Source organism: Muntiacus reevesi, chromosome 2 (genome assembly GCF_963930625.1).
Source record: "Muntiacus reevesi chromosome 2, mMunRee1.1, whole genome shotgun sequence".
Lineage (NCBI taxonomy): Eukaryota > Metazoa > Chordata > Mammalia > Artiodactyla > Cervidae > Muntiacus > Muntiacus reevesi.
Genome location: NC_089250.1, coordinates 276,019,234 through 276,090,087, shown reverse-complemented (window position 1 = coordinate 276,090,087; position 70,854 = coordinate 276,019,234). Strand labels below are relative to the sequence as shown.

The window sequence follows — 70,854 nt, the reverse complement described above, 5'->3', positions numbered from 1 at the left end:
GAGATGGTTGGATGGCATTACCAACTCAATGGACATGAATTTGAGTAAACTCCAGGAGTTGGTGATGAACAGGAAGGACTGAGGTGTTGCAGTCCATGGTGTTGTAGACTCAGACACGACTAAGTGACTGAACTGAACTGAACTGGACTATGTCATTCTTTCAAAAGATGTGCCCTGCTCCCTTTCCTCCTGTTTTATGCTCTTTTCCCGAGCCCCATCTGGGTCCACAATGTTGCCTCTACAACCTTCTGGAGGGACAACTAGAGAATAGCTGGCCCTTGGGAGGGAAATACTGTATAATATCCGATCCCTCTAGATATTCAGGCCTTCATCTTCCATGTTTCCCACCACATGTGCAACCAGAGCATCTCCCAGGGAACCTGCTAGGGCAGGCGACAGGCACACAATGCCTGTTCGAAGTCCATCTGTTGGTGGCATCCCTCCAAGAGCAACTGGGCTTCCAGGGATAATGTTTGCCTCGTTGCGAGTTAGCGCTGCAGGCCATTTGGGCCCAAACCCTTGCCACCCTTCTCCTTACAATCATACCCCCAGATCACATCTCCACTCCACTTTATGGAGCATCTGGTCTACTGCCATTTATCAATTTGTTTTTAAGGCACTTACTAACTCCTACAACCAGGACTCTGCCCCCTAGAATACTCTTAATGTCCCTAACAGGACCAGATAACCCACTCCTTTGTCATTACTTCTGCTATTACCTAAAGTGGGTCTATGACAATGAAATGTTTACCACTGGAGACACCCTAATCTGCTCCTGGGAGGACTATCAGCAATAAGAAAATAAGGCTGATGGCTCTTTCACCAGGTTCTCAGTCTCAGGGCACTGGCTTGGCTTGCTTTACATCATGGTGTATATTCCCATCCATGGTGGACAAACCAGTAGTAGGTTAAGACTTCAGTTCAGTTCAGTCTCTCAGTTTTGTCCGACTCTTTGCGACCCCATGAATCCCAGCATGCCAGGCCTCCCTGTCCATCACCAACTCCTGGAATTTACTCAAACTCATGTCCATCGAGTCGGTGATGCCATCCAGCCATCTCATCCTCTGCTGTCCCCTTCTCCTCCTGCCGCCAGTCCCTCCCAGCATCAGGGTCTTTTTACCCAGCACTGTTCACTCTGGAGACCTTTGGGGCACCCAACTCCAGTCTGGAGCTCCCATGAGGTCGACCTGCCACGACCTGCCTAGGTGTATGGTCCCTGGGAGGTTCTCATATCTCGACGTCCTCTGAGGTCTGACAGTCCAGGGGTCCCAGGAAGTCGACATGCCTCGACCTGCTTAGGGACCCAATTCTTAGGAGGCTGTCACACCTCAGCCTGCCTGGGTATATGTACCCAGGCAGATTTAGAAAAAGTTTATATAAAATGTATATTTGAAAAAGTTATCTAAAACTTATAAACAGATTATTAAGTAATAATGTGATAGTTTCAGGTGGACTGAAAAAGGACTCACCAAGCATATATATACATATACACATATACATGTATCCATTCTCTCCCAAACTCCCTTCCCATCCACACTGCCATATAACATTGAGCAGAGTTCCCTGTGTCTACAGTATGTCCTTGTTGGTTATCCATTTTAAGTATAGCAGTGTGTGCATGTCCAACCCAAACTCCCTAACTACCCCATCCCCCTATCCTAAAGGTATTCTTTCATAATGTTTGAACATCAGACTAAAAAGCGTCTCCCAACCTCCAGACTTGATCCAAATCCCCACCGCCACCCCCACCCTTTCTCTCACAAACACATAGTTCTCAGCTCCTTCTCCTTTCAACTAAAAAACAGGCCTCTCCACCCTCAGGCTGGAGCTGGACTGACCCCACTGCACTCTGCGATTGCAGAGGTCTCTTTGGGAGGATTTGAACTCAGCACCCAGTCTCCTACAGGAGAAGGTGACCCAAAACTTACTGGATCCTTGGAGCAGAGCCTGGAGCACTGGGTCAGTCAGGAAGGCTGAGGTTAACCTTGCAGGACTGAAGCTGAGACATCTCCAAGAACATAGCAGGGAGTCCTGAGCACAGATGACAGCCCTGAACCCCTGGGTTGTTGGGGTGGGGATGGGGCTGGGTGGGCGGGAAGCATCTGCCGTGTTGCTATCAGCTCTTGACTCTTCTCTGGTTACCCTTGGGGGGAGTTCTGAATTTCTTTTATCTTAAAATACATATTGCATTACATTTACCATTTTAGCCATCTTTAAGTGTGCAGTTTGGTCATGTGAAGTTCATTCACATTTTGTGTAACCAAACTCCGGGACTTTTTTCATCTGGCAAAACTGAAACTCTACCCATGCAACAAAATTTCCGCTTTCTTCTTTTCCAGTTCCTGTCAATCACCGCACTATTTTCTGTCTCCATGAATATGACCACTTAATTCATGTAAATGGGATCATATAGCATTTGTTATTTCTTGTCACATTTCTTTTACTTACCACAGTGTCCACCAGGTCATTTGCATAGTAGCTTATATTTCCTTTTTAGAAGCATTTTAAAAAATTTTGGATGTGCTGAGTCTTTATTGCAGCTGGCAACCTTTATTTAGTTGCAGGTCTCAGACTTGCTCTGGGGCATGTGGGATCTTTGTTCCCTGACTAGGGATTGAACCCACATATGCTGCATTGCCAGGAAGATTCTTTTTTTTTTTTTTCCATTTATTTTTATTAGTTGGAGACTAATTACTTCAGAACATTGCAGTGGGTTTTGTCATACATTGACATTAATCAGCCATGGGGCTACATGTATTTCCCCTCCCGATCCCCCCTCCCACCTCACTCTCCACCCGATTCCTCTGGGTCTTCCCAGTACATCAGGCCTGAGAACTTGTCTCATGCATTCCACATGGGTTGGTGATCTGTTTCCCTATAGATAATATACATGCTGTTCTCTCAAAACATCCCAACCTCGCCTTCTCCCACAGAATCCAAAAGTCTGTTCTGTACATCTGTGTCTCTTTTTCTGTTTTTCGGATAGGGTTATCATTACCATCTTTCTAAATTCCATATATATGTGTTAGTATGCTGTAATTATCTTTCTGGCTTACTTCACTCTGTACAATGGGCTCCAGTTTCATCCATCTCATTAGAATTGATTCAAATGAATTCTTTTTAACGGCTGAGTAATATTCCATGGTGTATATGTACCACAGTTTCCTTATGCAGCTAGGAAGATTCTTAACCACTAGACCACCAGGAAAGTCCCTTCCTTTCTTTTTAAATGCTGAATAATACTTTATTATTGACATATACCATATTTGGTTTACCTATTCTTTCGTCAATGGATATTCGGGTTACTTTCATGATTTAAATATTATGACTAAAGCTGCTATGAACATGAGTGTACAAATATCTCTTCCAGGGTATGATTTCCATTCTTCTGGGTATATCCTCAGAGGTAGAATTGCTGGATCATATGGTTCTAAGATTTTTATCTGCTTGTTCTTAAAGAAGATCAGTCCTGGGTGTTCATTGGAAGGACTGATGATGAAGCTGAAACTCCAATACTTTGGCCACCTGATGCGAAGATCTGACTCATTTGAAAAGGCCCTGATGCTGGAAAAGATTGAGGGCAGGAGGAGACGGGGATGATAGAGGATGAGATGGTTGGATGGCATCACCAACTCAATGGACATGGGATGGGGTGGACTCTACGAGTTGGTGATAGACAGGGAGGTCTGGCAAGCTGCAGTTCATGGGGTTGTAAAGAGTCGGACACGACTGAGCGACTGAAGTGAAATGAACTGAACTGAACTGTGATGGGGAAGATGTTCACATATTGAGGAATGGGGAAGTCATTCTGGCTCATCCATGGTTTAGCCTGGACTGTGTGCAAGCTAAGATAGCCTGTCAGACCCTCACAGCTCATCTGCTTTAACCATTGAAGTAAAGAAAATCTGTTTTGAAGATTAGAATGAGCAAATCCTTTTTCATGTTGTCTGGGTTAACACTCCCTGGAAGGTAAGTTTTCCTTCCCAGAAACCAGAGTCCTGCAGTCTCACTGTCTATGTATTAAGTCTGTCTCTTTTGAAACCTTGAAGGAATACACCTTGTTGTGTTGATGTGTGAGTTTTGTTTGCATGAGGTGTAAGACTGTGCTGGAAACGATGCTTCAGCAGAGCAGTTCCTCAGAGCTCTCGGAGAGGCTGCCTCTTAAGCTATAGTCCTCAGTGTGAGTCAAATAAAACCTTTCCATCTCTATTGTGTTTCTTGATTATTTCCAGGGACACTTGAATTCATTGATCATCAAGGACCCTAAATAGAACTGGGGACCCACTCACATTCCTTCTCCCGCCTGGTCCTCTTACACGACTCAATTCCCCACAGCCTGCACCTGACCTGAGACACTCCAGTGTGGGGGACCCCCAAGCACAGTTGGACCCCAACCAGGAGAAGGGAAGTGTACAGTCTCTGATGTGACTCCAAGCAACAAGAGCATTGAACAAATATCGTGTCTGCAGCCAGCCTTGCACGAAGGGATGGAATAGGATCCCAAGGAGTCTGTTTTCTGGGGAGACTGAGCACCAAGGCAGGAAAGGGAAAAATGCTGTAAGAGGTCAAAAGCACCACGTCTCACAGAAGGAGAAAATCGGGAGTCGGAGGGGAGGGCTGAGCAAGTTAGCGAGGGGTTCGTGAGTGGACAAGATTCTGACATATAACAATTGACACACTTGCTAAAATACTGGCCAGAGACTGCCAGTGTGGGGTTTACATGTCGTAGTTGAAGCTTCCATTAACTTTTTTTTCTTTTTTTTACTGTGAAGTAGTGGTCCAGGTTTATTTATTTGCATGTGGATGTATACTTGTCTGGGAACTATTGTCGATCAGATTATATTTTACCCATTGTATTGTCTTGGTTCCCGTGGGTAAGATGAACCATAAATGTAAGCATTTGTCTCAGGGCTGTCAATTCTATCCCATTGATATATGTGTCTATCCTTGAAAAGCCAACTCTACAAAAGGAATGAAGCAGTTTAAGGTGTTGTGGCGAGTTTTAGTTGGTTGTGTGGGGATGCTCTTGAACCCAGAGCTGTTAGGAAGATTTTTTTAAAGGGAAAACATCTGAGATGCAATGGAAATAGAAAGAAGCCTTCTCTGAGTTTCTCTCTCTGACTCAAAGCAAAAAATTCTGGAAATTGAAGTGGTAATGAATTCCTTAGTGGAGAGGCTGTTTCCAAGAAGATGAAGGTGAGTAAAAGTGTGACTATAATTTTATACTATGCTTTTGTATTTGTATTAGACACCTCCTTCAATCTTTAGTGGTTATCTTTAAAGTTATTTTCTGGGATTTTCTCTGTATCAGTATACTTATTTGACTCTTTCTGCTCCCTCTTGTTGGATAATAGTTTTTAATAATTTTAAATTAATTGATTGATTAAATATGTCTGCCCTGGATCTTGGTTACTGCACAGTCTTCCCTTAGTTGCAGTGCATGGGCTTCTCATTGTGGTGGCCTCTCTTGTTGCAGAGCAAAGGCTGCAGTAGTTGCAGCACGTGGGCTTAGTTGCCTCAAGGCATATGAGGTCCTCCCAGACCGGGGACTGAACCTGGGTCCTCTGCCTTGGCAGGCGGATTCTTAACCACTGAACCCCAGGGAGGCCCTGTGGGAGAATTCTTAAGATTTTCTGTCTCTCTGCTCTGAGAACCCACCAGGCCGCCTCCTGGAAACCTGTCTCTGGATTTCCAGAAGGTGGCTCTAGAGCTCCAGTCTGCGGGCGCCCTCGCCCAGAGTAGGGACTGGTTTTCTGAGCATGCTTTTGGTCTACCTGAGCTCCCCAGGACATTGCCGGGGGAGGGTCCCACAAGGAGCCCCCGAAGAGTGGGGGGAGGTGTGGGTCCAGCACTTGGGGTACTGAGGGTGCCTGTGGATGCAGCAGAGAGATCCCCCGGTGTGGTGCTCCCAGAGGCATGCGACTGGACTCCCTGAGAAAAGCAATTCCTTTCATGCCCTTTGACATGTTTATCTGGGTCTTTCCAAATATTCTTCCTCTCCCTCCTCATGGAGGTCCCGTCTCAGGGCTCTGGGGCTGCTGTAGATGTCCTTCTCAGGTGTCTCCTGCGATGTCCTGCAGAACGAGGGTAGCTGAGCACTCACTCATCACTCCCCTTTTCTGTGGGGGGGATGTTTCCTTACGTGGGGGAGTGGAAAGATTCTGTCACCTCCATCTTTGCTTTGACCAGAATTGTTTTTTTTGGAGTGCCTGAACCTCCCTGCAGGGAAGCTGGCCTTCTGCAAGTTCTCTGTCACACACGAGGACCTGCCCGGGTCAGAATCCATGTCTCCTGCCTTGGCAGGCAGATTTACCACTGAGCCACCAAAGAAGCCCTAAATGAAACATTTTTTTGACCTCTGGCTATTCTGGGGATTTTTCAGAGAGCTCCTAAAACATCTCAAAGAATGATACTGACCTCATTACACTTAGGCATACAGGCAGGTATAATTATATGGGTACCATCAGCAGATCCCCTGGAAGAGGGCAGGGCAACCCATTCCAGTATCCTTGCCAGGAGAATCACATGGAATGAGGAGCCTGTCGGGCTATAATTTGTTGGGTCTCAAAGAGTCGGACACAATTGAAGTGTCTGAGAACACATGCATTGTCAAACAAGTGATGATAAACCTTCTTAGGTTGTATCGGAAAGATAAATGTTATTAATATGTGTTCTAAAAATTTTATGAAATTCCTAAAAATCTGATATGTCCTGGTAATTTATCAGTCACAATTCCAGATGTTATCTTAAAAATCTGAATGTTACATAAATAATCAAAATGCACTTTTTTTCCCCCTTTTATTTTTATTAGTTGGAGGCTAATTACTTTACAATATTGTAATGGTTTTTGTCATACATTGACATGAATCAGCCATGGATTTACATGTATTCCCCATTCGATCCCCCCTCCCACCTCCCTCTCTACCCTATCCCTCTGGGTCTTCCCAGTGCATTTTCTTACTTTAACTGTTATTTAATTTTCCATCAACAGAGCCAAACACCCTAGCTCTGAAATTCCCATCTTAGCTAGGTTATGTAAGGACTCATCCTGTGTCTTATTTCTCTATTTCTTTTCCTTTTTTTTTTTTTTAGATATTTGAAATACAGTTTTATTCTGATCTAAACGAAAAGGAATGGGAATGACAGTAACAAACATGATTCCACCTCTCAATATTGTCATGTGACTATAGCAGTCTTATATTTGAAACTCAAGGAGGAAACAACTGTGTTCCAAAACACCTAAATATGCAGGTCCAAAAAATGAAGGTTTTTTTTTTTTTTTTAAACTGCCACATTCATTCCAAAGTCCATCCATATCCTTCATCATCCAAAGATTAAGCACATGCTCTGCTTAGCTATATAATAAAGTGGCAAACACGCTACACCACTGACATCACAGGACATTTGCCTATAAAACTAGACTTCCGACGCTGGGCCCCAGCTTCACTTTCTCACAGGTCATCATCTTCATCTGGGAGAGCAGTTGTCTGAGCAACCTCTAAATCGTGCTCGTACTGTGCTGCCAAGCCTGGGTCCACGACCACCTCTGGCAGGACAAGAGCAGACATGGCGACAATCTCCAAGTTAGGGTCTCCAATCAATTTTCTAGCAAGCCAGAGGAAGGGCTTTTCAAAGTTGTAGTTACTTTTGGCAGAAATGTCATAGTACTGAAGATTCTTCTTTCAGTGGAAGACAATTGACTTTGCCTTAACCTTTCTGTCCTTAATGTCCACTTTGTTGCCACACAACACAATTGGGATGTTCTCACCCACTCATACCAGATCTCTATGCCAGTTAGGCACGTTCTTGTAAGTAACTCTTGATGTTACGTCGAACATGATAATGGCACACTGAGCTTGTATATAATAGCCATCTCTCAGTCCACCAAATTTCTCCTGACCAGCTGTATCCCATACATTGAACTTAATAGGTCCTCTGTTGGTATGGAACACGAGAGGATGGACTTCAACACCCAACGTAGCTACATACTTCTTCTCAAATTCACCAGTCAGATGACGCTTCACGAATGTAGTTTTTCCAGTACCACCATCACCAACCAAAACAAGTTTGAACTGAACTTGGGGTTCTTCTTGGGCAGCCATCACGATGTTACTTCCAGAAGCGTCTCCGCGCCCGTCTGACTGAGGGCTCTTATTTCTCTATTTCTTTGCCAAATCTTTAGAGGGTTAGAGGGAAGGCTAGGCGACTTTTCCAGGTTCACATGACCAGTAAAGTGGGGAGACATGGGGTGAGGGGAGAAGAATGTGTTAAGCTTGGAGGGTGTCCATGTTGTACCCCTGCCCCTGGAAAGACAGCAGACCCTCAGCCATCTCCCCAAACCTCTTCCTCACTTTCTTGCCCTGCTCACAACCACTCACTGACTTCCTGCGATCTGTGGGAACCACCCATTTAAATAACACATTCATGAAATAACACACTCATGATTTGCTCTTTCTCCTTCTTCTGCCAACTGTTTTCCCTCCTCATCAATCTACACCAAGAATAATCATTTTAAAAATGTTTCTTTCCATGGGATGCCTACCTACATCAATCACTTCATGATTTTCATATGAAAGTGAGATCAGAACAAGGTAAGAGTTTCTCATCTCACAGAACCCTTCACCACCTTCTCCTTACCCCTCTCTTTTTTCTCCTCTTCCCAATTTCTCTCTGCATTTTTTTCTCTCCTGTGAAATGATCTAGCCAGCACCAGACATTGTTGTTGTTTAGTCTGTAAGTCATGTCTGACTCTTTTTCCATCCCCTGGACTGTAGCCCACCAGGCTCCTCTGTCCATAGGATTTTCCAGGCAAAATCATTGGAAACAGTTTCTATTTCCTCCTCCAGGGGATCTTCCCAATCGAGGGATTGAATGTGTCTCCTGCATTGGCAGGTGGATTCTTTACCATGGAGCCACGCGGGAAGACCAGTCATAGATTAGATATGGCCTTAAAGTCTCATTTTCTGTTCCAAGTAGTTTAACAAAATATCATTTTTCCCAAACAAATACTGTGGTCTCCCTTCAATAATTACTGGTAAATAAAACATTCCCCATCTTGAGTCATGTAAAATAATACATGTACATATGTTTCTTTCCTTAAATATCTCATCAAATATAACTGAGCATTTATTGTATTCCAGACACTGTTTTAGCCACTAGGAAGTGGCTAAATGGTGGTGAAAAATGTGAAGAGGTGAATACATCTCCCCTCTTTCAAATTCATATGTTGAACCCGGATCCCCAGGACCCCAGAATGTGACTGCATTTTATGGGGGGGCATTAAAGAGGCAATTAAGATTAAATGAGGTCATGAGGATGGTCCCTACTACAGTTTGAGTATATCCATATATCAAGAGGTTATTAGAATGTGGAGAGCATACACAGACAGCAAGGGGTGACAGATTAGCAAATATTACTACAAGACAACTAGATACATTGATTTTACATCAACAATGAACCTTTACACATATACTTTAATTACATATACATCTTTTATGTACATTAACTATACATATTTTAGTATATACATATACATGTACAAACAGATATCATTTCTTTATGCTTTGCAGATGCTGCACTTTTTGCAAACTGAAGGTTTGGAGCAACTATGGGTTGTCAGATGACAGCTAGCATTTTTCAGCAATAAAATGCTTTTAAGTTAAAGTATGTACATTTTTTAGACAGAATATATAGCACACTGAATAGAATACAGTGTAGTGTAAACATGTTTATATGCACTGGGGAACCAAAAAATTTGTGTGACTCTCTTTATTGCCAGTTCTCTTTACTATGGTAGTCTGGAATCAAGCCAGGAATACCTCAGAGGCATGCCTGCAGGGTCCTGTTGTGGTTGTTCAGTTGCTAAGTGGTGTACAAGTCTCTGTGACCCCGTGGACAGCAGCACACCAGACTCCTCTATCCTCCACTATCTCCTGGAAATGTCCATTGAGTCAGTGATGCTATCTAAACATCTCATTGTCTATTCTCTCTTCTCTTCCTGCCCTCAGTCTTTCCCAGAATCAGGGTCTTTTCCATTGAGTCAGCTCTGTGCATCATGTGGCCAAAGAATTGGAGCTTCAACTTCATCATTAGTCCTTCCAATGAATATTCAGGGTTGATTTCTTTTAGGGTTGACTGGTTTGATCTCCTTGCAGTCCAAGGGATTCTCAAGAGCCTTCTCCAGTACCACAGTTTTCAAAAGTATCAATTCTTCAGTGTTCAGCCTTCTTTATGGCCAAACTCTCACACCCGTACATGAACACAGGAAAAACCATAGCTTTGACTAGACAGACCATTGTTGGCAAAGTAATCTCTCTGCTTTTTAATATGCTGTCTAGATTTCTCATACCTTTCTTTTCAAGGAACAGACATTCTTTAATTTCTTTGTTACAATCACTGTCTGCAGTGATTTTGGAGCCAAAGGAAAGAAAATCTGTCACTGCTTCCACTTTTTCCTCTTCTATTTGCCAGGAAGTGATGGAACCAGATGCTATGATCTTAATTTTTTTGAATGTTGAGTGTTAAGCCAGGCTTTTCACTCTCCTCATTCACCTTCATCAAGAGGCTCTTTGTTTCATCTTCACCTTCTGTCATTAGGATGGTATCATCTGAGGTTGCTGATACTTCTCCTGGCGATCTTGATTCCAGCTTGTGATTCATCCAGCCCAGCATTTTGCATGATGTACTCTGCATAAGTTAAATGAGCGGGGACAACATGTAGCCTTAACATGCTCCCTTGCCAGTCTTGGACCAGTCCACCCTTCCATGTCTGGTTCTAACTGCTGCTTCCTGAGCTGCATACAGGTTTCTCAGGAGGCAGGCCAGGTGGTCTGGTATTCCCATCTCTTTAAGAATATTCCACACTTTGTTGTGATCCACACAGTCAAAGGCTTTGTCATAGTTTATGAAGCAGAAGTTTATATTTTTCTGGAATTCCCTTGCTTTCTTTGTGATTCAACAAACATAGGCAATTTGATCTCCGGTTCATCTACCTTTTCTAAACCCAGCTTGTATCTGGAAGTTCTCAGTTCATGTACTGCCGAATTCTAGCTTAGGATTTTGAGCATTACCTTGCTCGGCTGTGAAATGAGTGCAGTTGTATGGGAATTGACCACTCTTTGGCTTACCCTTTTTGGGGTTGGAGTGAAAACTGACGTTTTACTTCAAATTTATTGATGACCTAATATTTATAGTGTGAATCTTACACAGTACATGATTACCTATATTTCCACCTCAAGTGGCCAGCTCTGTGCTCATGCTGGAGATGGAACCAAGGAGTTGTTTCTCAGGTGCCAGCTTAACATTTTATTTCTCCCGCTGGTTATGTTGTACTTCCTTTGTGAAAATTGGTCTTGCTGCACACTTAAAAAGTCTGTATTTTTCTGTGTGTACATCATGCTTTGAAAAGCATACTTAAAATTTAGACAATATTAAAGTCACTTTGTCCACTGGCAATAAAGACAGGGCTATAGTTGCATACATCTTCACATCCATAGAGGCTGAAAGTGTTCATGTAGCAGAAGACGCCTCCTATGCATGTAGGGATTCTACACAGCATCTGTGACCTTTGGTTAAGATCACTCAGTAGTAGGGGTGTTTTTTCAAGAGTCTGGGAGGTGGAGGCTGGTGGTTATTCCTCATCATTCTCCTCTAAGCTGTGTCGGATCCCGTATCCAAAGTATATGAGAAATCCTAGTAAGGAAGTGAGAAAATGAGAAGGATGAGTAGGCACTCATCCTGGTTACAAATGTCCAATAGGCCTCCTATTATGGTGGCCAAGAAGTTTAGGGGAGCTCAGTTTGGGATCAGTCACTCAAGAGGTGTCTTTATCCCAGAAAACCACTTACCAACCACATTCCAGATGCCAAATATAGTCCAGGTCCCGGAAGTTATCTGCATCATCAAGTAAATATTCACAAAGATGGTCACCAGTGGGAAGACAGGCAGAGCAGGGACCTGTGGGGCAGAGTCAGTTCATCCCTGAATACACCCCAGATGCCTGAATGAGAGACTCTACCCAATGTGGGCAAGAAGACCAGCCTTCAGACTGTATTCAGTGCCTACTCAGATTGTGTATGGAAAGTACGGAGTGTGGATCAGGGAAGAGTCCATTGGTTTTAGCCATTCCCCTCACTCCCTGAATGTTTAGACCATGAAGCATGTTCACTCAAGGTGGACAGTTTGGGCACATAAGGTCACTTACCTTAAAATAAAGAGGAATGGGGTTCTGGGGCTGCCTCCAGATGATGACCGTGACCCCAATGATGAGCAGCAGCAGCAGCACAGCCACTGGTGTGTACCCAGAGTCTCCAGAGAACTCCCGATTGGACCACTGGACCAGGATGAGGCTCAAGATTATCATCAGGAGAACTACAGGGGTCAAGTTGGAGGAGAACAGGTTCAACTTCAGAAGCTGAAGATGTCAAGACCTTGGGTCACACCTCTCCCCAGGCTGCCCACTTCAGGAAGGGCCATCATACCACCAAGACTCCTCAATTGACAAAATACACACTCCAACACAATACTGTCAATTTCAGAAGACGACCAAAGAGAAATCCCACTGCTCACCGAGTAGTGAGGCACATCCGTAGACAATCTGGCCAGATTTCCTAGTGGGGGTGGTGCTGGGAGGGAACCACAGCCTCTTTAGAATGTTTGAGTTTCTTGCTTCAGGTTCAGAGTCCAAATCATGTTCATCGAGGCCAGGAGCCCCAATATTCTCCCCTGTGTTCTCATTCTTGCTTAAATTCTGGTCTGGCTGGTACCTGAATTAGAGGTTTTAAGGCAATATTAACAGCAGGGCCTCCTCATCCAACATCACACAGCCTATTCCACATCTGTCCTGCCTTAAGCAGAGCAGGACTTTTAGAAGATAGCATGAAGGCAGAAGACGGTTACCTCCCAACTAATCTCCAAGACTCCCTACCGAGGTGTAGTGGGGTCTCACCTGAGGACAAGAATAGAAAATGCCACCAGCGAGTAAACAAGCAGGGTCCCGATTGACACGAGATCCACAAGATCTGTGTACTTGAAGAGTAACGCCATGAGCCCTAGAATGAGGGCACAAACAAGGTGGGGAAGGGAGTGAGAAACAGCTGGAAATACGTAAGTTAAAGCGTGGGTTTCATTTTTTTTTTTTTTTTTTTAACCTGTAAGATTTGCAGCAGACAACGCGGCCACTACTCGGGTGCCTGTGCGGACGTGGATCCGGGTCAGTACCCGGAAAAGGAGTCCATCCTCTGCCATCGTGTAGATCAAAGAAGGCATTCTGAACACGGCAGTATAGAGTCTGGAAGAGAAGATGGAAGCATGTTGGTCGTGGAGGAGCAGGACATACCGGGGCTTCTGCTCTCTTGTCGGCTTGGGATAAGGTGTCTCTCTGTCTTCTCTACCAATCCTAAGGCTTGGGAGAGCTGAGCATGTGAGCGTAGACAAGGAGAAAACCATAGCACTGACCTGCATATAAGAGCACAGAGGGTGCCAATAGCCACGAAGTATCTGGCGGGGAGCCACCCACTATGGAGAATGGCTTGCGGCAAAGGGTCGTGAGGCTGAATCAGGTAGTAGGGCACCATGAGGGTGAGTGCCGCTGAGACACCAGAGTAAGCCAAAAAGCAGATGAAGATTGTGATCGCGATGCTCCAGGGGATGGAACGATGAGGATTTAGAGCTTCTACCCCTGCAGAAAGGGGAGAAGTGTTGAGTCAGGAAAACACACTGGGCAACATCCTCTTTCTTTTTGTACTCCACAATCATGTTTCCCCTAAGCCAGGGGCAGCCAGTCTGTTCCCAAACCCCAGATGGGACACACAGTGACCATGTTACCTTTAGTGACAATAGCATCAACACCAAAATAATAGTAGAAACATGTAGCTGTTCCCTGGAGAATCCCTTCAGTGCCAAAAGGTGCAAACCCTCCATAACCCAGAGGGCCCAAGCTACAGTGAGATAAGGAAAGAGAAAGAACGTGTGTGAGGTGTGTTCAGCCATCTCTACTGAGCTTCTCCCTTCATACTACAAGTCCTGGGCTCCAGGACTCGCTTCATCTGGATCCATCAGCCCAGATACCTTTAGTCCACACCATAAAAGCTCTGCATGCCCATCACCCATATATTATGGCCAATATTACCCTCCTAAGCCATAGATGTCTCTGGATTCAGATGTGTTCAGTTTGTAGTCCTGTTCTGTGAGCCTCCAGTTATACAGATCTCCCTTAATGAAGCCAGTGATGATAATGAAAATGAGAACCAAAATGTTTATTCCTATGGATAGTTTGATAACCAGGATGGACTCACGAGCTCCCAGAACCAGCAGTCCTGTGGGAAAGATGTAATATGGAACACTCAAACTATTGATACATTTATAGATATACTTGTCATAGAAACACCCTTTTCCAACTATACAGGAGATGACTCCTTACTTGAACATCACCAGAAGTTCAATACTGAAATCAGATTTATTATATTCTTTGTAGCTGAAGATGAAGAGGCTCTATACAGTCAGCAAAAGCAAGACCTGGAGCTGACTGTGGCTCAGATCATCAACTCCTTATTGCAAAATTCAGGCTTAAATTGAAGAAAGTAGGGAAAACTATTGACAATTCAGTTATGACCTAAATAAAATTCATTATGATTATACAGTGGAGGTGACAAATAGATTCAAGGAATTAGTTCTGATAGGCAGACTGCCTGAAGAACTAGGGACAGAGATTCCTAACACTGAACAGGAGGCAATGACCAAAACCATCCCCAAGGAAAAGAAATGCAAAAAGGCAAAATGGTTGTCTGAGGAGGCTTTACAAATAGCTGAGAGATTCCTAACACTGAACAGGAGGCAATGACCAAAACCATCCCCAAGGAAAAGAAATGCAAAAAGGCAAAATGGTTGTCTGAGGAGGCTTTACAAATAGCTGAGAGAAGATGAGAAGTGAAAGGCAAAGGAGAAAGGGAAAGATATAACCAACTGAATGCAGAATTCCAGAAAATAGCAGGGAGAAACAAGAAAGCCATCTTAAGTGAACAATGCAAAAAATAGAGGAAAACAGTAGAGTGGGAAAGACTAGCGATCTCTTCAAGAAAATTGGAGATATTAAGGGAACAATCTTGGGAGGATGGGCATGATAAAGGATAGAAATGGTAAGGATCTAACAGAAGCAGAAGAGATTAAAGAGAGGTGGCAAGAATACCCAGAACTATACAAAAAAGTTCTCAATGGTCTGGATAACCATGATGGTGTGGTCATTCACCTAGAACCAGACATCCTGGAGTGGGAAGTCAAGTGGGTCTTGGGAAGCAATACTATAAACAAAGCTAGTGGAGGTGATGGAATTCCAGCTGAGCTACTTCAAATCCTAAAAGATGTTGCTGTGGAAGTGCTGTATTCAACATGTGAGCAAACTTGGGAAACTCAACAGTAGCTTCAGGACTTCTAGATCAGTTTTCATTCCAATGCCAAAGAAGGGCAATGCCAAAGAATCCTCAAACTACTGTACAATTGCACTAATTTCACATGCTAGCAAGGTTATGCTCAAAATCCTTCAAGCTATTCTTCAGCATTAGGTGAACCAAGCACTTTCAGATGTACAACGGAGTTAAGAAAATGCAAAGGACCAGAGATCAAATTGCCAACATCTTTTGTATCACAGAGAAGGTTGGGGGAAATACCAGAAAATCATATACTTCTGCTTCATTTGACTACACTAAAGATTTTGACTGTATGGATCACAACAAACTGTGGAAAATTCTTAAAGAGATAGGAATACCAGACCACTCTACCTGTATCCTGAAAAATCTATGCAGGTCAAGAAGCAACAGCTAGAACTGGACATAGAATAATGTACTGGTTCCAAATTGGGGAAGGAGTACATTAAGGCTGTATATTGTCACCCTGCTTATTTAACTTATATGCAGAGTACATCATGCAAAATGCCAAGCTGGATGAAGCACAAGCTGGAATCAAGATTGCCAGGGGAAATAGCAACAATCTCAGATATGCAGATGATACCACCCTAATGGCAGAAAATGAAGAGGAACTAAAGAACTTCTTGATGACAGTGAAATAAGAGAGTGAAAAAGCTGGCTTAAAACTCAACATTCATAAAGCTAAGACAATAGCATCTGGTCCCATCACTTCCTGGCAAAAAGAAGAAAAAAAAGTGGAAGCAGTGACAGATTTTCTTTTCTTGGGCTACAAAATCACTGCAGACAGTGACTGCAGCCATGAAATTAAAAGACACTTGCTTCTTGGAAGGAAAGCTATGGCAAACCTAGACAGCATATTAAAAAGCAGAGATATCACTTTACCTTCAAAGGTCCATATAGTCAAAGCTATGGTTTTTCCAATAGTCACGTACGGATGTGAGAGTTGGACCATAAGAAGGCTTAGCAGCAAAGAATTGATGCGTTTGAGCTGTGGTGTTGGAGAAGACTCTTGAGAGTCCCTTGGACAGCAAGGGGAACAAACCAATCAATCCTAAAGGAAATCAACCCTGAATATTCATTGGAAAAACTGATGCTGAAGCTCCAAAAATTTGGCCACCTGATGAACAGAACTGACTCAATGGAAAAGATTCTGATGCTGGGTAAGATTGAAGGCAGGAGGAGAAGAGAGTGACGGAGAATGAAAAGGTTGGATAGCATCACTGATTCAATGGACATAAATTTGAGCAAACTCTAGAAGATAGTGGAGGACAGAGGGGCCTGGTGTGCTGTAATCCATGGGGTTGCAAAGAGTTGGCTATAACTTAGTGACTGAACAACAGCAGGAAGCAGAGAAATAGTTGCTCAGGGCTGGCAGTTGGTGGTGGTGGACAAACAGACAGTGACTGCCCAGTGGGTACAGAGGTGTTGAAAGTGTTTGGAGTTAGATGGAGGTGATGGTTGCCAAACATTACAGATGTGCTTAATGCTACTGAGGTGTACAGTTTAAGATGGTTAATTATTGCGGCAATCTTCTCAGAATACATGTCTAACAAAGCAAGATGTACACCTTATTCTTACACAACATTTTATGTCAGTTATATTTCACTGAAGCTGGGAAAAATTACAAAGTGGTTAACTTAATGCTATGTGAACTTCCTCTCATTAAAAAAAAAAAAAAAAAGAATCTTTGGCCTCAGTAAAAAGGAAGACTTGTTGGTCTAAGTAAATGATTCTCAACTTCAGGTGATTTTATTCCCCAAAGGACATTGGCACTGTCTGGAGACACCCTGATTGCCACAGTTGGGGGTGGCGGTGTCACTGGCAAAGGCCAAGGATGATACTCAACACTCGATAATGATTTAAAAAAGAAATTAAAAAAAAAAAACAGGACAGTCGCTGCACACCAAAGAATGATAAGCCCAAATTGTCAATAGTGCCAAGGGTGGAAAACAATGGTCTATGTCTTAGCTTCTGTCTCAAGACCCTTCTTTCTATTTTTAATCCCCCATATTCTGCCATATCAAGCCTTTCCTACACCAGCTCCCACTCCATACCCTGCTCTACCCATCCTATCATTGGTCTCTGTCTCACCTGTCATCAGCAATACCAGGCCCAGGGCAAAAAAGTCTGCATATGTGGCCAGGGAGTAAGGCAGGGGCAGAGAGAAAGTTTCCTGTAATGCCTGAGAGATGTGATTCCCAACCAGGCTGTCAAAGACGTAACTCGAGACCCTGGCCAAGACGGCAGTACCTGCAGAGGCAGAAGAAGTGTTCATTGACAAACAAGGATTGATGTGCCAAAGGATCTAAAAACACAGATAAAATACTTGTATATAAAAATACGTGCTTAAAAATACAAAATATCAAAGAGTTTCTTTTCATGGGTTGGGGAGAGTAGACCCAAATGATTCACCAAAATGTCAGGTGTTTTAATATGTTAGGAGCAGATCAATGTTATACAAGGAAAGGAAACACGTCAGTGGGACTGGGAGGGCTGGGAATAGGCATGAAATTTGAAATCAAGTGGTAAAGGGAAATCCCAGGAGGGCAACAACTGAGCAAATATTTCACCATGGTGAGTGGATGAGCCTGTGGGACATGCCTCCCTCTCACCCATTCGCTATAGTTCCCTTTCCTTCTGGGTTCATTGTTCATCATTTAAGGACACAGGATAGAATCGAGTTGAACGCAGTTGTGGTGTATTCCTGACACTATTATCAACTTCCCTCCATGAGGCCAAGCATAAAATGCTCATGAATGACTGAGGACCCAATCCTCCAACATAGTTTCCCAATCTTAAGCCCCACACCATTTGCTGGCCCATCGTCTCACCCGTGACAAAGGGAAGTATGGAGTTCCAGCCAATGACGAAGGCATAGAGTTGACCCATCAAGACATAGCTGAAGAGATACGCAGAACCGGAGCGTGGTACCCAGGCCCCAAATTCAGCATAGCAGAACCCAGACAACAGGGAAAACAGGGCAGCCACCAAGAACGATATGATGGTTGCTGGTCCAGCTATGTACTTGGCCACTGCACCAGCCAGAATGTACATGCCAGCTATCAGCATCCTGCCAACACCCACGATCACCAAGTTTAGAGTGTTCAGATGAACCACGGGTCTCTCAGACTCATCTATGGGTTTCAGTGACCACTTGTGGATGAGCTTCTCATGAAATTGGTGAACAAACTGACGTAACATCCTAGACATAGTTGAGGAGGCTACAGTCTGCTGAGAAAACAAGACATAAAGTTGTTAAGAATGTCCATCCGCCCTTGGCACTGGGGTTCCAGTTCTACGGAGTAAGGAAGTGATGGGGAGCAGGTGGTAAAAGGACACATTGGGCAAATTCTCCATCTCTGAGATTTGGTTTCTACAATCATAGAGAAGACTTCTAATTTGTCTCAAAGTCACTGGAACGTTTGCTTGAAAAGAAGTGAGACGGAGTGGATTATGTCTCCCCAAATGTGCCCCTTTGATGGATAAATTGTTTTGAGGTAAAGTTAATTAAGACCCATTAGACTCAGGAGAAGCTCTTTACCTCTCCCTTAACTGTTCAAAATAATGCAGATTAGGGGACCTATGCCAGGAAGAGAGCTATTGCCACAGAGAACTTTTTAATCTCAGAAAGACTTACCTGCATGGAGTGGGCAAACATTTGTTCACCAGGCACTTGCTCTTCTCATCCTTCTGTGCATGGTCTTCCTCCCACTTGAAGCCCCAGATCCCCACCCCTTTCTCCTAACTCAGGGAGTCATATAAGCCTCAATTGTCTGACAGTCTTTGAGCCTCAAAAAATTTTATGGGGCTCCTGTACATATCAAACTAAATGTTCATCTGTCTTATGTCAACTGAATTGTTAGCTCAGCTGAAGAATCCACAAAGCCAAGTCTTCTGCCCCTACAGAAGCAAAAGCTTCCAACACAGAACCTGTCACACCACAGGTGCTGAATTGGTATAAGTTGGATAGATAAGATTGCTGATTTTTGAATTGAAATCAACCAGTCCTGCTTGTCTGATTTTTCTGAAACTACATTTCATCGTTTTTCTCCTTTCCCCTGCAAAACAGGGCAAATTATCATCATTATCCCCTCCCCTCTTTGATAGGAGTGAAGTGACTTTTTTAGGGGCTTGCTGAGCAGAGCGCTCCGACTCTGAACTTTTCTTCACCAAGGATCCTGAAACCTGGACACTTTCTGTTTCATTGTTTGCAGAGTGACATGAAAGTGTAACTCTGTCCTGGGGCAGAATGAGATGACTTTTGAGGGGAGGAGCAGACTCTAGTCCAGCTCAGTCAAAGCATCAAACTACAGTGGCCTCCAACTGCCTGGAGGGAGGGGGGACTAACCTTCATTCTGAATCAGAAACGACAGGACTGTGTTTCCTGCTGCTTTGGGACATGAAACGTCTCCTCACTACACAACTCTTCAGGGCTAGGCTGACCCAGTGACCACCAGTTATGTGAGGGGTCTACCACCCCTGATGCTCCAAAGTCCAAGTTTAACCTTTTGATTAAAAGCAAGCATTCAAAGAGACAGGAAACTCTGAATAGAACCTTGGTTCTGTAAACACTCTGGCACTCTTGAACAAGTCATATACTTCTCTGGACTGTGTTTTCCTCTTCATCAAATGCTGCTGGTGGACACTTCTGCACTGTGAGTAGGAATATAAAATGGGGCAGCAGCTATGCATGTAGTATGGTGGTTCCTCAAAAATGAAAAATACATTTACCACATGATCCACTCATGCCACATTGGGTGTACACCCCAAAGAATTGAAAATAGGGTTCAAACACATATTTGTACACCTGTGTTCTTTAGCAGAATTATTCACATTAGCTGATGCCGGGAGCCAACACACGAGACCCTACCCCTAAAAAGGCCATAGGGGAGAAAACCTGACGGGCAAGGCGAATCAGGTTTTCAGGGGTTTCGAAAAAGTCAGCTCACGAAACCCTACCCCTAACAAGGCCGTAAGGGAGAAAACCTGACGGGCAAGGCGAATCAGGTTTTTAGGGATTTTCGAAAAGGCCAGCTCACGAGATCCCACCCATGACAAGGTCACGAGGAGAAAGCCTGACAGGCAAGGCAGATCAGGTTTTCAGGGATTTCGAAAAGCTGCCCCTGGCTCTCACCTTAAAAGATGATATCTGTCTTTCTGATGCCTGCCTCAATGGACTACTCCCTAATTTCTCTGACACAGGTAGGAAGGCCTTTCCTGATCTCTTCCCAAATAAGAATCAATTTAGAACTTTAATCAATAAGTTTCCCAGGTGGTAGTATTTTATGAGATTATTTAGGGTGAAAGGAGTGTTTTAATTTAAACTCCTTTGCTGGTAGTTTGTTAGCCAAATGCATTTATGCACTTGGTACTAATATGCATGATTGCTTATAATATCCTAGTCATAAAATAGCATAAAGAACCTGATTATATAAAAGCCCTAATAGATATAGAGCCCTTTTAAGGGGTAAAGGAGCCCTATTAGAAAACATAAGAAAATTATTCTATAGGTGGTTATTGGGTTGTGATTTGCTTGCTGTGTTTTGCTTGCTGTATTTTTGCCTTTAATGTGCTAAGGTTGTGTTATAAAAACCATTGTTAATATAGTTAAAGATCTAGGGAAATAAGAACTTAGCCCTAGTGTTGTAACAATGAGATGGTTGTTAATTGTCAGCCAGGAGTACTAGGCAGAAGCTGCCTCACTGAAGCCGCAGAGTCTGTATGGGGTAAACTTCTTAGATAAATGCAACTGACAACTTTTGCAGAAAGATTAATTTTTGTATTAACAAGAATATAATTCTACTCTGTAATATTTCCCTATGACCCTGTTACCTTTCAGTTAAGGTCACCATAAAAACAGAAAATAGGTTTACAATCACCTAACCTGCATGAAATGTTAATAGCCTCAAGGCCAGAAGATCATGTGCTAAAAATTACTATAGAATTAGAAAGCAAAAAAAATCCTGCTTTTCCTAAAAATCAAAATGATGTAATGCTAATCCTGTGTAATCATGAGTAAGCATCTTGTACCTTGAAAACGTTCTGTGAAAGGGTATAAAACCGGTTGTCAAAAAGTAAAACACAGACTTGGCCCTATCAAGACTAGTCTCATGTGTCTCTCTCTCTCGCCGACGCCGTTCATCCTGAGGGTACCCCCTGGATCCTGTCGAGGCTGGACCCCGGCAAGTGGCGCCGCGAACAGGGAACCCGAAGGTAAGCCCCCCATTGTTCAGTTTTCAGGATGGCTAGGACCCCACTAGGGTGCTGCAGGCCCCCCTGCATAAGATAGGTAGGGTGAGGAAAGTGGGTAGGCTTTAGGTTTCTTCTTTAAAACCCCACTAGGGCGCTACAGGCCCCCCTGCATAAGAAAGGTAGGGTAAGAAAAGTGGGTACGTTCCAGTTTCCTTCTTCTCTAAATTAAGCCTCTTCTTTTTTCTCTTTTTTTCTTCTTCTAATTAGTAACAAAAATGGGTAACAGTGAGTCAAAAGAAAAACAGCTTTTTATTGGAATCATAATGCAACGTCTTAACTACAGAGGAATTAAAGTTAAAAAAAACAGTGTTCATCATTTTCTACCTTTGTCCAAGAGCAATGTCCCTGTTTTTCAGAAGAGAGCAGTTCCCCTGGGTTCCCTTACCCTCCTGCCCTCCGCCCCGGTGCTCTTTCCAATGAGATCTCTTGCTTTTTCAGCACATGTGTCTCCTCCGACAATTCATTTATAAGAGCTCAGCTACGGGCCCTAGAAGGGGTCCCCCTTCCCGCAACTGATGGGGACTCTTCTTCGCTGAGACTGACATCCTGACCACTCGGGATACTCAGAGGCCAGCTTGCCTGCCAATGGACCAGACCCAGCGGCCGCAACTGGGACCCTTTTGTCCCTGGTCTCCTGACGCAGACAACTGGCCAGAGTGCCCTGACCGGTAAGGAACAAGAGATTATATTGACCTCTCTCCCCTTCTCTCTCTCTTTCCTCTCCTTAAGCCCTTCCTATCCTTCCCATTTTCCTAATTCCCTGGTCCTGGACGCAGGAATTTGGTCGAAGGGCCTCAGCTTGAGCTGAGGATTGGAGACTGATCACCTCTTGGCAGAGAACTCGAATTTTCTGATCTGGTTTCTGGTAGGGTCGAGTTCCAGTCCTCCCTTCTCTGGAAGCCCAGGGAAAAGTCCCGTAACGCCTGGGTATCTGCAGGTGGCAGGAGATGTCTGTAAGGCCATCATTTTTGCCCCCCTTTCCCGCCTCCTCCTCCTTCTTCTTTTTCTTTCCTCCTCTTAAAACCTTTGAAGACATCTAAAGTTTTGTGTCTCTATAGAAGGTTTTCTGAGAGACTGTATTCTTGTATTTAAGGGAGTGTCTGATGAGGACTGCCAGGTTTATATGTGTGTTTTAACTCTGTGTTCTGTGTTGTGATTTTTGATGGCCATTTTGCTTTTTGTTAGAACTTGATTTTCTTTCCCTGTGCCTTGAGACCAGGGCTCTCAGGAACACTTATCTAACTTCTGAGACTGAGGGAAAAAGGGGAAAAGCCTTTAAAAATTTTTATTTATTTCAACTCTTTTACAAACTAGTAAATTTTATATTGTAATATCTAATTCATCACCAAAGTTAAAATATGAAGCGAGATCTTGCACTGTGTCTGTCTAAATATATCTTAGTATGTCTTTGTCTCTGGGTGATATTTTTTAGGTTAATTGGTAAATGAGCTCTATTTAATTGGCTTAAAAAAAGGGTAAGCGCTTACAAATCAAATAATTCTAAAATAAACAAAAAATTCCAGGTTCAGGTAAACTGGAAAATATTCAGTATTAAATACCTGATATTAATGTTTGTTTGTTGACCTATCTCATATAGACATGTCTTAGAGTAATTAACATCTAGTAAAATATTTTCATTATGCCTAAGTTTATTATAAGTTAAAAATTGTTATATCGTAATATCTGTTACAAGTTTGTCTGCAAGGAAAGTACCTCAAGTAAAGAAACTTCAAAAAAAAAAAAAAAAAAAGGAGGGGGGTAAATGAGATGCGAGTTTTTGAACTTTATCAAGATTAAAAATGTCTGTCTAAAACAGTTTCTCTAGATTTTGGTAACCTAAATTTCTAAAGTTGTGCTAAACTAATAACAGAAGTTTATTAAATAGCTAGGTCATTTCCAAATAAAATAAGATTCTGAAACATTCATTACTGAATACTAACTTACAGAGAAACTAAAGATTTTAGACTATTAATAAATAGTGTTTGATGCCATCCTGAGATGTTCATTAAATTTTTTTAAAAAATTATCACTGGTATTTAAATTCTTGGTTGCTTAAAGAAAGTAGGATGTGTGTGTTCAGTAAAACAGGTATGAGAAGTGAAGTTACATTTTATGAAGGGAAAAGAAAGTAGGTCTGACTTACAGGTGGCTGTTTCAGGATGGGAGAACAAAGTAAAGGGTACAGAAAGTGTTAAGGTTTAATGGAAAGTGCACTCCAAGGGAAGAGTGTTGTGCATAAATACAAATTTTCTTGAGAGGTTGAACTGCCTTTGATAATGGATTTTAAGTTTCTTTACCTCTGAAGTGATCTGTTCTATGTTTATCTTTGAAATCCTTTTTACTTTGGCTAAGTAAATATATTATTTCACAGTGATCTATATGATTCTACTATAAACCCTTTTGATATTTATTGACAAAACTGCCTAAATAGCTTGACTTCTAGCTGACTTTGGGATGCTTCAGAGGGCCCCTGAGACATCCCAAAGAGCTATTAAACTACCTGAGTTCATTTGACATGTTAAATTGCATGGAAATTACTGTTGGAGGAGTGATAAATCTTCTCAGGTTATATTGTATGGTTGATGTTACTTATATAGATATCCTAGAAATTATGTGAAATTCATGAAAATCTGATGTGTCCTGGTAAAATGTCAGTTATAATTTTAGTTATCACATTAAAGTGTTACAAGTCACAGCAATGACCAGGCAGGTTACTTTGTCAATTAAAATTTAATTAGATTTTAAACATGCCTTGTATGGTTTCACTCTCATGCCTTTAAAAAAATACTGCTAGTTCTTCAAGATTTATTTTAAAAAAAACTTTTCTAAGATTAACTGAAAAATTTTGTTTGTTTGCTATCCGGTAAATTGGTAACAAGCTGGAATTTAGTCTACTCTCTATGTTAAGAGAACAAAGAGTTCTTAGAATCAATCTTTCAATAACAAGTTATGAATTTCTTTGCCTTTAAGTGATTTATATTTGTTTTTAAAATCTTTTGATACTTTAGTAAAGTAAATAAGTGTTATTTAAGATTATGGTGCATATAAAAGCTCATTCTGCTTCTACCAAAAATAACCCCTCACTGTTAGACTTGTGCTATCTTAATGTCTTAAAACTGACAATGCCCCTGCTTACACTTCTAAATCTTTTCAAGCTTAAATACTGGGGAAACATCAGCCCAGAAAGCAGAATTAACAGCCATGATAGAGGCGTTCAAAGAGTTTTCGGGCCAGGCTTTTATTTTCTGACTCGCAGTATGTAGTTAAGTTGTTTCCTCAAATTGAAATGGCTGTTTTACCGGAAAATAAAACCACAATTTTTATATTGTTATCTACCCTTCAACAGCAAATTTAGAAAAGTTCAAAGCAATTCTGTTAGACATATAAGAGCTCATTCTAATTTCCCTGGACCCCTCCATACGTTTAACCAAGAGGCAGATTTGCTAACCCGAACTATAATGGCCAGTGCTTTTGAGGATGCTAAAGCCTCACATGCTATGCATCATCAAAATGCAACTGCCCTTTGATATCAGTTCCATATTCCTAGGGAATCTGCACGCGAAATTGTTAGGACATGTCAGCTTTGCCCTACTTCAGTTCCCACTTTGCCTTTTGGGGTAAATCCCCGTGGCTTACTACCTAATGTGCTTTGGCAGATGGTTGTAACACATGTTCCTTCTTTTGGAAAACTACCCTTTGTGCATGTTACTGTAGATACCTTCTCCCATGCCATTGTGGCTACTCCCAGAACGGGAGAAGCCTATAAAGATGTAGTTCAACATCTTTTCGCCTGCTTTTCCTATTTAGAAATGCCAAAATCAGTTAAGACAGACAATGCTCCAGCTTATACATCTAAGTCCTTTAAAAATTTCTGTGCCCAATTCGGTATATCCCACTCTACATTAATCCCTTACAATCCACAGGGACAAGCAATTGTAGAAAGGGCACATCAGACACTTGAAACACAAATTTCTAAATTACAGGTTCAAATACAGTTCTCCACACCACATTTTGCAGCACGCCCTCTTTGTGCTCAATAACAGGGCTGATCAAGCCGGTTTAACAGCTATGTTCCGTCCCTGGAACCCAGAACAAAAAGATATGAAACCTTTAGTAAAGTGGAAAGACCTCCTTTCCGGACTATGGAAGGGACCTGATCCCTTGCTAACCAGTGGGCGAGGGTGTGCTTGTATTTTCCCCCAGGGTGCTAAGTAACCAATTTGGACCCTGAAAACCTTATTCACCTTGCCGGTCAGGTTTTCTCCCTTACGGCCTTTTTAGGGGTAGGGTCTCATGTGTTGGTTCCCGGCAAGCTGAAAGTTGGAAGCAACCCAGATGTCCGTCCATGAAGGAATGGATTAACATAAAGTGGTCTCTACATACAGTGGAATATTATTCAGACTTAAACAGATAGGAAATTCTTTTTCTCAAATATATTTTATAAGCTTATTTTTAATTGGAGGATAATTGCTTTGCACTGTTGTGTTGGTTTCTGCCATACATGATTCTGCATGAATCAGCCATAGGTATGCATATGTCCCCTCCCTCTTGAATCTGCCTCCCAACCCCCTACTCCATCCCACCCTTCTAGGTTGTCACAGAGCACCAGGTTGAGCTCCCAGCAGTACACAGCAAATTCCTACTGGTGATCTATTTTACACATGGTAGTATATATGTTTCAATGCTACTCTCTCAGTTCATCCCACCTTCTCCTTCCCTCTCTGTGTCCACAAGTCTGTTGTCTAAAAAAGACAGGAAAGTCTGAGGTATGCTACAATGTGGAGGAACATGCGGACATTATGCTAAGTGACGTAACCCAGTCACAAAAAAGCATGCTATGATTCCACGTCTATGAAGCACTGAGAGGAGTCAACTTCTTAGAGACAAAGTAGAATGGTGCTTTGCCAGGGGCTCGAATGAAGGGTGAAACTGGGAGTTATTGTTCAACGGAGACCCAGGTTTAGTTTTCTTCTTAGGAAAGAAGAGAAAAAAGATGTGGAAAAAGTTCTTAGTATGGGTTGCACGACAATATAAATATACCTAACATCACTGAACTGTATACTTGAAAATGGTTAAGATGGCAAATTTTAAGCTATATGTAATTTACCACCATATTTTAAAATTATTGCCAATAAGAAGAAATAGAGCCAACTTCACAGAGTTGCTGGGTTAGCAAACCAATGGTGACTTAATATAAATCACCACACAGCCCTCCTCTGAGGACACCAAAATCCATGGATGCTCAAGATCCTTACCGTCACTGGGGCATCCACAGAGGAGGACCCTGCAGAATCCGAGGGTCAACACTACACAGGAGACTGACATCAGTGGTCCTCACACCATAAACGCTGTTCCAGGAAATCTTTGATATTGTTTGAGCACCAGTCAAAAAATATGAGTCTTAGAATCTCCATGGTCTGATCCAATCCCCTGCATCACCAACTCCCACATAAACCTGACAACTCCCAGTCCCTGTTTTCATCTGGAAAATGGATCTCTCCACCCTCAGTCAGGAGTGCAATCCCTCCACTGTGGGATTGCAGAGGTCTCTTTTGGAAGATGTGAACTCAGCACCCAGTCTCCTACAGAAAAGGGTGACCTGAGACTTACTGGATCCTTGGAGCAGAGCCTGGAGCACTGGATCAGTCAGGAAGGCTGAGGTTAAGTCATGCAGGACTGGAGCTGAGACATCTCTAAGGACCAAAGCAGGAAGTCCTGAGCACAGAAGATGGCCCTTACTCCATGCGTTATTAGGGTGGAGATGAGGCTGGTCGGGTGGGGAGCATCTGCCATATAGCTATCAGCCTTGACCCTTCTGTGGTTACTCTGAGGGAGTGGTTCTGAGAGTTTTTTTTTTTTAATTTTTTATTACTCATAACATGATATTGACCAATTTTAACCATCTTTAAGTGTCCAAGAGGACTTCCCTGGTGGTCATACGGTAACCTCTCTGACTACAAGGCAGGAGACCTAGGTTTGATGTCTGGGTCGGGAAAATCCCTTGGAGAAGAAAATGGCAACCCACTCCAGTACTCTTGCCTGGACAGAGGAGCCTGGTAGACTACAGTCCATGGGGCCACAAAGAGTTGGACATGACTGAGCGACTTCACTTTCACTTTCAAGTGTCCATTTCAGTCGAATTAAATACCTTTGCATTTTTTTGCAACCAAACTCCAGAACTTTTTTCGCCTTGCAAAATATCAACTCTGTACCCATTCAACAACCATCCTGCCTTTCCCCTTTCTGAGTTCCTGGCAATCGTTGTTCTCCTTTCTCTAAATCTGAGCACTCCAGGCGCCTCGTTTCAGTGGAATCAACATTATTTATCCCCTCCTGCCAGGCTTATTTTGCTTAGTAGAATGTGTACTAGATTCCTCTATGTTGTAGCATGGTTTATATTCCTCTCCTTTTTAAACCTGAATAATACTCTAGTTTATGCACATACCACATGGGCTTAGCGATTCTTTGATCAGTGGGCATTTGGTTTGCTTTCATGTTTTAGTTATTGTGAATAATGCTGCTATGAACAAGGATGTAGAAATATCTCTTCCAGAGTGTGCTTTCAATTCCACTGGGCATATCCTCAAAGGCAGAACTGCTGGATCATAAGGTTCTAATATTTTTATATCCTGTGATGGAGAAGATGTTCACATATTGAGGAACGGGGAAGTCATATTGGCTTATCCATGGTTCAGGCTGCATTGTGTGTGAACTAAGACAGTCTGTCCAACTCTCCCAGCACATCTTTAACCCTGAGGTAAAGAACATCTGTTATGAAGATAAGAACGAATAACTCCCTTCTCATGGCATCCATGTTAACACTCCCTGGAAGATAATGTCCCTTCCCAGACACCAGGGTCCTGCTGTCTCCTGTCTATGTACTAAGTCTGTTTCTTTGGAAACTTTAAGGAATACACCCTGTCATGTTAATGTATATACTTTCTTTGGATGAAGTATAAGATTGTGCTTCAATGGAGCAGTTCCCCAGAGCTATCTGAGAGGGTGCCCCCAAGCTATAGCCCTCAGTTTGGGTCAAATACACCTTTCCCATTTCTATTGTGTTTCTTGATTATTTCCCTGGACAGTTGAATTCATTGATCAGCAAGGACACCAAAGTAGACAGAGTGTAAAACTAGGGGACCCAGCTCACAGCCCTCCTTCCTCCCAGTAACTAGCTGATTTGTTTTTGGTTGCAGTAGGTCTCTGTTGCTGGGCACCGTCTTTCTCCAGCTGCAGCGAGTGGGGGCTACTCTCTAGGTGTCGTGCACTCTCTGGTTGCGTTGTGTGGGCTTATCGCTGCAGGTGCTTTAGTCATAGACTGCTGTAACTTAGTCGCTAAGTCATGTCTGATTCTTTCACGTCCCCATGGACTGTAGCCCACCAGGCTCCAATGTCCATGGGATTCTGCACGGACAGCTATCCAGGCAGTAATATTGAAGTGGGTTGCCATTTCCCCCTCTAGGAGATCGTCCCAACCCAGGGGTCAAACCCACATTTCTTGCACTGACAGGCAGATTCTTTACTGTTGAGGCACCAGGGAAGCCTAATCATTGACATGGCATTAAAATCTAATTGGTGGGATGCATGAGTCAAGTGCTCAGGCCTGGTGCACTGGGAGGACCCTGAGGAGTTGGGTGGAGAGCTAGGTGGGAAGGGGGATCGGGATGGGGAATACGTGTAACTATATGGCTGATTCATGTCAATGTATGACAAAACCCACTGAAATGTTGTGAAGTGATTGGCCTCCAACTAATAAATAATATTAAAAAATAATAATAATAAAAAAAAATCTAATTTTAACTCCAAGTAGTTTAACAATATTATTTTTCCCAATCAAATGCTGTTGTCTCGCTTTAATAATTTTTGGTAAATAAAAATTTCCCCATCTTGGGTCATGTAAATTATTACATGTATGTGTGATTCTTTGTTATGCAGCTTATGAAATATAACTGAGCACTTATTGTATTCCAGAAGCTGTTTTAGGTGCTACAAAGCAAATGGTAGTCAAAGTGTGATGGGAGTGAATGTATCTCCCCACTTTCAAATTCACATATTGAAGTTTTAAACCTTGGGACCTTGGAATATGACTCTATTTGGTGGTGAGAGGGCAGCAGGCAAGAAGGTCAGAGGTCTCCAAATAGGCTGAAAGTTTCAGACATTTTTTATCTCTCTCCTAAGTGGCAGGAGGAAATAAACTACAAGTGTCAGATTCTTCTGCCTTTCTCTATACAAACTTCAAAAGAGGTTTCTTTTAAAATTCTGTGTTGCCATGACTACACCTGGTTCCATCTGAGCTTAACTTTTCTCAAACCTTGAGCTAACAATGCGCTTTCTTATGGAAATGTTTTTCTTACCCTGTTATTGAACCATGTATTTACCTTAAGCTCTGTCTTTCTTCAAGTCAGTTCCAACTAAGACTCAGAACCGATAATGGCTCAGCAAACCAGTATGTTTTACTCACACAATTATTCTCCTATGTTAATGAAACTATATATTTGACTGGAAACCTCCCTTTCTTCAAGATTCATGTCAATCATTTTATGGCCCAGGTGACTCACATTGTGCCAATGTTATCTCAAAATGCATTTTGTGAGTGAGGGGCCTTGTACCACTCTCTGGGTTTTGACACATTTCCTTTCTCTAATTTGCAGCCTGCTAGTAGCTATATAACTTCCTGGGAAAACTAGCAGGGGGGCACTCTTTCTGCCCCCTTCTGATGTCTAGGTCAGAAGGTTTGTCTATTTCTTTTATACATTAAATAGTTTATTATTATTATTAATAGTTTATTAAAAAACTATATCACACAAAAGCTCTGAGTGATCAAGCCTCGTCACTGGCCTGGGATGGAATTCCTCTCCTCCAGAGGCCAAGAATCCCAGCATCTTTCACGGTTCAGCAACAACCTTTCAGTCTCAGGGCCTTAAAGAGATAATGAAGTTTATATGAGGTCATCAGGATGGGACCTAAGCCATATGGAATATAACTAAACTGTTTGTGTGTGTTAGTTGCTCAGTCATGTCTGACTCATTGCAAGCCCATGGACTGTATCTTGTCAGGCTCCTCTGTCCATGGGATTCTCCAGGCAAGAATACTGGAGTGGGTTTCCAATTCTTTCTCCAGAGTATCATCCCAATGCAGGGATCCAATCAGGTCTCTTGCATTGCTGGCAGATTCTTTACTGTTAGGTAGTTAGAATAGGAAAAGGAGTCCAGAGAGGTGCTGGCTAAAGGACAAAGGAGGGAAAAGCCTGCAAAAATAGAACAAAGGAAGGTCCAAGGACTGGAGTGAGAACCTCAGGTAAAACAAACAGCTCTCCTGGCTAGCCGAATTTACAAAGGGCAGGCTCAGAGGGGAGGAGACAAATGTGTAAATAGAGGAGCCACAAATGATCCAGGGGCTTCTCTTCTCTTCATGTCTTTTGGGTCGGTCTGCCCTTACACCTCGAGGATGGATTTCCCTTTGCTTTCTAAATAAAACTGAACTGTAACACTGGTCTGTCTGAGGAAATTCACATGGGACTGTAACACTGGTCTGTCAGTTATTTGAAATTTTTGTCGACAAGACAGAACCAAGGAAATTACAAACTCCCCTGGCATTACCATATGAGACATCAGGGAAGCCCATATTTCTTATTCCAAGAGGATCTTAGATCAAATTACAAGACAATTAGATATGCTATATTTAGGTCAACAATAAGCCTTAACACATATTTTTATACATATATCATATGTACATATTTTGTGCATATTAATTATACACATACACATTTAGCTATATATACATACATACACATGTACAAGCATACATTATTATATTGTGCTTCACAGATGTTGCACTTTTTTCCAGTTAAAGATTCATGGCAATCCTGGGTTATCAGATGATGATTCACATTTTTTTTTTTAGCAATAAAGTGCTTTTAAATTAAGGTATGTACATTTATTTAAGACAGAATGCTATATAGAACATTGAACACATTGCAGTGTAGTGTGAACATAAGTTTTACATGCACTGGGAAACCAAAAAATTGTGTGTTTCTCCTTAATGCCAATTCTTTTTACTGTGGTGGTCTGAAATCAAACCAGTAATGTCTCTGAGGCCTGCCTGTAGGGTCGTATCACTTAATTATTACAGAAAGTGCACAATTTTTCTTTCCTGGAAAACGGCCCACATTCTGGATTTGGCTGATTGTGTTTTCAGTTGAAATTGGAAGCTATCCCTCATGTCTGCTGTGATCTGGTATTTGATCTGGAGATTGATTATATTCTGATACAACTTTTCATCAAGACTATGGGCAGTGTTCTGTTTTGCCATCACAGCACAGTGGGAAGCACATGCTATCTGGTTGTTCCACAATAAGGGAAGAACAAGAGTCGGGTGATTGGTCAACCTCTTCCATCAAAGTTGCACCTGACAGTTTCAGTCTTCATTGTTTCCTAAGCTGGTAATTTCAGTAAAACTTGCAAGATAGTGATTTTTCCAGTTCTGTTAGTCCTCCTCCATCTACTTTTTAATTCACCTAATAATTTTGCTATACATTTTCTTGACCACCATACCCCCTTCACTCTACTGCAGTTGTTCATTCTCACAAACAATGCTTCATTGTTACCAACATCTTCAGTGTCCATAATCTCCATTTCAATCATTCTGTTCTGCAGCAATAACTTTTTAAAAAAAAATATTTATTTTAATTGGAGGCAATTACTTTACAATATTATAGTGGTTTTTGCCATACATTGACATGAATCAGCTATGGGTGTATATGTGTTCCCCATCCTGAACCCCCTGCCACCTCCCTCCCCATCCCATCCCTCTGGGTCATCCCAGTGCACCAGCCCTGAGCACCCTGTCTCATGCAGTAACATTTTAATCTTGTCTCTGCAATTTAACTTTGTTTTAGTTCCACTCAACTGTAACCATTTATCAATCAACCATTACTTCCCATCTTATTGCCCTTCCTCTAGCAATGTGGGTGTTTTGTTTTGTTTGTTTCAATTAAAAGCTTATTCTAATCAGCTCTATTGTAAAAGTCTAAGTGTCTTAGACAGAAAAGTAATCATTTATACCTTCTTACATGATATCTCAATAAAGTTGGAAAAAAAGAATTAAAACGATAATTTCTCTTTACCATTATGAAATGATCCACTTCATTTGTTATCATTTCTCTTTTTTTCAAAATATACTGTGATATTACCATATCTCCCCTAGCTTTCTTGTGTTACTGTTTGCACAATTTATCTGTTTCCTTCCTTTTATGTCCAACACAACTATGTCCTAATATTTAAAGTGCACCTCTCAACACAATATACAGTTACCTGTGTTTCCTTCCAGAAGTGGCAAACTTCTGGCCCAAGAACTTATTTCTCACGTGCCAGGTTAATATTTTGTTTCTTCCTCTGGTTGCTGGTTATATTGTTGTATTTTGTGACAATTCATTTTGGTGCACACTTATGAAGCGTGTGCTTTACTGTATGTATATCATGCTTTGAAAAGTTTACTTAAGAATTTTACAACATAAGAGTCATTTTGTCTGCTGGCAATAAACACAGGCTTTAAATGCCTATCACCTGCAAATTCCATAGAGGCTCACAGTGTCCCTTGAACCAGCAGATCCTCTAGTTCCTGGAAGGATTTCACACAGCATTTACTTCCTCTGGTTAAGATGACTCAGTACCAGGGATGTTTTCATCAAGAGTCTGGAAAGTGGAGGCTGGCGGCTGTTGCCCATTGTTCTCCTCCAGGCTGTGTCGGATCCCATATCCAAAGTATATGGCAAAGCCTAGGAGGGAAATGAGACAGTGAGAAGGGAAAGTAGGCTCTCTCCTCACTTACAAATGCCCAGTGGATTTCCTATTATGGCATCTGACACAATGTGGGGGGAGGGATAGTAGGAAGAGGACTGGGTTCGGTCACTCAACAGCCCTCTTTAGGGCATTTCCCTGGTGGTTCCATGGTTAAGAATCTGCACACCAATACAGAGGATTCGAGTTCAATTCCTGGTCTGGGAACTAAGATCCCACCTACCTTGAAGCAACTAAGCCTGCGCTGAGACCACATGCCAAAACTGAGCAGTTACCTGTAACTACTGAGCCGACATGCTCTGGAGTCTGTGTGTGACAACTAGAGAGAAGCCCACAGGCCACAACAGAGAGCTCTCGAGCTGCAACTAAGACCCAAAGTGACCAGATAAATAAATATTAACAAAGATCCCTCTTTTTCATAGAAAACCACTCACCAATCACATTCCAGATGCCAAGTTGGACCCAGATCCCAGAGGTCATCTGCATCATTAAGTAAACGTTCACAAAGATGCTCACCAGTGGGAGAACAGGCAGAGCAGGGACCTGTGGGCAAAGTTAGTTCATCCCTGAACACACCCCAAATGTCTGTAAGGGAGACCCTACTGCGGTGGGAAGACTCCAGCCCAATTTCAGCTGTGTGTTCTGTGTCTACTTAGATTGGGTGTGTAAAGGAGCAAGTGTGGATCAGGGAAATGTCCTTTGGTTTTAGCAACACCCCTTCTTCCCTGGTCCAGCAAAGGATGTTTAGATCTAAAGCACACAGACCTCCTTTACTCAAGGTGGACACTTTGGGCATATGAGGTTACCTACCCTGAACGTAAGAGGAGAGGGGTTCTGAGGCTGCCTCCAGATGATGACCGTGACCCCAGTGATGAGCAGCAGCAGCAGCACAGTCACTGTTGTGTACACGGGGTCTCCAGAGAACACATATCTGGACCCCTTAGCCAGTATCACGGTCAGGATCGTCAGCAGGAGGACTGCAAGGGTCAAGGAGAAGAACAGGCTGGACTCCAGAAGACCAAGATGTCAGGACTTTGGGCCACACCCCTCCCCAAGCTGCCCATATCAAGAAGAGCCATCATATCTCCAAGACACCTCAACAGCCAAAGACACAGGCTCCCACTCTATCTTGCCAATTTCAGAATATGATCGATGAGAAATCCCACTGCTCACCAAGCAGTAAGGCACATCCATAGACAATTTGGCCAGATTTCCGGGTGGGGTTGGTGCTAATAGGGTCATACAGACTCTTTAGAATCCTTGAGATTCCTGCTTCAGGTACAGATTCCAAAGGACTTGCTTCACGTTCAGACTTCTCAATTTCATTTTCTGTTTTCTCCTTCTTGCTTAAATTCTGTTCTGGTTGGTACCTGAATTAGAGGTATTAAACCTATATTATTAGATTGGAACAAAAATAATTGTGGTTTTTACATTGTTGAAATTTACCATTTGATATTGAAATGCATTCTAAATAAATTTGGCTATATTATACAACATTTTAATGCACAGTATGGGTTTTATTTATTTATTTATTTTTGCTAGTGACATCATTTGCTGTTTATTTTATATTTATTTTAGACTATGGAAATGATGTTAAACAAAAAGCAAATTTGAGTGATTTTCTATTTGAGTTTGAAATAGGTCATAAAGCAGCAGAGACAACTTGCAACATCAACAACACATTTGGCCCAGGAACTGCTATTGAATGTACAATGCAGTGGTGGTTCAAGAAATTTTGCAAAGGAGACAAGAGACCTGAAGAAGAGGAGCACAGTGACTGTCCACTGGAAATTGACTACAACCAACTGAGAGCCCCTTGGACTGCAAGGAGATCCAACCAGTCCATCCTAAAGGAGATCAGTCCTGGGTGTTCATTGGAAGGGCTGATGTTGAAGTTGAAACTCCAATACTTTGGCTACCTGATGTGAAGAGCTGACTCATTTGAAAAGACCCTGATGCTGGGAAAGATTGAGGGAAGGAGGAGAAGGGGATGACAGAGAATGAGATGGTTGGATGTCATCACTGACTCAATGGACATGGGTTTGGGTGAACTGCGGGAGTTGGTGCTGGACAGGGAGGCCTGGCATGCTGTGGTTCCTGGGGTTGCAGAGAGTCGGACACGACTGAGCAACTGAACTGAACTGAACTGAATTGAGAGCCATCATCAAAGCAGATCCTCTTCCAACTACATGAGAAGTTGTTGAAGAACTCAACAGTGACCCTTCTATTCAGCATTTGAAGAAAACTGGAAAGGTGAAAAAGCTTGATAAGTGGGTGCCTCATGAGCTGACTGAAAATTTTTTAAAAATTGTCATTTTGAAGTTTCACCTTCTCTATCAATGCAACAACAACAATGAACCATTTCTTGATCAGATTGTGACATGTGATGAAAAGTGGATTTTATATGACAACTGGTGATGACCAGCTCAGTGGTTGGACTGACAAGAAGTTCCAAAGCACGTGCATCACAAGAAAGATCATGATCACTGTTTGGTGGTCTGCTGCTGGTCTGATCCACTACAGCTTTCTGAATCCTGGTGAAGCCATTACATCTGAGAAGTGTGCTCAGCAAATCAATGAGATCCACTGAAATCTGCAATGCCTGCAGCCAGCATTGGTCAACAAAAAGGGTCCAATTCTTCTCCATGACAATTTTAAACTCCATTTAAAATTCACGGTCCAAAACTGTAATTACACTTGCACCAACCTAAAAACATCAGCCCCTAGTCTCCCAACATAGATGGTCCCATCAACTTTTTTCCTGCCTTAAGCCTAGCGGAACACTTAGAAAGTGTCATGAATATAGAAGACGATTGCCTCCTACATCAATCCCCACAGGTCAAGATCCCCAGTCAAGGTGTAGCAGAGTCTCACCTGAGGACGAGAACAGAAATCACCACGAAGGAGTAAGCAAGCAGGGTCCCAATTGCCATGAGGTCCACAAGGTTACTGAACTCTAAGAGTAATGCTGCGACCCCTAGGATGAGGGTACAAGCAAGGTGTGGGGAGAGAATGAGAAACCACTGGAAACATACAAGTTAAAGACATTGATCAAAGGAACGAGTTTTGTTCACTCACCTGCAAGAGTTCCGGAAGCCAAGATGGCCATGATGGGAGTGCGTGTATGGGGATGGATCTGGGCAAGTCCTTGGAAAAGGAGCCTGTCATCTGCCATGGCGTACGTCACTCGAGACATGGAGAACATGGTACCCAGGAGGCTGGAAGAGAAGATGGAAGCGTAGGTGAAAACAAGGAGAAGTAGGACAGACCAAAGTTTCTCCTCCCTAGTCTACCTGAGGTGGAGTAAGATGTCTCTTCATCTTGTCTCTCAAATAACAAGGGATGGGATACCTGAACATCTGATGGTAGATGGAGAGAAAACTTTGACACTCACCTGGATGAAAGAGCACAGAAGGTGCCAACAACTACGACATATCTGGCAGGGTCCCACCCAACATGGAGAAAAGCCTGTGGCAAGGGGCTCTCAGGATGAATCTGGTAGTAGGGCACCATGAGGGTGAGTGCCGCTGAGACACCAAAATACGCCACAAAGCAGATAAAGAGTGAGACCATGATGCTGAAGGGGATGGACCGCTGGGGATCCTGGGCTTCTCCCCCTGCAAGATGGGAGGAAGTACTGGGTCAGTAAACATGCCGGGGTGAAAGCACAAAATCAAATTTCCTCCTCCATGTTCAGAAGCAGGCTAATCTTCTCCCAATCCCTATGTCTCAGTGCGGCCCAACCTGCGCCCAAACCCCTGACGGGAAGCACAATGATCATGTTACCTGTAGTGGCAATGGCATCAAACCCAACAAACCCGAAGAAGCATGTTGCTGCTCCCTGGAAAATCCCATCAAAACCAAAAGGTGCAAACCCTCCAGAACCCGGAGGGCCCAAGCTATGATGAGAAAAGGAATGAGGAAGAACATGGGTGAGGTGAGTTCATCCATCCCTACTGGACTCCTCCCTTCACACCACAAATACTGGCCTTTAGGGCCCCCATCACTTAGGTCCCTCAGCCCAGGTCTCTTTAGTTCCCACCTTATTCTCAGCTCCATACCATCTGACATGCATTACTGTGGACAAGGGTACCCTCCTAACCTAGAGGAGTCATTGGATCCAGCTGCAGCCAATGTGTAGTCCTGTTCTGTGAGCTGCCAGTTGTGCAGGTCTCCCTTAATGAAGCCAGAGAGGATGATGAAGCTGAGAACCAAAGTGTTAATGCCTGTGAACCATTTGTTAACCAGTGCTGACTCACGGGCTCCCAGAACCAGTATTCCTGTGGGAGAGATGGAATATAAGACATTCAAGATAACCAAATCCATAGACACAGAAAACAAACTAGTGGTTGCTGGGGGTTGAGGGTTGTAGAGGGTGGGAGTGGACAGATGGACAGTGAGTGATTAGTGGGTACAGGGTTTCCTTTAGGGCTGATGCACCTGTTTGAAACTAGATGGAGGTGATGGTTGTACAACATTGTGAATGTACTAACTGCCACTGAATTATACGCTTTAAGATGGTTAATTTCTCACTGTGGCCAGTACCACATGATACAAGGATCAAATCACCATAGGGTCCACCTTAAACTTATAAAATGTTGTCTGTCAATTATGTCTCAATAAAGCTGGGAACAATTGTGAAACAGTTAATTTGAGGCTAGATGAAAATCCTCTCAATCAAAAAAAAAAAAAAAAAAGTTTTATCTCAGTGCAGAAGAAGAAAGTTGTCATTTGAAGTCAATGATTCTGAGCTGGGAAAATTTTATCTCCAAAGGGAATTTTGGGGATGTCTAGAGACATTCCAGTTGTTACAATTTTGAATATGGGCTTCACAATTGTCTCATAAATAAAGGACACTCAATCATCAGACAATGACTTAAAAAAAATAAAACCTACAAGGCATAAGACAGTCCCTCAGACTAAAGAATGTTCCTATCAAGAATGTCAGTAGTGGGAAACTATGGTCTGTCTTGCTTTCCTGTCTATCATATCACAAATCCTTTCCAGTACTAATTCCCTCACCATTCTGCCACCCCAAGCCTTTCCCAACTCAGAGCCCCTCCCACTCCCCTCTCTTCCCATCCTATCTTTGACCCCATCTCACCCATCATCACCAGCACCACACCCAGGGCAAGAAAGTCAGGATACTTGGCCAGGAAAGAGGGCACGTGCAGTGGGAAAGTTCCTCTTAACGCCTGAGACATGTGGTTCCCAATCAGGCTGTCGAAGGTGGAGCTCCAGGCTCTGGCTACACTTGCAATGGCTGCAGGTGCAGAAGAAGAAAGATTCACAAACAGACTCTAATTGAACCCCTACCATGTGCCATGGGATGTATGTCATGTAGGGGAGCAGACAAAGTAATTAATCTCAAATAGTTTCATTTCACAGGATAGGGAGAGAAGACATAGCTCATTCACAAAACAGGTCATCTGCTCAGTGTGTTAGGAGGAGATCAGTGTTTTGCAAGAAAAGATAACAGGAAATTGGGACCAGGAGGGTTGGAAGGTAAGAATTGAAATTTTAAGCTGAAGTGTAAAGAAAACTTCCATAAAGCCAACAGCTGAGCAAAGGCTTCAATATGATGAAGGGATGAGCCTGTGGGTCATGTGTCCCTCTCACCCAAACACTCTCTACAGTTCCCTTTACTATGAGTTCCTAGTCCATTATTGAAGGAAGGAATAGAACTGGGTACGGTGAAGTTGTGCCTTTTTCCTGCCACTATTACCCACTTCCCCTGCAAAACGGACAATGAAGCTCTCATGAATGAGTTGAAGACCCTAATCCCCCCTCCTAGTTTCCTCATCTTAATTCCCACAACTTTCCCCTCCCCATCATCTCACTGATGGCATAGGACAGTAAGAGGTTCCAGCCAGTGACGAAGGCACACAGTTCTCCCACGGTGACATAGCTGTAGAGATATGCAGAACCGGACCCAGGTGCTCGGGCCCCAAACTCAGCGTAGCAGAGCCCTGACAGCACAGAAGACAGGGCGGCCACCAAGAAGGAAATGACAATCGCTGGTCCAGCTTTGTTCCTGGTCACTTCTCCAGGCAGGATGTACACGCCGGCTCCTAGGGTGATGCCCACACCGAAGGCCACCAGGTCGAGGGTTTTCAGACAACGCGACATGCGGCCCTCGGACCCCTCCCTCGGTTTGATTGGCCGCCTGCGGACCAGCTTCTGACTGCATTGACGGAGATCCTGACATCGCATCCTAGATGGAGTTGTGGGTCTGTGATCTGCTGAGAAAACAAGACACCAAACCATCAAGCATGTCCATCTAGCACTGGGTCTGGCACACAGTAACTGCTTAATTGTTACGACTTGGGTGGTAAGAATCACGACAGCTTTTTCCTTTTTTTCTTTTTGTTTGCCAAGCCCATAGCTTGCAGGACCTTAGTTCCCTGACCAGGGCTTGAACCTGAGTCATGGCAGTGAAAGCCTGGAATTCTAACCAAAAGGCTACCAGGGAACACCCTGGAAGGTTTTTAAAATTTTTATTTTAATTGAGGTATAGTTAATGTACAATATTTTTAAATTTCAGATGTAAAATTTAAAGGTGTTATGCCATTTATAGTTATTATAAAATATTGGGAAAGATTGAAGGCAAAAGGAGAAGGGGGTGGCAGAAAATGAGATGGTTAGATAACATCAGCAACTCAATGAACATGAATTTGAGAAAATTCTGGGAGATACTGGAGGACGGGGGAGCCTGGTGTGATGCAGTCCATGGAACTGCAAAGAGTCAGACATGAGTTATTGACTGAATAGCAACAATATAAAAAGTTGGATGTATGGCACCAAATGTTCATAGTCACAGTATTTATAATACCCAAGGCATGGATGCAGCCTAAGTATCCATCAACAGATGAATGGATGAATAAAATGTGATAGGCATATATGAATATGTATGTATGTGCACACATCTATATACATATATATGAGACAATTATACTAAGTGAAGTCAGACAGAGAAAGACTAATATTATATGACATCACTTCTACGTGGAATTTGAAAAATGATATGAATGAACTTGTTTGCAGAACAGAAACATAGGAAAAAAGTTTGTTGTTACCAAATGCGAAAGGTAGGGGGGAGGGATAAATTAGGAGATTGGAATTAACATATACACACTTGTGTATATATATATATATATATATATATATATATATATATATATATATATATAATCCACAAGGACCTGATGTATAGCACAAGGAACTATTCAGTATTCTATGATAACCTAGATGGGAAAAGAATCTGATAAGGAATGGTTATATGTATCATTGAATCACTTTCTGTACACCAGAAACTAACACAACATTGTAAATCAACTAAATTCTGATATAAAAATAATTAAAAAAGAGAAGTGTCCAGGAAACATGAAATATTTCAGAGCAACTGGATAAAAGCATATATTTATTCAGAGGGGAAAGAAGCAAAAATAAATGTCAGGACTCTGTGTCCTCTCCTTTGGGGCATGGAATGTCTCCTCACTACACAGCTCTGCAGGGCGAGGCTGACCCAGTGACCATGAGCTACCATCTGCAGGCTTCTGTCTGTGATATTCCGAAGTTCAAGTTTAGCATTTTGGATTAAGAGCGTAACCGAGCAGGAACCTGTGAGGTTTTCCCAGAATAGACCCCTGTCCATGTCCTCCACCTACCTTTTATCTGTAGAAAAACCTCAAAGAATAAATTTAATCAAAGAAGTGAGAAGATGCAGAATGAAAACAGTCAAGCAAGACAAAATAACAATACTTTAGCTGTTAAAGTCAAAGTTCTTCCACAAGGATTACAATAATACTCTGAGTCATGTCCTTTGAGGGGTTTTGAAGATACCAAAACCTTCACCAGGTGGAAGATGTTGACTGTATGCTACCCACAAGCTCAGAGACCCCGGACTGGTTGGAACCAGAAAGTTGATGATGCTGTCTTCCAATTACCTCACCACCAACCAATCAGAAGAAAGTCCATGAGCTGATGACAGCCAGCTCCTTGAACACTATGACTCCTAACTACCCGGTCCAGGGCAAGGCACACAGTACTGAGGGCATTAGGCCACTGTGGCTCCCTGTGCCTAGCAAGGCAATCAACTCTTCTCTTTTCTATTTCACCCAGAACTCTGCCTCCAAGCATCTACTGGACATCAGTGAAGAGAGACTGAGTTTTGGCTACAAGAACAAGCATTCCAAAAGACAGAAAACTCTGGTGTGAATCTTGGTTTCACCACCATCTCTGTGTCTTGGAGGAGTCATTTGCTTCTCTGGATCTCTGCTTCCTCTTGTTCAAATATGATGACTATAAAACAGTTTCAGTTTTATAAGATGAGAAGAGTCCTGGTGGCTGATTGCACAATAATGTACATTACTGAACATTACACTTAAAAATGGTTAAGTTGGCAAATTTTATACCATATGTAATTTACCACCATATTTTAAAATTAGTGCCAATGATAAATAATAGAGGCAGCTTCACATTGGGTTAACAAACCCAATGGTGACCTAATTTAATACAAAACACCATACAGCCCTCCTCCCAGATACCAAAATCCATGGATGCTCAAGTCCCTTACAGTCACCTGGGCATCCACAGAGGAGAAACATGCAGATAAAAGGGTCAACACTACACAGGGGACTGACATCATTTATGGTCCCCACACCATAAACCCTGTACAAGGGGAATCCTTGATACTGTTTGAGCACCAGTCAGGAAAGTGAGTCTTAGTTCATTTAAACTGAGGTGGATGAACCTAGAGCCTGTTATACAGAGTGAAGTAAGTCAGGAAGAGAAAACAAATGTCATAGTTTAACACACATATATATGGAATCTAGAAAAATGATACTGATGAATGTATTTGCAGGGCAGGAATAGAGGCACAGACATAGAGAACAGACTTGTGGTCCCAGCAGAGGAAGGAGCGAGTGGAACAAGTTGAGAGAGCAGTATAGACGTATGTACACCACCATGCGTAAGATAGGCAGCCAGTTGGAACCTGCTATAAAGCACAGGGGGCTCAACCTGGTGCTCTGTGATGACCTAGAGGGGTGGGATGGGGATGGGTGGGAGGGAGGTTCAAGAGGGAGGGGATATACGTATACTCATGATTCATTCATGTTGTTAGATGGCAGAAACTGACACAACGTTGTAAAGATATCATCCTCTAGTTAAAAATAAATTTTGTTTCCTTAATTTCTCTTTGTGTTTTCTCATTGTTAGTGTATAGGAATGCAAGGGATTTCTGTGTGTTAATTTTATATCCTGCAACTTTACTATAACAATACCATTCACCATTGCAACAAAAAGAATAAAATACTTAGGAGTATATCTACCTAATGACACAAAAGACCTATACATAGAAAACTATAAAACACTGATGAAAGAAATCAAAGAGGACACAAACAGATGGAGAAATATACTGTGTTCATGGATTGGAAGAATCAATATTGTCAAAATGACTATACTACCCAAAGCAATCTATAGATTCAATGCAATTCCTATCAAGCTACCAACAGTATTTTTCACAGAACTAGAACAAATAATTTCACAATTTGTATGGAAATAAAAAAAAAAACCTCAAATAGCCAAAGAAGAATGGAAAGAAGAATGGAACTGGGGGAATCAACCTGCCTGACTTCAGACTCTACTACAAAGCCACAGTCATCAAGACAGTATGGTACTGGCACAAAGATAGAAATATAGATCAATGGAACAGAATAGAAAGCTTAGAGATAAACCCACGAACCTATGGACACCTTATCTTTGACAAAGGAGGCAAGAATATACAATAGAAAAAAGACAACCTCTTTAACAAGTGGTTCTGGGAAAACTGGTCAACCACTTGTAAAAGAATGGAACTAGAACACTTTCTAACACCATACACAAACATAAACTCAAAATGGATTAAAGATCTAAATGTAAGACCAGAAACTATAAAACTCCTAGAGGAGAACATAGGCAAAACACCCTCCGACATAAATCACAGCAGGATCCTCTATGACGCACCTCCCAGAATATTGGAAATAAAAGCAAAAGTAAACAAATGGGACCTAATGAAACTTAAAAGCTTTTGCACAACAAAGGAAACCATAAGCAAGGTGAAAAGACAGCCCTCAGATTGGGAGAAAATAATAGCAAATGAAGAAACAGACAAAGGATTAATCTCAAAAATATACAAGCAACTCCTGCAGCTCAATTCCAGAAAAATAAATGACCCAATCAAAAAATGGGCCAAAGATAACAAGCACATGAAAGGATGCTCAACATCACTCATTATCAGAAAAATGCAAGTCAAAACCACAATGAGGTACCATTACACGCCAGTCAGGATGGCTGCTATCCAAAAGTCTACAAGCAATAAATGCTGGAGAGGGTGTGGAGAAAAGGGAACCCTCTTACACTGTTGGTGGGAATGCAAACTAGTTCAGTCACTATGGAGAACAGTGTGGAGATTTCTAAAAAAACTGGAAATAGAACTGCCATATGACCCAGCCATACCACTTCTGGGCATACACACTGAGGAAACCAGATCTGAAAGAGACACGTGCACCCCAATGTTCATCGCAGCACTGTTCACTGTTTATAATAGTCAGGACATGGAAGCAACCTAGATGCCCATCAGCAGATGAACGGATAAGGAAGCTGTGGTAGATATACACCATGGAATATTACTCAGCCATTAAAAAGAATTCATTTGAATCAGTTCTAATGAGATGGATGAAACTGGAGCCCATTATATAGAGTGAAGCAAGCCAGAAAGATAAAGGCCAATACAGTATACTAACACATATATATGGAATTTAGAAAGATGGTAACGATAACCCTATATGCAAAACAGAAAAAGAGACACAGATGTACAGAACAAACTTTGGGACTCTGTGGGAGAAGGAGAGGATGGGATGTTTTGAGAGAACAGCATCAAAACAAGTATACTATCAAGGGTGGAACAGATCACCAGCCCAGGCTGGATGCATGAGACAAGTGCTCGGGCCTGGTGCACTGGGAAGACCCAGAGGGATTGGGTAGAGAGGGAGAAGGGAGGAGGGATCGGGATGGGGAACACATGTAAATCCATGGCTGATTCATGTCAATGTATGACAAAAACCACTAGAATATTGTAAAGTAATTAGCCTCCAACTAACAAAAATAAATGGGGAAAAAATAAAAAATAAATAAATAAAATTTAAAACATAAGTCTTAGAATCTCCAAGAACTGATTAAAGCCCAACCAATTCTCACACAAACACAACATCTCCCAGCTTTCATCTAGAAAACGGGTCTCTCCACCCTCAGGCTGGAGCCGGGCTGACCCCCTGCACTCTGGGGTTGCAGAGGTCTCTTTATGAGGATGTGAACTCAGTGCCCAGTCTCCCACAGAAGATGGTGACCTGAGACTTACTGGTCCTTGGAGCAGAGCCTGGAGCACTGGGTCAGTCAGGGAGGCTGAGGTTAAGCCGTGCGGGGCTGGAACTGAGACATCTGTAAGAACCGAAGTGGGGAGTCCTGAGCACAGAAGACAGCCTTTACTCCTGGGATGTGGGGTGCAGATGGGGTTGAGTGGGTGGAGAACAGTGTTGCTATCAGCTCTTGACACTTATGTGGTTACCCTCAGGAGGTGGTTCTGAGAGGGTTTTTTTTTTTTTTTTAAATTGTGGTAAGGTACCCACAACATATTATTTACCATTTTAATTATTTTAAGAGTCCAGTTCAGTTGCGTTAAGTACATTCACATTTTGCCTTACCAAACTCCAGAGCTTTTTTCATATGGCAAAACTGAAATTCCATTCCCATTAAACAAATCCCCCTTTCTCCTTTCCCAGTTCCTGGCAATCACCATTCCTCTTTCTGTCTCTATGAATCTGACCACTATATGTACTTCATTTAACTGGAATCATTCAATATCTGTTCTTTCCTGTCAGGCTTCTTTTAGTTAGTACAATGTCTACTAGATTCACGCACATTTTTACCATTAAAAAAAATAACTGTTTTATTTTTTGAGTTGTCAGGTCTTTGCTGCTGCAGGTGGGCTTTCTCTAGTTGCAGTGAGCGGATCTACTCTCTAGTTGTGGTCACAGACTTTGCATCGCAGTGACTCCTCTTGTTGTGATGCATGGGCTTCAGGGGTTGCAGCTTGTGGCCTGAGATTGCCCCATAGCTTGAGGAATTTTCCTGGACTAGGGATCAGACCTGTGTCCTCTGCATTGGCAGGAGGATTCTATTCCATCGTGCCACTAGGGAAGTTCTTGTGTGTTTGTGTGTGTGTGAGTCACTCAGTCATGTCCGTCTCTTTGCAACCCCATAGTCTGTCCATGGGATTCTAGGCAAGAATACTGGAGTGGGTTGCCATTCCCTTCTCCAGGGAGATCTTCCATACCCAGGGATCGAACCCAGGTCTCCCGTATTGGCAGGTGGATTCTTTACCATCTGAGCTAAATGCTGACTAACACTCCCTTATGGATACCTACCACCTTGGCTCATCCATTTAATGGTCAATGGACACTTGGGTTGCTTTCATGTTTTAGCTATTGTGAATAATGCTGTTATGAACATGAGTGTAAAAATATCTCTTCCAGAGTATGCTTTCAACTCTTCTGGGTATAGATTCAGAGGTGGAATTGCTAGATCATACGGTTTTAAGATTTTTTTCTGCTTGTGATGGAGAAGATGTTCACATATTGAGGAATGGAGAAGTCATTTTGGCTTATCCATGGTTCAGCCTGAACTGTGTGTGAACTAAGACTGCCTGTCCAACTCTCACAGCTCATTTGCTTTAACCATTGAGGTAAAGAGCATCTGTTTTGAAGATAAGGATGAATAACTCCCTTCTCATGGCCTCCATGTGAACACTCCCTGTGAGATAAAGTTCCCTTACCGACAGCAGGGAACTGCTGTCTTGCTGTCTCTGTACTAAGCCTCTTTAAATCTTGAAGGGATACACCCTGTCATGTTGATGTATGTACTTTGTTTGGATGAGGTATAAGACTGTGCTGGAAACCATGCTTCAACAGAGCATGTGCCTGTTTTTTTTTTTTTTTTTTTTTTTTAGACTTTTTTTTTTTTTTCTTTTTTTTTTTTTTTAATTTTATTTTATTAGTTGGAGGCCAATTACTTCACAACATTTCAGTGGGTTTTGTCATACATTGACATGAATCAGCCATTGAGTTACACGTATTCCCCATCCCGATCCCCCCTCCCACCTCCCTCTCCACCGGACTCCTCTGGGTCCTCCCAGTGCACCAGGCCCGAGCACTCGTCTCATGCATCCCACCTGGGCTAGTGATCTGATTCACCATAGATAATATACATGCTGTTCTTTTGAAACATCCCACCCTCACCTTCTCCCACAGAGTTCAAAAATGAAAAAGAAACACAGAAGTACAGAACAGACTTTTGAACCATGTGCCTGTTTTTATGTGCCTGTTGGCCATCTGCATTAAGAAACACAGAAGTACAGAACAGACTTTTGAACCATGTGCCTGTTTTTATGTGCCTGTTGGCCATCTGCATTTCCTCCTTGGAAAAATGTCTAATCATTTCTTCTGCCCAGAAGAAATGTCGATCTGTAAGAGCTTTTTATGTACGTGGGATTCTTTCATCATGTGTTGTGTTGCATGCATGCTCAGTTGTGTCCAACTCTTTGTGACCCCATGGACTGCAGCATGCCAGACTTCCCTGTCCTTCACCATCTCCTAGAGCTTACTAAAACTCACATCCATCGAGTCAGTGATACCATCCAACTATCTCACCCTCTGTCATTCCCTTCTCCTCCTGCCTTTCAATCTTTCCCAGCATCAGGGTCTTTCCCAAGGATTCAATTCTTTACATCAAGTGGCCAGAATATTGGAGTTTCAGCTTCAGTATCAGTTCTTCCAATGAATATTCAGGACTGATTTCCTTTAGGATGGACTGGTTTGATCTCCTTGCAGTCTAAGGGACTCTCAAGAGTCTTCTCCAGTGCCACAATTTGAAGCATGAATTCTTCGGTACTCAGCCTTCTATATGGCCAAACTCTCACATTCGTACTTGACTTACTGGAAAAACCACAGCTCATAAATTAGCCCAAGCTTTAAACTCTCATTTTCCTTTTCAATTAGTTTCACAAATATTTTTTTCCCAGACAAATACTGTGCATCCCCCTTGATAACAGCTGCTAAATAAAATTTTCTGTTTGGGGGCACATAAAATATTACATGTACATGTGATTCTTTAATCACATATCTCATCAAATATAGCTGATGTCTGTATTCCAGACACTATTTTGGCTGCTGGGAAGAAAATGGTGTCAAAAGTGTGATGGGCTGAATGCATCTCCCTGCTCCCAAATTCATATGTTGAAATCCTAATCCCCAGGAACCACAGAATGTGATTGCATTGGTCATTGGGCCCGAAAGAAGTAATTAAACTTAAATGAGATCACTAGAGTGGATCCTAACTCAGTCTGACTGATGTCTTCATAAGAAGAGGATTAGAATGCTGGGAGTATACACAGAAACCAAGAGGTGAGAGATTTAGCAAATAAAAATACAAGACACCTACAGGTAGTGAATTTCATAGAAACAGAGAACATTTTAAAATGTATATTTAATACATATATGTTAGATAGATATATATTTTATGCATGTTGATTATACATATATACATATCTTACTATGTACAGATACAATCACAAGTACACCCATAATTTGTTTTTTTGTACTTTCCAGATAATGATTCTTTTTTTTTTTTCTTCTTTTTTTTTTAAATTAAAGATTTGTGGCCACTGAAGTTAATGTTTACCACATTTTAAAAAATATTTTAAAATCAAGGTATGCACATTATGTTTTTACACAATGCTCTTGCACACTGAGTAGAGTGTAGTATAATATAACTTTTACATGCACAGGGAAACTAAAAAATTTGTAGATGACTCCGTTTATTGCCAGTTCTTTTTATTGGGTTGTCTGGACTCAACCAGAGATATTTCCAAAGTATGCCTGTGTGGGTGATAGTATTTGATCAATGAATGAATCTCCAGTTTGGGTCATATCACTTATTTTATTTTGATGGTTGCGCTGTGCAGCTTGTGGGATCTTAGTTCACCCATAAAGGACAGAACCCGCAATCCCTGCAGTGGAAGCACAGAGCTGTAATGACTAGACCACTAGAGAATTCCCCATACCATTCAACAGTTATGAAAATGCACCATTTTCTTTCCTGGAGAATTACTCACACTCTGGTTTCAGTTAATGGTGCTTTCAGTTCAAATGTGAATCTATCCCTCCTGTCCACTATGAGCTGGTGGTTGATCTGGAAGCTTGATTACATTCTGATTCAGCTTTTTATTGAGTCTTGCCTATCACAGCACATGGAGTAGCACGGGATATCTGGTTGTCCTGGAAGTAAGGGGAGGATGATAATCAGGTGAGGTCAACCTCTTCCATCAAAGTTTCACCAGCAGTTTCAGTCTCCGTTACCTGGACCCTATGCCTTTAATTTCATCCCGACTCTCAATTTGGTGACTTTCCTACTTCTGTTCAACCTCCTCCATCTATTTAAAAAAAATATTTACTATTTTTAATTTGGCTGCGCTGGGTCTCAGTTGTGGCACCTGGAGTCCTTCATTGTGGTGTGAAGACTCTCCCTGTGGCAGGCAGGCTTCTCTCTACCTGTGGTGTGCTGGCTCAGTCACCCCCCAGCATATGGGATCTTAGTTCCCTGACCAGGGATCAAACTCATGTCTTTTGCATTGGAGGGCGGATGCTTAACCACTGGACCACTGGGAAAGTCCCGTGTTCCATCTAGCTTTAATTCATCTAATAACTTGCTACTCAGTTTCTTTTTTAAATTATTGTTTTACTTATTTATTATTGGCTGTTCTGGGTCTTTGTTGCTGCGTGGGCTTTTCTGTAGTGTGATGAGCAGGGGCTCCTCTCTAGTTGTGGTGCACAGGTTCCTCATTGCAGTGGTTTCTCTTGTTGCAGAGCACGGACTCCAGGGCATGCAGGCTTCAGGAGTTACGGCTCCCAGGTTCTAGAGCACAGGCTCAGTAGCTGTGGCCCACGGGCTTAGTTACCCCATGGCAAGTGGGATCTTCCCAGACCAGGGATTGAATCTGTGTCTCCTGCATTGACAGGTAGATTCTTAACCACTGGACCACTGGCGAGGTCCCATCTTCCATCTAGTTTTATATCATCTCATGAATTTTCTGCTCCATTTCTTTTTTAAAAAATAATTTTATTCATTTGTTTATTTATGACTATTCTGGGTCTTCATTGATGAACGGGGTTTCCTGTAGCTGCAGTGCACGGGCTTCTCATTGTGGTGGTTTTTCTTGTTTCAGAGCTCAGGTTCTAGGGCATACAGGCTTCAGTAGTTGCTACTCATGGGTAGTATAGCTCAGTAGTTGTGGCCCAGGGGCTTCGTTGCTCCATGGCATGTGGGATCTTGCCTGACCGGGGATCAAAGCGGTGTCTCCTGCATTGGCAGGCAGATTCTTTACCATTGAGCTACCAGGGAAGCCCGCTACTCAGTTTCTTGACTTTCATCCCTCCTTCACTGTATTTCGGTTGCTCAACCCCACAACCAATCCTGTACTTCATTATAACAGCTGTCTTCACTGTTCGTAATCTCCATTTCAAGCATTCTGTCCTGCAACAGCTTAAACTTGTCTTTTCAGTTTCACTTCCTATTTTTCAGTTCTACCCAACGTTTATCAACAAACCCTTACTGCCCACCCCCTTGACCCACCTCTGGCAGTGCAGATTTTTTCCCAATTAAGAATTTTTCCTAATCAAATCTACTGTGCAGCTCTAAGAGTCTGAGACAGAAAAGTCAAGAAAAATGATTATTTTCACTATTGACACTATATCTCAATAACGCCAGAGGAAAGGCACAAATGAGCATATCCCTTTCTTATTATGAAAGGATCCACATTATCTGTTATTACTTTCTTTTCCTTAAGTTCATCTTTGTCTGATATTGATGTAGCCGTGCTACCTTTCTTGTGTTACTGTTTGCATAATGTACCTATTCTCTTCGTTTTACTTCCAATATATTTGTGTCCTAATATTTCAAGTGCAATACCAGACACATATATTGTTACCTGAATTTCCTTCCCATGTGGGAGTCCCTGGTGTTTTTACTGGAAAGAGGCAGGAGGAACTCTTATGTGCAGGTCAGTATTTTATTTCTTCTTCTTCTTGCTGCTTACATTGTAATTTCCTTGTGAAAATTCATCTTGCTGCACTTGATGAAATTTTAAAAAGTTTATTTAAAATTTATGCAATGCTACAGTCACTGTGTCCATGAACAATAAAATATAGGGCTCTAAGTGCATCTGCCTTCACAGTCCATAGAGGCTCACAGTGCCCCTTGAAACAGAAGATCCTCCAGGGCATGTAGGGATTCCATACAGCATCTACTTCCTGTGGTTAAGATGGCTCAGCATCAGGGATGTTTTCGTCAAGTCTCAGAGGTGGAGGCTGGTGGCTATTGATGATTGTTCCCTGCCAGGCTGTGTCGAATCCCATATCCAAAGTATATGAGGAATCCTAGTAGAGAAATGAGAAAATGTGAAGGGAAAGTAGGGCTTCTCCTCACTTACAAATGCAAAATGGGCTCCTATTATGGTGTCTGACACAATTTAGGGGAGAGGTGGTAGAAACAGGATTGGGTTCAGTCACCCAAGGGGCCTCTTTATCCCAGAAAACTGCTTACCAATTGCATTCCAGATTCCAAATTGGGTCCAAGTCCTTGGGGTCATCAGCATCATCAAGTAAACATTCACAAAGATGCTCACCAGTGGGAGGACAGGCAGAGCAGGGACCTGTGAGCAGAATCAGTTAAGTTTTGAACACACCCCAGATGTCTGAAAGGGAGGTCCTACCCCACATCGGTGGGAAGACTCCAGTCTTTTTCAGGCTGTGCATTCAGTGCCCACTGACATTGTGTATGTAAAGCACTGAGTGTGGATCAGGGAAGGGTCCATTTGTTTTAGCAACTTCTCTTCTTTGGGCCAGCAAAGGATGTTTACACTTCAAAGCCTGCAGACTTTATTCATTCAGGGTGAACAATTTAGGCACATAAGGTCACCTACCTTGAAGTACTCAGGAACTGGGTCCTTGGGCTGCCTCCAGATGATGACCGTGACCCCAGTGATGAGCAGCAGCAGCAGCACAGCCACTGTTGTGAGCACGGGGTCTCCAGAGAACACCTGGCTGGGCCACTGGGCTAGGATCACACTCAGGATGGTCAGCAGGAGAACTGCAAGGGTCAAGGTGGAGGAGAACAGGCTGGACTTGAGAAGCCAAAGATGTCAGGACCTCGGGTCACCCTCCCCGCCAAGGCTGCCCACCTCAGGAAGGGCCATCGTATCTCCAAGACTCCTCAACTGACAAAATGCACACTCCCACCACCTCCTGTCAATCTCAGAATAAGACCAAAGAGAAATCCCACTGCTCACCAAGCAGGGAGGCACATCCATAGACAATCTGGCCAGATTTCAGAGTGGGGATGGTGCTGGGAGGGAACCAGAGAGTCTTCAGAATCCTTGAGGTTCTTGCTTCAGGTACTGTTTCTGAAGGACTTGTTTCATGTTTTGAAATATCAATTTCCTCCTTCTTGCCTAAAGTCTGTTCTGGTTGGTACCTGAATCAGAGATATTAAGGCAGTGTTAACAACAGCCCCTACTCATCCAACATTAACTCTCTCTTGCCTTAAGCATAGAAGAACATTTAGAAGGTGTCATGAAGATATATTTAGAAGAAGACATTTAAAAGATGTTTGCAAAGTGGGAGGTCTGCGTTTGATTCCTGGATTGGGAAGATCCCTGGAGAAGGGAAAGTCTACCCACTCCAGTATTCTGGCCTGGAGAATTCAATGGGCTGTATAGTCCATGGGGTCACAAAAAGTTGGACATGACTGAGTGACTTTCATTCACTTCAATTTATGAAGGCAGAAGATGATTACTTCCCCATCAATCCCCATGAGTCCAAGACCCCAGTCAAGATGCAATGGAGTCTCACCTGAGGACAAGCACAGAGAAAGACACCAGGGAGTAAACTAGCAGATTCCCAATTGACATGAGGTCCACAAGGTCACTGAACTTGAAGAGCAATGCCAAGAGCCCTAGAATGAAGGCAAAAAAAGATGGTGGATGGAGGGAGAAACTGGAGGAAGTACTCAAGCTGAGGAAGTTGATCAAAGAGGAGTGGGTTTTGTTATCCACCTGCAATATTTCCAGAAGACATGATGGCCATGATGGGGGTTCTTGTGTGAGCAAAGACACGGGCAAGTCCCTGGAAAAGGAGCCCATCACGTGCCATATCCCTGATCACCTGGGGTATGGGGAAGAAGATGCTCTGGAGCCTGGAAGGAAAAATGGGAACATGAGGACAGACTGGGGCACCTGCTCCCTGGTCTACAAGGTGTAAACTGTCTTTATCTCTTGTCTCTCAATCCTAAAGTGTTGGGAACCTAAGCATCTGACTGTAGATGGGGAGAAAACCATGACACTGACCTGGATGTAAGAGCACAGAGGGTGGTAACAGCCACGACATATCTGGCAACATCCCACCCAATGTAGAGAAAAGCCTGAGGCAAGGGGCTCTCAGGGTGAATCAGGTAGTAGGGCACCATGAGGGTGAGTGCTGCTGAGACACCAGAGTACGCCAGAAAGCAGATGAAGATCGTGATCAAGATGCTCCAGGGGATGGAACGATGAGGGTTTAGTGCTTCTTCCTCTGCAACATTGATGGAGGTGATGGGTCAGGAAAACACACTGGGATGAAAGCACAAAATCCCTCTCCTTCTTGTACCATGAAAATAAGCCTAAACTTCTACCCACCCCTGTGCCCAAGGGACAGCCCAATCTATCCCCAAGCCCCTGATGGGACACATAATAACCATGCTACCTTTAGTGACAATGGCATCAAAACCAACAAGTGCATAGAAACATATCGCTGCTCCACGGAGAATTCCATCAAGACCAAATGGCACAAATCCTCCAAAACCCAGAGGACCCAAGCTATGGTGAGAGAAGGAACAAGGGAGAACATGGGTGAGGTGTGTTCAGTAATCTCTACTGGAATCCTCAGTTAATACCACAAGTCCTGGGCTCTAGACCCCCATCATTTGGATCCATCAGCCATGGTCTCTTAGTCCCAGCTCTGCACCCTTCAACCCATGCATTACTAGGGTCAAGAGTACCACCCTAACCTAGAAGTGCCACCCGATCCAGGCGTGATGGATGTGTAGTCCTGTTCTGTGAGCTTCCAGTTGTGCAGGTCTCCCTTAAAGAAGCCAGAGAGGATGATGAAGATGAGAACCAAGACGTTGATGCCTGTGAACACTCTGGTAACCAGAAGTGACTCACGAGCTCCCAGAGCAAGTGCCCCTGTGGGAAAAGTGGAATATGAGATCCAAAATAACAAAACCCATAGAGACAGAACACAGACCAGTGGTTACCAGGGGCTGGGGGTTGTGGGATTGGGACACATGGATGCACAATGACTGCTCAGTGGGTGCAGGGTTTCCTTTGTTGTGATGAACATGTTAGGAACTACACAGAGGTGATGGTTGTACAATGTTGTGAATGTGCTAAGTGCCACGGTATTGTATACTTTCAGAAGGTTAATTTTTTTATTGTTACAACCATCTCACAATATATACACCTAACACCTTAAACTTATACAATGTTGCATGTCAATTATATCTCAGTAAATCCAAATAAAGATAGTAAAATGGTTAATTTTATGCTATGTGAATTATTTCCCAATTAAAAACATCTTTGGTCTCAATACAGAAGAAGAAACTTGTCAAAGTAAATGATTCTCAATGGGGGTTGATTTTGTGCCCTAGGGATGTTTGCCAATGTCTGGAGACATTTTGATTGTCATTGTCACTACTTGGGAGATAGGCATAATGTCTAGATAGACAGGGTATCTAGTGAGGAAAGTCCAGGAATGCTATATATTTGGCAATGATAAAATTAAGAAAATCCTACAATGCAAAGAGCCTACTTATTGGAAAAGACCCTGATGCTGGGATAGATTGAAGGCAAAAGCAGAAGGGGGCAACAGAGGATGAGATGGTTGGATGGCATCATTGACTCAATGGACATGAGTTTGAGTAACCTCTGGGAGATAGTAAAGGACATGGAAGCCTGTAGTCCATGGAATCACAAAGAGCTGGACCTGACTTAGGAACTGACAACAACAACAATGGACAGGACAGCCCCCAATATTGAAAGCTGTTCCAGTCTAGAAGGTAGTGCCAAGAGTGTGAAACAGCAGTCTATGTCTTGCCTTCCTGTGTCTCTTGCCCCAGACCCTTCTTGGTGGGTGGATTGTGCATGTGTGCTCAGTTGCTCAGTTGTGTCCAACCCTTTGCGACCCCATGGACTGCAGTCCACCAGGCTCCTCTGTCCATGGATTTTCCCAGCAAGAACACTGGAGTGGGTTGCCATTTCTTCCTCCAGGGGGTCCTCCTGACCCAGGGATTGAAACTACATCTCCTACATTGGCAGGTAGGTTCTTTACCACTGAGCCACCAGGGAAGCCATCTCCCACAACTTTATTCCAAGTCCTAATCCCCCACGATTCTGCCATCCCAAGACTTTCAGCTCCTCCACCACACCCCTCTCTTCCCATCCTAATTCTGACCCCTGTCTCACCTGTAAGCAGCAGCACCACGGCCAGGGCCATAAAGTCTGGGTACCGGGCCAGGTAGTCGGGCATGTGCTGAGAGAAGGCTCTCTGTAATGCCTGAGAGATGTGGTTCCCGATCAGGCCATCAAAGGTGTAGCTCCAGGCCTTGGACACACTTGCAGTGGCTGCAGGAGGAGAAGAAACATTCATTGATAAACATGAATTGAATCCCTCTATGCACCAAGGGACGACAGAGGATGAGATGGCTGGATGGCATCACTGACTCGATGGACATGAGTTTGAGTAAACTCCGGGAGCTGGTGATGGGCAGGGAGGCCTGGCATGGTGCAATCCATGGAGTTGCAAAGAGTCGGACATGACTGAGCGACTGAACTGAACTGAACTGAACTGAATGCACCGTGGGATGTATTTGGGGAGGAAAATTACAAAATGTCAAATGTCAATTTCTTTTCATGAAGTGGGGAGGGTAGACCCAGATGATTCACAAAATAGGTCAATTATTAAGTATTTTAGGGGAGATCAATGTTATGCAAGAAAACAGGGAAGAGGGAACAAGAGGTCTGGGAGATAAGGATTAAAATTTTAAATCCAGTGCTAATGGAAACTCCATGAAAGCAAAAGCAGAGCAGAGAATTCAGTATGGTGAGAGGACGAGCCTGTGGGCCATGCCTCTCTCTCACCCACTCCCCATGGTTCCCTTTCCTCTGGGTTCTTGGTCCATCATTTAAGGAAAGCAGGGGAGAGCTGAGTAGAATGAAGTTGTGGAGTTTTCCTGGCACTATTACTCTCCTCGCCTCACAAAGTGGATGACAAAGTGCTCATGAATGACTGAAGACCAAATCCCCACTCCCAGTTTCCTGGTCTTCAACCCCACACCTTCTCCAGCCATCATCTCACCAAAGACATAGGACAGTATGAGGTTCCAGCCAGCGATGAATGCCCACAGTTCTCCCACGCTGATATAGCTATAATGATACGCAGAACTGGTCCACTTTATCCGTGTCCCAAACTCAGCATAGCAGAGCCCAGACAACACAGAAGACAGGGCGGCCACCAAGAAGGAGATGATGATCGCTGGTCCAGCGACAAACAGGGCCACCTCTCCAACCACGATGTACACGCCAACCCCCAGGGTGCTACCCACACCCAAGACAACCAGGTGGAAGATGTTCAGATGACGGGATACGAGAATCTCAGGCTCCTTCCTGGGCTTCAGGGGCTGCCTGCGGATCAGCTTCTGACCACACTGGCGGGGATCCTGACACCGCATCCTAGATGGAGTTGAGGAGCTGTGATCTGCTGAGAAAGGAAGACACCAAGCCACAAAGAATGTCCATTCACTCTTGGCCCTAAGAATCCAATTCCATGGAGCAATGGAGTGATCAGGGGCAGATGGTGAAAGGACACTTGGGGCAAGTTCTCCATCTCTGAGCGTTGGTTTCTTCAAACATAAAGGAGACTTTTAACATGTTTCAAAGTTACTGGAAGGAACTTCCTTGGTGGCACAGTGTTTAAGAGTCTACCTGCCAATGCAGGGGACATGGGTTCAATCCCTGGCCCAGGAAGATTCCACATGCCGAGGGGCAACTAAACCAGGACACCACGACTACTGAGCCTGTTCTCTGGACCCCGCGAGCCTCAACTACTGAGCCTCTATGCCTTGAGCCTGTCTTCTGCAACAGGAGAAGTCCCCATAATGAGAAGCCTGCACACCAAAACTAGAGAGTAGTTCTGCTCGCCACAATGAAAGAAAGTCTGCACGCAGCAACAAGGATGCCGCATAGTCATTAATTATTTACTTACTTTTTAAAAGTTAGTGGAAAGGTTGTTTAAAGAGAAGCGAGGTGCAGTGGACTGCATCTCCCCCCATTGTGCCCCTTTGGAATATGGATAGTTTTGAGCTGAAGGCAATGAAGACCCAGCAGACTCAGAAACTCCTTGCCCCTCCCCTTAACTGCTCAACACAACGTAGTTTAGGGGCCTATGCCTAGAGGAGAGCTAATACCAGAGATATATTTTTATTCAAAAAGACTTGCCTGCATGGAAGAGCAAACATTTGTTCACCAAGTGTTGGCTCTTCCCATCTTTCCTGTGGGTTCTCTTCCTCCTGTTTGAAGCCCCAGATTCCTACCTACCCTTCTTCCTTCACTCAGTGGAGTGTATAAGCCTCAACTGCCTGACTGTCTTTGTGCCTTAGAGTTTTGATTGAGTTCCAATACATAGCAAATTAAACTTGTTCATCTGACTTATGTCAACTCCATTATTAGACTGGGCAAAGAGCCTGGAAAGAAAAGGTTTCTGCCCCACAGAAGCAAAAGCCACCAACAGAGAACTTGGCACAGTAGATGCTTACTTGGCATGAGTCGAGTGGATGAAGATAGTGACTTTTGTATTGAAATCAACCAGCTCTCCCGGTTCAAATCCACCTATACTACCATTTACTAGCTTATGGGCTCCCCTGGTAGCTCAGCTGATAAAGAATTTGCCTGAAATGCAGGAGATCCCAGTTAGACTCCTGGGTCAGGAAGATCCCTGTCAGAGGGATAGGCTATCCACTCCAGTATTCTTGGTCTTCTCTAGTGGCTCAGATGGTAAAGAATCTGCCTGCAATGTGGGAGACCTGGGTTTAATCCCTGGGTTGGAAAGATCCCCTGGAGGAGGAAATGGCAACCTACTCCAGCATTCTGGCCTGGAGAATCCCCATGGACAGAGGAGCCTGGTGGGCTACAGCCCATGGGGTCGCAAAGAGTTGGATATGACTGAGTGACAAAGCACACACACACACACACACACACACACACACACACTAGCTCGTCTGATTTAATATAACTCACCACAGTCTTCCCAAGGAACCTGTGAATGTTCAAGTCCCAGATGAAGGACCAGAAAATATGGAGATCCCACAGTACAGAGGAGACTGAATCCAGGGGTCCACATATCATAAACTTTATGTAAATGTAATCTTTATTGTTTGAACACCACTCAACAAACACATCTAGAGACTCAAGATACTAATGCAATCTCCCCACACTACCTCTTCACACACATGCACACACAAACTGAGTTCTCAGTTCCTTCTGCTTTCATCTAGAAAATGGGCCTCTCCACCCTCAGGCTGGAGCTGGGCTGACCTCCTGCACTCTGGGGTTGCAGAGGTCTCTTTGGATGGATGTGAATTCAGTGCCCAGTCTCGGCTACAGAAGAGGGTGACCCGAGACTTACTGGATCCTTGGAGCAGAGCCTGGAGCACTGGGTCAGTCAGGGAGGCTGAGGTTAAGTCATGCAGGGCTGGAGCTGAGACATCTCTAAAAACTGAAGCGGGGAGTCCTGAGCACAGAAGACAGTACTTACTCATGGGTTGTTGGGGTGGGGATGGGGCTGGGTAGGCGGGGAGCAGTGTTGCTATCAGCTCTTGACACTTATGTGGTTACCCTCAGGAGGAGGTTCTGAGAGGTCTTTTTTTATTGTGGCATAATACCTATAACGTAAAATTGACCATTTTAACCATTTTTAAGTGTCTAGTCATGTTAAGTGCATTCGCATTTTGTGCAACCAAACTCCAGGACTGTTTTCATCTCGCAAAAGTTCATCTCCATTCCCATTCAACAATAATTCCCCCTTTCTCCTTTCCCAATTCCTGGCAATTACCCTCCTCCTCTCTGTGTCTATGAATCTGACCACTCCAGATACTTCATTTAAGTAGAATCAAAATATTTGTCATTTCCTGTTAGGTTAATTTAGCTTAGTAAAAATCCACCAAGTTCTTTCATGTTGTAGCATGTGTTGGAATTCCCTCCCTTTTTAATGATAAATAACACTCTATTATTTGTACCTACCCCAATGGCTTATTCATATGTTGCTCAATGGGCACTTGGGTTGCTTTCATGTTTTAGTTTTGTGAATAATGCTGCTATGAAAACGAGTGTACAAATACCTTTTCCAGAGTGTGCTATCAATTGTTTTGGTTTAGCCTCGGAAGTAGAGCGAGCTTCCCCGGCGACTCAGACAGTAAAGAATCTGCCTGCAATGTGGGAATACCCAGGTTTGATCCCTGGGTCAGGAAGATCCCCCAGAGAAGGAAATGGCTACCCTCTCTAGTATTCTTGTCTGGAGTATTCCAGGGACAGAGGAGCCTGGCGAGCTACAGTCCATGAGGTTGCAAAGAGTCAGACACGAGTGAGTGACTAACACTCTCTCTTTCAGAAGTAGAATGGCTGGATCATATAGATTTTTGTCTGCTTGTGATGGAGAAGTATTCACATAGTGAGGTATGAAGTCATTTTTTCTTATGGTTCATCTTGAACTGTGTGTGAACTAGGACAGCCTGTCCAGCCCTCACAGCTCATCTGCTTTAACCATTGAGGTAAAAAGAGTCTGTTTGGAAGATAAGAATGAGTAACTCCCTTTTCATGGCGTCCATGTTAACACTCCCTCCAAGATAAGGTTCCCTTCCTAGACACCAGGGTCCTGCTGTCTCGCTGTCTCTGTACTAAGTCTGACTCTCTTGAAACATTGAAGGAATGCGCCCTATCATGTTGATGTGTGAGCTTTGTTTGGATGAGGTGTAAGAGGATGCTGGAAATCATGCTTCAGCAGAGCAGTTCCTCAGAGCTCTCTGAGAGGTTGCCTTCCCAAGTATAGCCCTGTTTGGTTCAAATTAAACTCTTTTCTATCCCTATGGTAGGTTCTTTATTGATTGTTTCTGTGGACACAGATTCATTTGATCATCAAGAACCCTGAAAAGGAGGGGCTGTAAATCCAGGGACCCAACTCTCAATCCTCCTCCCTCCCAGTTTTATTTACACAACTTGGCCTTGCACAATGTACTTGTGGCCTGAGACACTCAATTGTGGGGAACCCCTAAGCCCAGCTCAGCACCATTTAGGAGTTTGTTGCTGTTACATTCATTCACGGAGTCATATCCAACTCTTTGCAACTCCATGGACTGCAGCATGTCAGGCATCCCTGTCCTTCACTGTCTCCTGGAATTTGCTCAAACTGCTGTCCATTGAGTTGGTGATGCTGTCTAACCATTTCATCCTCTGCCACCCCTTTCTACTCCTGCCCTCGATCTTTCCCAGCATCAGGGTCTTTTCCAATGAGTCAGTTCTTTGAATCAGGTGGCCAAAGTATTGTAGCTTCAGCATCAGCCCTTCCGATGAATGATTTTCTTTAGGATTGACTGGTTTGAATTTCTTGCTGTCTCTGAAGAGTCTCTCAAGGGTCTCTCAAGGGACTCTCAAGACTCTTCCCCAGCACCACAGTTCAAAATGACCAAAATTCAATTCTTTGGTGCTCAGCCTTCTTTATGGTCCAACTCTCACATTCACATATGACTACCAGAAAAACCAAAGCTCATAGATTAGATATAGCTTTAAATTCTCATTTTCCATTTCAATTAGTTTCACAAAATATTTTTTTTTCAAGTGAATACTGTTCATTCCCCTTGATATCATCCAAAAAATAAAATTTTCTCTGTTTTGGGGCACATAACCTGGTGGGCTACAGTCCATGGGGTTGCAAAGAGTCGGACACGATTGAGCGACTTCACTTTCACTTTTCACTTTCAAAATATTACATGTACATGTGATTCTTTTATTATATATCTCATCAAATATAATTGAACATTTTCCACACTTCAGACACTGTTTCAGTTGCTGGGGAGAAAATGGTGGTCAAAGGTGTTGTGAGTTGAATGCGTTTCCCTGTTCTCAAATTCCTCTGTCAAAACCCTAACCCCCAGGGCCACAGAATGTGACCCAAATACAGGGTCACTGTATTTGGTGAGAGGGCCTTAAAGAGGTAACTAAATTTAAATGAGGTCATTAGGGTTGGCCCTAACCCAATATGACTGATATCCTCATAAGAAGAGGTGATTAGAACACAGAGAGCATATAAAGAGACAAAGAGGTGGAGAGATTTAGCAAATAAAAATACAAGACACCTAAATGCAGTGAACTTCATAGAAACTGTGAACATTTAAAATATATATTTTAATACATAGTCTTATATAGATACATATTTTATGCATTTAACTATACATATCTTACTATGTACAGATATATTCACATGTACACACGTGTTTCACTTTTTACAAATACTGCATGTTTTACAAATTGATTCGTGACCACTGTGTTATCAGTTGATGTTTACCATATTTTAGAAAAAAGTATTTTTAAATCAAGGTGTGTACTTTTTTAAACAAAATGCTATTTCACACTGAGTATAGTATAGTATAACATAACTTTTTTAAAACATGACTTTTACATGCATGGGGAAACTAAAAAATTTGTGTATGACTCTTTTATTGCCAGTTTTTTAAAAAATTGGGTCATCTGGACCCAACCAGCAATATTTCCAGCATATACCCATATGGGTAATCGTATTTGATTAATGAATGAATCTCCAACTGGGGTCACACCGCTTATTTTATTGGTTGCACTGTGCAGCTTGTGGGATCTTAGTTCCCCCTTCTGGGACAGAACCCGCACACCCTATAGTGGAAGCGCGGAGCAATAATGACTAGACCCCCAGGGAATTCCGCATACCATTTAATAGTTATGAAAAAGCACCATTTTCTTTCCTGGAGAGTTACCCACATTCTGGTTTTGGCTGATGACATTTTCAGTTGAAATGTGAATCTATCCTTTATACCTGCTGTGAGCTGGGAGTTGCTCTAGAGGTTTGATTATATTCTGATGCAATTTGTCATCAAGGCTATGTTCCAGGAGGTGTCCTGTACTGCTTATCACAGCACATTGGGTAGCACAAAACCTGGGTGTCCCTCATCAGTAAGAGAAGAATGACAATCAGGTGATGTCAACCTCTTCCATCAAAGTTTCACCTGACAGTTTCGGTCCCCATTAATTTCTAAGCCAGTAATTTCATTCGAACTCGCAAGATAGTGATATCTCCAATTCTGTTCATCTTCTTTCATTTATTCTTTAATCCATCTGATAATTTTGCTGTTTAGTTTCTTGACTTCCATCCCCCTTTTACTCTACTTCAGTTGTTCATTCCCACAAACAACCCTCTATATCATTATCACCAACATCATGAAAGTCCATAATCTCAGTTTCAAGATTTCTGTTCTGCAGCAAACACTTTTCATCTTGTTTCTCCAGGTTCATTTTCCATCTTTTAGCTTCACCCAACTGTAAGCATTCATCAACCAATTATTACTTCCCATCCCATTCCCTTCCCTCTAGCAACACAGGTGTCCTTGTTGTTTTTTCAATTAAGAACTTTTCCTCATCAACTCTGTTGTATAACTCTAACGTTCTACCACAGAAGAGTAAAGAGAAATGATCATTTGGACGATGTTACACTACATCTCAATAAGTTGGGGGAAGAGATTAAAATGAGCATTTCCCTTTATCATTACTCAATGATGCACTTTATCTGTTATTCTCTTTTTCTTAAACTCTACTTTGTTCTATAATAAGATAGCTGCTCTAGCATTCTTGTGTTACTCTTTGTACAGCCTGTTTGTTCCCCTCCTTTTACTTCCAACTTATTTATGTCTTAATGTTTAAAGTATAACGCTGGGCAGAAAACATACTTACCTACATTTCCTTCCCAGGTCACAATCTCTGCATTTTCAGTGGAAACAGACACAAGAAGGTGCTTCTTACACACCCATTAATATTTTAGTACTTTCTCTGGTTGATGGTTATTTTGTTGTACTTTCTTTGTGGAAATTCACCTTGAGGCTCACTTATGAAACATGTGCTTTTCTGAATATATATTTTGCTTTGAAAAGTTTACTTCGAAATTATTCAACAGTTAAGTCATTTTATCTGCTGGCAATAAGCACATAGCTGTAAATGCATTTCACCTTCAGGCTCCACAGAGGCTCAAAGTGCCACTTGAACCAGAAGAGACTTCCAAGTCTGGAGGGATTCCACACACTATCTATGTCCTGTGGTTAAGATGATTAATCACCAGGGATGTTTCCATCAAGCATTTGGGGATTGGAGGCTGGCGGCTGTTGATCATTGTTCTCCCCCAGGCTGTGTCGGATCCCATATCCAAAGTATATGACAGATCCTAGTAGGGAGATGAGACAGTGAGAAGGGACAGTAGGAGCTCTCCTCATTTATGAAAGCCCAGCAGGTGGCCTATGCCTTCTGTCACATCTGACAGTTTAGGGGAAAGGTAGTAGGAAGACACTTGGGTTCAGTCACTCAAGGGGCCTCAGTTTCCAAGAAAGTCACTCACCAATCCCCATCCAGAGGCCAAACTGGACCCAGGTCCTAGTGTTCATCTGCATCATCAAGTAAACGTTCACTAAGATGCTCACCAGTGGGAGGACGGGCCAACAAAGGACCTGTGGACAGAGTCAGCTCATCCATGAACACACCCCAGGCATCTGAAAAGGAGACCCTACTCCACATGGGCAGGAAGAGTCCAGTTCAACGCAGGTTGTGTGCTCAGTGCCTACTGAGATTTTGTGTGTAAAGCGCTGAGTGTGGATCAGGAAAGGGTCAATTGGTTTTAGCAACTTCCCTTCTGGGAGCAACTCTTGATCCAGCCTACAGCATTTAGATGTCAGAGCAGGCAGCCTTCATTCCTCAAGGTGGAGAGCTTGGACACATAAGGTCACCTACCTTGCAGTGAAGAGGAGAGGGGTTCTGGGGCTGCCTCCAGATGATGGCCGTGACCCCAGTGATGAGCAGCAGCAGCACAGCCACTGTCGTGTACACTGGGAGTCCAGAGAACACCTGGCTGGTCAACAGGGCCAGGATCAGGCTCAGGATGGTCAGCAGGAGAACTGCAAGGGTCAAGGTGGAGGGGAACAGGCTGGACTCCAGAAGACAAAGATGTCAGGACTTTGGGTCACACCCATCTCAAAACCGCCCACTTCAGGAAGGGCCATCATCTCTCCAAGATTCCTCCTCAACTGCCCAAAACACACCGCCCTCCCCATACTGCCAAATTTAGAATACAGCCAAAGAGAAACCCCACTGCTCACCAAGCAGGAAGGCACATCCATAGACAATCCGCCCAGATTTCTGAGTGGGGATAGTGCTGGAAGGGAACCACAGAGTCTTCAGAATCCTTGAATTTTCTGCTTCAGGTACAGATTGTAAAGGTCTTGCTTCCAACTCAAAAATATCTATTTCCTCTTCTGCTGTCTCATTCTGGCTTAAATTCTGTTCTGGTTGATACCTGAATTAGAAAGATTAAGGCAGTATTAATAGTATCCCCTACTCACCCAGCATCACCCAGATGATTCCATCTCTTTCCCAAATTAATGATCGTTGGTCATTTTGAAGGCAGCATGAAGGCAGAAGAGGATCATCTTCACATCAATCCCCACCAGCCAGACCCCCAGTCAATGTGTTGTGGAGTCTCACCTGAGGACAAGCACAGAAAAGGCTACCAAGGAGTAAGCGAGCAGGGTCCCAATTGACATGAGGTCCACAAGATCAGTGAGCTCAAAGAGTAGTGCCATGACCGCTAAAATCAGGGCACAAACAAAGTGGGGGGAGACAGTGAGACCATGGAAATATGCAAGTTAAGAAAAATGATCAAAGAAGTTTCATTTATTTACCTGCAAGACTTCCAGAAGCCAAGATGGTCCAGATGGCGGTTCGTGTGCGGGCGTGGATTTGGGCAAGTCTCCTGAAAAGGAGCCCATCCTCTGCCATTGTGTAGATCACACGAGGCATAGAGAACATGGTGCCCAGGAGGCTGGGAGAGAAAGTGGACATGTGGGAGGAAGGGGAGAAGCAGGAGAGACTGGGGTTTCTGCTCCCTAGTCTACATGGGCTAACTGTCTTTCTCTTTTGTTTCTCAAACTGAGGCTACGATGGCTGATAATCTGACAGAGGATGGAGAAAAAGCTTTGATACTGACCTGGATGAAAGAGCACACATGGTGATAGCAGCCAGGACATATCTCAGATGCCTCCACCCAGCATCAAGGAAAGCCTGCGGCAGGAGGCTCTCAGGGTGAATCTCATAGTAGGGCACCAGGAGGGTGAGTGCCGCCGAGACACCAACATACATCAAAAAGCAGATCAAGATCGTGATCATGATGCTCATGGGGATGGAACACTGAGGATTTCTGGCTTCTACCCCTGCAAGATGGGTACACTATTCGGTCAGTAAACACACTGGAATGAAAGCACAAAACCCAATTTCCTCTTGCAGCTCCAAACATAGTCTAACCTTCTCCCAACCCCTGTGCCCAAGGGTGGCCCAACCTGCCCAGACCCTTGATAAGATGACAAAAACCACTACAATACTGTAAAGTAATTAGCCTCCAACTAATAAAAATAAATGGGGGGAAAAAAGGTGCACAGTGACCCTATTACCTGTAGTAGCAATGACATCAAACCCAACAAAGGCATAGATGCATGTTGCTGCTCCCTGGAGAATCCCTTCAATGCCAAAAGGTATAAAGCCTCCAGCACCCAGAGGTCCCAAGCTGTGATGAGAGAAGGAATGAGGAAGAACATGGGTGAGGTGAGTTCAGCTATCTCTACTTGTATCCTCAGTTAATATCACAACTCCTGGGCTCCATGACCCCACCATTGGATCCATCAGCCCCAATCTCTTTGGTTCCCACCATCTTCGCAGCTCTGCACATCACACACATAGACATTACTCAGCCAAGAGTACTCTCCTAACCTAGAGGTGTCAGTGGATTCAGATGTGTTCAATGTGTAGTCCTGTTCTGTGAGCTTCCAGTTGTGCAGGTCTCCCATAATGAAGCCAGAGATGATGATGAAGATGAGACCAGAAATGTTCAAGCCTGCAAACACTTTGTTAAGCATGACTGATTCATGAAGTCCCAGAACCAGGAGTCCTATGGAAAGATGGAATATGAAACATCCAAAATAACTAAATCCATAGACATACAAAGAAAACGAGTGGTTGCCATAGGCTTGGGTTTATGGGTGGGTGACAGGTAGACAGTGACTGCTCAGTGGGTACAGGGTTTCCTTCTGTAGTGATGAAGTTGTTTGAAGCTGCATGGAGGAGATGGTTGCACAACACTGTGAATGAACTAAGTGCCACTGAATGGTATACTTTAAGATGGCTAATTTCCTATTGTGGCGATCATCTCACAATAAACACATTGATCAGTATCACTTTATGCCGGGCCAGCCGGAAGATTTCAGCGAACAACACAACGCGTTCCTTTAGGCTAAGAAATAAAGACACAGGACAGATGGGGTCAAGAGGATCGCTGCAGTCAACGATGCTCCTTTATTTTTCTAAGCTTCATTTATACTTAAACCAAGAAGGAGGCATCCCAAAGAAAATTCTTCCCCATGTACATCATCTTTAAGGTAACAATCACCAGAACTCTCTCATGGCGCCAAGGGATAAGAAAGGCATCTTACTTATCTTAAGGGCAGTCGTGCAAAGCTATCTATCTGCGTGCTGTGTGCATTCAAGGCTTACTAGTGTTCTGTTAGGATTTAACTTTGGATAGTAAATTCCAGAGGGGTGGCGGGACAGAGAGCTATGTCCTTGAACAGACCCTTGATAATCAATCAAGGTAGCTCCCAGATTCAGCTCTTTCAAGCCACTCCCCGCAACTTTATACATCTTAAAATTATGTAATATTGTATCTCAATTAAGACAAGCTATGACAAACCTAGACAGCACCTTAAAAAGCAGAGACATCACTTTGCCAACAAAGGTCTGTATAGTCAAAGTTGCGGTTTCTCCAGTAGTTATGAATGGATGTGAGAGTTGAACCATAAAGAAGCCCAAGCATGGAAGAATTGATGTTTTCAAACTGTGGTGTTGGAGAAGACTCTTGAGAGACCCTTGGACAGCAAGGAAATCAAGCCAGTCAATCCTAAAGGAAATCAACCCTGAATATTCATTGGAAGGACTGATGTTGCAGCTGAAGCTCCAATACTTTGGCCACCTGATGTGAAGAACAAACTTATTGGAAAAGACGCTAATGCTTGGAAAGACTGAAGGCAGGGGAGAAGGGGATGACAGAGAATAAGATGGTTGGATGGCATCATGAACTCAATGGACATGAGTTTGAGCAAACTCAGGGAGATAGTGAAGGACAGGGAAGCCTCGCATACTGCAGTTCATGGGGTCGCAAAGAGTTGGACACGACTTAGCAACAGAACAACAGTAACAGTCTCAATTATATCTCAAAAAATCTGGGGGATATGGTAAAATGGTTAATTTTACTTTGTGTGAATTTCCACTCAAATAAACAAATGTCTTTAGTCTCAGTACAAGGAAGAAACTTGTAGGTCTAAAGTAAATGATTGTCAGGGGGGGATGATTTTGTCTCTGAAGAGACCCTTGGCAATATCTTGAGGCATTCTGGTTGTCATAATTTGGGTGACGGGCATTGCTGTTAACTAGTAAGTAAAGACCAGGGGTGCTAATCAACAGCTGACAATGAATGAAAAGAAAATTTACCATGAATAAGACAGCTTCCTCACATCGAAGAATGATTGCACCCAGAATGTCAGTACTGCCAAGGGTGGAAAACAATGGTTTGTATCTTGACTTCTTGTCTTATCTCAGACAGTTCATTCCAGTCCTAATTACCCCACCATTCTGGAACTCCAAGCCTTCTGCACCCCAGCTGCCCCTCCACACCCCACTCTTCCCATTCTATCTCTGAGCCCTGTCTCACCTGTGAGCAGCAGCACCAGGCCCAGGGCAAAAAAGTCTGGGTACCAGGCCAGGAAGTGGGGCATATACGGAGAGAAAGTTCCCTGGAATGCCTGAGAGATGTGGTTCCCAATGAGGCTGTCAAAGGCAAGACTCCAGGCCCTGGCCTCACTGGCAGTGCCTGCAGCAGCAAAAGAACACTCACTGACAAAGAGAAATTGAACCCCTATCATGTACCATGGGATGTACTGGGGGGAAAAACAGACAAAATACCTAACTTACAAAGTTCCCTTTTATGGAGTGGAGAGGGTATACCCTTCCCAAACAGTGCTAATGGTAAAGAACCCGCCTGCTAATGCAAGAGACTTAAGAGATGCAGGTTCAATCCCTGGGTTGGGAAGATCCTTGGTGGCAGGAAATGGCAACCCACTCCAGACTTCTTGCCTGGAGAATCCCATGGACAGAGGAGTCTGGTGGGCTACAGTCCATGGGGTTGCAAAGAATTGGGCATTACTCAAGCGACTTGGCACGCAGAGTAGACCCAGATGATTCACAAAACAGGTCAACTATTTAATATGTTATGAGGAGATTAATGTGAGGACAGAAACTGTAACAGGGAAGTGGGACCTAGAGGACTGGGAGGTGAGGGTGAAAATTTAAGTTGAATTGTAAACAAAAATCCCACAAAGGAAACAGCAGAACAGAGACTTCAATATGGTGAGGGGAAGGGCCTGGGGGACATGCTTCCTTATCACCCACTCCTTTCAGTTCCTTTTCCTGTTCAGTTCTTGGTTCAGTCATTTAAGGAGACCAAAACTGACCTAACTAGAAGACAATTATAAGGGTTTCCTGCCACAGTTATCCACGTCCCCCCACAAGGTGGATTAACGATATTCTCATGAGTCAGTGACGACTTCAATACCTGCTCTGAATTTCCTGATGTTAAGCCCCACACCTTGCCCCACCCCACCATCTCACCGACGACAAAGGACAGGATGAGGTTCCAGCCAATGATGAAGGCGCACAGCTGACCCATAGTGACATAGCTGTAGAGATACGCAGAACCTGAGCGTGGTACCCAGGCCACCAACTCCGCGTAGCAGAGCCCGGACAAAAGAGTCGACAGGCCAGCCAGCAAAAAGCAGATGATGATCGCTGGTCCAGCCTCATACACAGCCACTTCTCCAACCACGATGTAGACACCAGCTCCTAGGGTACCGCTCACACCCAAGGCTGTTAGGTCTATGGTGTTCAGACAGTGGGCCCTGCCACTCTCAGACTCCTCCCTGGGCTCCAGCGGCCGCCTGCGGATCAGCTTCTGGCCAAATCGGTGGACACCCTGACACAACATCCTAGAGAATCGAGGCTCAGATCTGCTGAGAAAATGACACAGCAAGCCGTCAAGAATGTCCACCCGCCCTTGGCCCTGGAAGTCCAGTTCCATGGAGTGATGGAGTGATGGGAACAGGTGACAAGAGGACATATTGAGCGAGTTCTCTATCTCTGAGTTGTGGTTTTTTAAACCTAATAGCATTGAAACAAGTATACTATCAAGGGTGAAACAGATCACCAGCCCAGGTTGGATGCATGAGACAAGTGCTCGGGGCTGGTGCACTGGGAAGACCCAGAGGGATGGGGTGGAGAGGGAGGTGGGAGGGGGGATCGGGATGGGGAACACATGTAAATTCATGGCTGATTCATGTCAATGTATGGCAAAAACCACTACAATATTGTAAAGTAGTTAGCCTCCAACTAATAAAAATAAATGGAAAAAACCCCCCAAAAACCTAAGTAAATCTTTTAAGATGTTTCAAAGTTACGGAAAGAGTTGCTTGAAGAGAAGCAGGGGGGAGCCCTTATCTTAATGAAGTGTGATTTTATTCTTCCTGTCTTCTTCACTGAAAACACACATCCTACTTTCCTGTTGTATACTATAATGCTTCTGTTATTATTTCTAGTAGCTTTACCTATATATTTCAAGTAGAATCCTCAACTTTTAAAACTAGGAAAAGCTAAAACGTAATTATTTCTAAAGTGTTCATTCAATAACTTTTATCCTATACCCAGCCAATTTTCTTGCTAACAAATGTTGTAACATAAATTTAGTGACTTTCAGGCAATCCAGTCACAGTAAAAGTATTATGCTGAATATTGTTGACTCTGAAGATATGCCTATATTAACAAACTTAAACTGACTTTAAGATCAGATATCAGTTTAACACTAAATATTTCCCAGGGTGTGTGAACCTGAAATTCATTTAGCTTCATTCTTGTATTTAGAATTATTTCCTTTCTTTTCTTTAAGCCAATTTAATAGCACTCCTTTACAAATCAGCAGCAGTATCTGAAAGCAAAGACACATACTGAGACGTACGTAAATCCAGACAGAGACCTCATAGTTTCATTTTCTAAACTTAGCCCTGAATCAGCTATTACAATATGAAATTCACTAGTTTGTAAGCAACTGTAACAGTAAAATACAGTTACTCTTTAAAATAAATATATTTATATAAAATTTTTATAAAAATGTTGAATAAGTAATAAACTTTTTAAATGATTCTTCCATGTTTTTATCCTCAGTTGCAGAAATTAGACATGGCTTAGAGCCCTGGTCTCAAGGCATAGGCAGAGAAAATCATGTTCTCCTAATAGGACTTGTTCTTTAAGGGTCAAAATTCTGAAAAAAAAAAAAAAAAAAAAATATATATATATATATATATATTTTAAAAGTGAATTTTCTCTAATTGCACATGCAAAAAGAACCAGTATTTTTTCTTCACTTCAAAAGAGTTTTTAATCTTAACAAATTTTCTCCAGAGTCCAGAGAATATTGTGGCCACACAATGTTAGAATAAAATATCTTCTTTCATTTCTGTAGTCATAGTTTCATAGGTTAATTCTAGACCAGAGAGTTCTCAAATTGGCCCTGCTAACAGGGGGAAAGTGGCTGATAAAATGCTGTACCAGCAAAGACTGTTTCTCTGGAGAGAAGGGGGTCTTTTTTTGATCCAAAGAATCTGAAGCAGTAAGGAAACTTGTAGGAGTTGGGGAAGCTTGGTTCCCCCTTGAGAACTGGGAAAAATTAGAAGGGGATCATTTAGAATAAATAGGACATTTAACCTCAGTTTATTTT

The 70,854-nt window shown here is 43.0% G+C and overlaps 4 protein-coding genes and 1 pseudogene across 4 annotated transcripts; all 5 read right to left on the bottom strand.

Annotated features, from left to right (window-relative positions):
• Positions 1-7,451: 7,451 nt before the first annotated feature.
• LOC136158928 (GTP-binding nuclear protein Ran-like) lies at positions 7,452-8,144 on the bottom strand (annotated as a pseudogene).
• Positions 8,145-11,629: 3,485 nt separating this feature from the next.
• On the bottom strand, positions 11,630-18,620 carry LOC136158927 (cationic amino acid transporter 3-like). The gene is made up of 11 exons (XM_065920775.1): positions 18,251-18,620; positions 17,511-17,669; positions 14,129-14,315; positions 13,825-13,937; positions 13,456-13,678; positions 13,149-13,288; positions 12,947-13,049; positions 12,568-12,764; positions 12,203-12,369; positions 11,847-11,955; positions 11,630-11,691 (listed from the first exon to the last, which is right to left on the bottom strand). The coding sequence occupies exons 1-11, from the start codon at positions 18,618-18,620 to the stop codon at positions 11,630-11,632; spliced, it is 1,830 nt and encodes a 609-aa protein (XP_065776847.1).
• Positions 18,621-33,325: 14,705 nt separating this feature from the next.
• LOC136157650 (cationic amino acid transporter 3-like) lies at positions 33,326-39,682 on the bottom strand. The gene is made up of 11 exons (XM_065919468.1): positions 39,310-39,682; positions 38,574-38,732; positions 37,572-37,749; positions 37,256-37,368; positions 36,864-37,086; positions 36,548-36,687; positions 36,344-36,446; positions 34,643-34,839; positions 34,280-34,446; positions 33,904-34,012; positions 33,326-33,447 (listed from the first exon to the last, which is right to left on the bottom strand). The coding sequence occupies exons 1-11, from the start codon at positions 39,680-39,682 to the stop codon at positions 33,326-33,328; spliced, it is 1,884 nt and encodes a 627-aa protein (XP_065775540.1).
• An 11,253-nt stretch (positions 39,683-50,935) lies between these two features.
• LOC136158926 (cationic amino acid transporter 3-like) lies at positions 50,936-56,383 on the bottom strand. The gene is made up of 11 exons (XM_065920774.1): positions 56,011-56,383; positions 55,119-55,277; positions 53,663-53,840; positions 53,359-53,471; positions 52,965-53,187; positions 52,674-52,813; positions 52,471-52,573; positions 51,909-52,093; positions 51,543-51,709; positions 51,164-51,272; positions 50,936-50,997 (listed from the first exon to the last, which is right to left on the bottom strand). Exons 1-11 carry the CDS (start codon positions 56,381-56,383, stop codon positions 50,936-50,938), a joined length of 1,812 nt encoding a protein of 603 aa, XP_065776846.1.
• Positions 56,384-63,049: 6,666 nt separating this feature from the next.
• On the bottom strand, positions 63,050-69,072 carry LOC136157649 (cationic amino acid transporter 3-like). The gene is made up of 11 exons (XM_065919467.1): positions 68,700-69,072; positions 67,744-67,902; positions 65,742-65,928; positions 65,435-65,547; positions 64,975-65,197; positions 64,670-64,809; positions 64,473-64,575; positions 64,088-64,284; positions 63,723-63,886; positions 63,334-63,442; positions 63,050-63,162 (listed from the first exon to the last, which is right to left on the bottom strand). The coding sequence occupies exons 1-11, from the start codon at positions 69,070-69,072 to the stop codon at positions 63,050-63,052; spliced, it is 1,881 nt and encodes a 626-aa protein (XP_065775539.1).
• Between the last annotated feature and the right edge of the window lie 1,782 nt (positions 69,073-70,854).

Coding starts and splice junctions, on each gene's coding strand:
- LOC136158927 (XM_065920775.1), bottom strand. CDS start 18,620: ATGTTACGTCAGTTTGTTCACCAATTTCATGAGAAGCTCATCCACAAG. Junction 14,316..17,510: donor CCTGGTATTGCTGATGACAG/GTGAGACAGAGA, acceptor TCTTTCCCACAG/GACTGCTGGTTCTGGGAGCT. Junction 13,679..13,824: donor TGATGCTATTGTCACTAAAG/GTAACATGGTCA, acceptor CCCTTTCTGCAG/GGGTAGAAGCTCTAAATCCT.
- LOC136157650 (XM_065919468.1), bottom strand. CDS start 39,682: ATGCGATGTCAGGATCTCCGTCAATGCAGTCAGAAGCTGGTCCGCAGG. Junction 37,087..37,255: donor TGATGCCATTGCCACTACAG/GTAACATGATCA, acceptor CCCATCTTGCAG/GGGGAGAAGCCCAGGATCCC. Junction 36,447..36,547: donor GGCTTCCGGAACTCTTGCAG/GTGAGTGAACAA, acceptor CCCTCATCCTAG/GGGTCGCAGCATTACTCTTA.
- LOC136158926 (XM_065920774.1), bottom strand. CDS start 56,383: ATGCGGTGTCAGGATCCCCGCCAGTGTGGTCAGAAGCTGATCCGCAGG. Junction 52,094..52,470: donor TTCTCTGTGCTTGTCCTCAG/GTGAGACTCCAT, acceptor TCTCTGATTCAG/GTACCAACCAGAACAGACTT. Junction 51,273..51,542: donor CAGTTCCTGAGTACTTCAAG/GTAGGTGACCTT, acceptor TTCTGCTCACAG/GTCCCTGCTCTGCCTGTCCT.
- LOC136157649 (XM_065919467.1), bottom strand. CDS start 69,072: ATGTTGTGTCAGGGTGTCCACCGATTTGGCCAGAAGCTGATCCGCAGG. Junction 65,198..65,434: donor TGATGTCATTGCTACTACAG/GTAATAGGGTCA, acceptor CCCATCTTGCAG/GGGTAGAAGCCAGAAATCCT. Junction 64,576..64,669: donor GGCTTCTGGAAGTCTTGCAG/GTAAATAAATGA, acceptor CCCTGATTTTAG/CGGTCATGGCACTACTCTTT.